Source organism: Helianthus annuus, chromosome 13 (assembly GCF_002127325.2).
Source record: "Helianthus annuus cultivar XRQ/B chromosome 13, HanXRQr2.0-SUNRISE, whole genome shotgun sequence".
Lineage (NCBI taxonomy): Eukaryota > Viridiplantae > Streptophyta > Magnoliopsida > Asterales > Asteraceae > Helianthus > Helianthus annuus.
In genome coordinates this window covers 102,348,197-102,414,425 of record NC_035445.2, presented here as the reverse complement: position 1 = coordinate 102,414,425, position 66,229 = coordinate 102,348,197, and the positions used below count along the sequence as shown (strand labels likewise).

The window sequence follows — 66,229 nt, the reverse complement described above, 5'->3', positions numbered from 1 at the left end:
AATCTCCGCTCGAACACTCGGCAGTTGATCCATCTCAATTACCTTGTCGAAGCTTTCCAACTCAACTGGCAGTAGATCAAGCGTAAGTTCACGCTCTCCGGGTTCTATCTTGCCGTTTCTAGTCACTGTGTTGACTTCCACTAGCTTCACCTAGCTAGTCCCATCGAGTGCAAGTTATCTAACTTACGTGCTACTATATCAGTACACTCTCGAACTCTAGAGATGCGAAACCAAAAATTTGCAACAGTATTTGGCAACACAGATGCATAACATTGAGTGATATGGAACGTACCGATATCCATGCTTGGATTCCTGGTGTGCTCCCCTAGCTCTGCTACTGAGCTTTTATCCTCGCGCCTGATTCTTCTTAGGGCAGTATTTTCTGAAATGCTTCTTGCTCCCACAGTTAAGACAACCTTGAGCACGTTTCTGTCTGTCACTTGTCCTGCCTGGATAATCGTCACTGTCGTTGTTCCCTCCGTGATTCTTGCTTCCATCTTGGCCTCCATTCCTACTTTCAGTAACTTGCCTACAAGTTTCCTTAGGATGCCCTCTCTTGCCACAGTTATCACATTTCCCATATTTACATCGCCCGACATGATAGCGTAGACAATTGTCGCACTTAGGGAGAATACCCATGTAGTCCTTTCCCTTTTTGGCCTTTTTCTTGTTACTTGTCTGAGTAATCTTCGTGAAATTTGCGATCTTTCTCTTATTATCCCCGGATGACCCTATAGGAGTCTCCTTTTTCTCGTCCGTAGTGGAGAATTTTCCTAGTCTAACCGCTTCTTCAGTGAGCACCATGCTTGTGTTGATAGCCTCGGTGATCATTGAAGGTTTAGATGTTGTTACCAGGTTTAGAATCTGAGGTGCCAATCCCCCTATGAAACGTTCAATCTTCCTAGGTTCCGGTTCCACCAAACGCGAAGCAACTTGTGATAATTCGCCAAATCTCTGCACATATTCGGCTATCTTTGGACCTTCCCTTTTCAAGTTCCACAATTCCGTCTCCAACTTCTGGACTTCTGCCCTCGAGCAATATCTTTTTCGCATTAGTTCTTTCAGTTCATCCCATGTCAAAGTGTTCACAGCAGTCTCGGCCATTGTCTGAACCTGAAGGTTCCACCATGACAGAGCCCCATTTACAAATAGCCCAGCTATGTACGTGACCTGGTGCCCTGGGGCACATTTGCTCAATCTTAAGACAGAATCCATTTTCTCAACCCAGCGTACGAAGGCTAAGGCACCCCCAGTGCCGTCAAATTCCCGAGGTTTGTGGTCTAAGAACTGCTTGTAGGTGCAGCCTTCGCTGTGTTCAGAGCGAAGGGCCTCGAGTTGTGCAATGGCCAGGTGGAATTGCAACATTCGGATCTTGGCGCGCTTCCCTCGCACCAATGTTAAAAACTCGGCCTTGCGCTTGATTTAGCTTTGGGCATTCCCTTTTGAAGTGCCCAACGTCCCCACAGTTGAAGCATCCTGGCCCTCGGCCATTCCCATTACCATTCCCGCCTCAATTTCCGTTTGTTCCCCGGTTACCAGCTTGATTAGGGGCATTCCCACGATTGCTGTTTCCCCCATTATTCCCTTGCGGCCTGTTTCCATTACCACGGTTGTTGTTATTGTAACCCCTTTGGCCACCTTGGCCTGATCCAACCCAACACGTCTCCTTTGAATGGCCCGTCTTCCCGCAAGATTCGCATTTTCTGAGTCGGCACAGGCCGGTGTGATGGAACTGACATGTACCACACTTGGGCAGAGTGCCCATGTAACCCTTTCCTTTGTTTTCATCACCGGTTTTAGCCCTGGCTGGTGTGCCTGATTCACCTTTCTTGCTCATGCTGTTGGTTCCTTGCTTGAAGTTGGAAAACTTTCGTTTGTTTTCACCAGACGACTCTACATGAGTCTCTTTCTTTTTCTGATCATCATTCGAAAACTTGTTTAGCCTGATGGCTTCTTCAGTCAGTGAGATGCTCAAGTCGATGGCTTCAGTAATGGTTGTTGGTTTCGACGTTGTGACCATACTCATAATCTGAGGTGCTAACCCCCAGATGAAATGTTCCACGCGCTTGAATTCGGGCGTGACCATGTACGGCACTACATGGGACAGATCATGAAACCTTTGAACGTACTCAGCGATTTTTGGACCTTCCATCCTTAAGTTCCAAAATTCGGTTTCCAATCTCTGGATCTCAGCCCTGGAGCAATACTTCTTGCGCATCAGCTCTTTCAATTCAGCCCAAGTCATGGCGTACGCTGCAGCCTCTCCTAAGGTTTGAACTTGGAGATTCCACCATGATAGGGCACCATCAGTAAAAAGCCCAGAGATATATGTAACTTGTTGTCCCGGCGCACATTTGCTCATTCTTATCGTCGTTTCTGTCTTCTCGGTCCAACGGGTAAAAGCCACGGCACCTCCAGTGCCATCAAAGTTTTACGGCTTGCAATCTAAGAATTGCTTGAAAGTACACCCTGTATAAGCAATGTCATTTAGGAATTATTAGCAGTCGCACAAGAACCATCCAAGTATAGTGTAATGTGTCTCTTATGACTGATCATTACCATTCGGAGGGTTATTGTTGTTGTTCGAAATGTTTCCGCTTGTTTCTCCTTAAGAAGCAGCATATTGCGTAATAGCGGCAACGATGATCCCTTGCAATTCCGCCTGAGTAGTCGGCATGCGTGCTTCGCGTCGTGGAGGCATTTTCTAGAGGATGTTTCATATTGGTTTGGCCCGTGAGATGCGCACTTGTAGTTCTGCCGCTGTTGTTGGCGGAAGGTTGTTGGCATCGACGTTCCCTTGTGCCGACATCTTCTCAGAAGAAGATTAGTTAAGTCAGGTTATATTTGTTCAGGGGACGCGTTTAGTTGTTTAGTGGTCATACGTACATACACATAATAGGTTATCATACCAACCAATCAAGCAGTAACATAATCATAGCATAACCAAGCAATTTGGTAATGATGTTTAATGAGAGCATAGCAAGTAAGCACGTAGCGTTAAAACTATAGCACACACATATAGATCAATAACGTGCTTAACGAAGACATAGCGTCTGAGCTTTCGCTGGTCATTGGCCACAAAGTATTGTCGCATGTTTTATGATGGTTGGGCTCTCATTATTCTCCGACCATAATTGTATCGTCTTTCAAAATGTATCACATCAAGGGGGAAACAGGGTCACCCTACCCTTGCCCAACAAGTATATCAGTGTATCAAGATCACGTAGTCTGAAGTGGTCTTTAAAAGTCTCCATAATCCCAGCTTATCATTAGTGTCTTTACCCAATTGTAATGCAATCCGCAAAATCCAGAAATCAATTATATTGGTGACTGAGGTGGAGGGGGAAAGAAAAGTAAACTATTGACATGCGTGGACTTCCTCCTCGGGCTTGTGTGTACGTCGAAGTAATTATTTGCTCTGTCGCTCGACAGTAAAGAAACGAGCATCAGAAACCTGGGAAAATGTAATAGCGACGGTTGTGAGCGCAAAGGAACCTTGATAACTATGGAGGATCAAAGTATGCTGGCAATAGACAGGGTGGAGGACGTGGTGTCAGCTCAAGCTCCAACGTTCTGCGGCTCATATCTTCAAACTGTAGCTGATGTTACAGGAGCAACTTATCCCGTGTGTGGCCTCCATTATGTAAGGGTCTAATTTCAACATGGTGTATGATAGGAACCATCGAAATGGCCCGCCCGGCGCTGTAGAGGTGAAAGTAGCAAGCGGTGCGGCCTGTGAGGTCGTAGCAAATGCTGCAGCAACAATAGGGATCGTTACGCGAGTGCCGTCCTGGAGTACCTTTCCAGGGTGCGGGTAAGTCCTAGGAGAAAGCGATAGCCATGCCAGTGCAATGGACGTCTGTCTTCATAGGAGCGATATCAGCGGTGAAGGTGTGCGAACAAATGTCTCGACCGATAAGGAGATCATCAGGCACAGGTACTGGGTCAGATATAAGAGGTGTAATGTCTGGTATACCGAAAGAAGCAGGGTCAAAATCAAGCAATGGTGCAGGACCAGCAGGTGCAACATCAAGCTGTCCCACAAAGGTGCAGAGGCTAGCTCATGGGCAGTCCCTGGGTCGTGTAACGGTGTGGTGCCTCGAGCAAGTGATAGTGCAGCAGTCATAACGGCGTCGTCGTCTGTGTCAGTAGTAGAAGGTTGTAATCCGGCAATCTATAAGGCTGTAAATGTCACAGACTCAAAGGAGTCTGAAATCGAGTGTATTCTAGGCGCAGAGGATAGCCTGATAACAGGGGTCTCAGATGTGAAATTTATAATAACGTTCTCGTCTAACTTTCCATCACCATGGATGTCGTCAGGAGGACCATCAATAGTCATGTCAACGTCATCGACTATTCGTCTAGTAGCCACCCTTTGGAAGGAAAGGTCCACATGATGCGTATTGTCAAGGATTGGAGCCATGGTGTGTTCACTATCAGAATGTCCAGTGATGAAGTGGTCATGGACAGAAACAAGAGTGACAGGGGAGTTCCTGTCGGAGAAGCCATCAGTAGGGGTAGTTCATCGCCAAAGTCTGGCAGCGCGGCCGGTTGAGAGTCGTCCTAGTCCTTGGTCAGCGTGTCAGGGTCACTCTCGGTGTCTGACGTAAATGTCTCCGGCGCAAGTGCAGTCATATTATTTGTGGCGGCGGCCATAGGGTCATCAATGTTTGACAACCCGCTTTTTGATCAAGGCGACATGTGTATCGGTGCATGGTAGTCATAGTATGTATCTCCATAGTAATCACTATCAGTTAGCGTATGCAAACAGTTTCCACATATGCACGTTTATCAATAATCAGCAATTAAGCATATATGTGATAACAATGTAAGCAAGTAATCATCCCAGTGTTCCCCAGACTATCCCACCCAGTCTCTTAAACCGAACTCCCTAGTCTCTCAGACTAACTCCCTGGTCTCTAAGACCAACTCCCTGGTCTCTAAGACCAACTCCCTGGTCTCTAAGACCAACTTCCCTAGTCTCTAGGACTAAATCCCTGGTCTCTAAGACCAAACCTCCCAGTCTCTAAGACTAAATCCCTGGTCTCTAAGACCAAACCTCCCAGTCTCTAAGACTAAATTGTTCCCCAGCCTCTAAGACTGAACCTCCCCAATCTCTAAGATTGAACCCTCAGTCTCTAAGATTGAACCTCCCCAGCCTCTGAGGCTGAACCTCCCTCAATCTCTAAGATTGCATCCCTCAGTCTCTGAGACTGAACCTCCCTCAGCCTCTAAGGCTGAATTATAAACATATATTTTGGAATGTGTATTTGTGCCTTTTATTTGTAAAAATGTTTGTTCGCTGGATCTGGGCGTTTTGTGTATGCAATGAAAACATGTTTATAAAAGCGTTTTTGTGAGAGCCCTATTGATTGTAGTCTAGACTCGAGAATGAATCCTAGTTCGCTACGATCGAAGCTCTGATACCAAGTGGTCACACCCTGACTTTTGCGGAAGCGTGATTATTGGTATGACTTCTTAATACCATTGCATATGATCATAACAACACTATATGATAAAGCCAGTAGATGTACATCCATTAATTTAAGTTTAAAAGTAGTACAATATAATTGTCTGAAATGACGAGACCAAATTCAAGTTACAAACCATAACATGTTTTCAGGAGTTCAAAAAGACTCAACAAAAGATTTTAAAACAACCCCGAGTTTAGGACCACGAATCTCGTCCAGGATTAAGATACGCCTCCTAAGCCCTAATGACTTGGATGACATCTTTATTCACAACGCAGCTTAAAAACTCCAACGTCCGCCAGATCCAATTACTAATTCCCTGAAATACATGTAGTTTGAAAAATCAACAAAAGTTGAGCGAGTTCATGTGTAAGTGAGTATGTATAAACCTTTGTAATGTGTCTGTATGTACGAAAATCCCTGGTATGTAGCAATAAGGAAAAAGAAATCATCATTGGGTTGCAAAGCCAATGATATGTGTGACGTGATGCAGGAAGACTCAAACCTAGCGGATTTGTGCGTCGGGCACTTAGTCACCTCATGGTCCACTCAGCGGACTCAGGAGTGGGGCTCGCTACACCCGAATAGATCTATCACTAATGTCCCTCGGTCCTACAACGAGGATTAATGGCCTTAAGTGTCATGCCCACCACTCACTTGCTCTAAGCGTCTAAACCCTCCTTAAGCTAACCATACCATTTATAAAAGCGTCTGTAAAAGTGTAACATGTATTTCACCCCCCAAGTATAAAACTGAAAACAGTTAAAGAGAAAGGGGGGACATGAACTCACAGTATTGCGTCTTCGGTACTTGTAACCCAAATCTCTTCAGCATACACGACTCCCTACAATGTACTATGGTCTATTAGACGAACGGGCCGTGCCTTGCCTTTGTATTTACGTTTTGAGTTACGTTTCTGGTATTATTCCAAGTTATAATAATTGTATTTAGCTTCGGAATAATTATTTATACAATATTTCTGTATTAATACTTCTCAAGTATTTTAGCTTCGTGCTTCCTTCCCAAAGATGGGATGTCGGAAATATATTTTTAAGTCCTTACTAAAGAGTATATATTTAACCACTTTTATGTATAAACCAACCTCCGATATTTTGTATTTTGTGATAATATTATGACGAGTTTTATCTTTGAAAACGAAATCTTAAATATACTAGTAAACACCCGTCTCGAAAATATTTACTAAGTGTTAGGATTTTCAGGAAAATTTCGCCATAGTCTCCTTTGTAAATAGAGGTGTCCATGCTTCATAGCATATCATTTTCTTTTACATATACCCCGTAGATCGTTCTCAATAATCAAACCGACATTTAGACATACAAAGCATTACTTACTTTATTTCAGCTTCAGTACCCAAAACTAGACTGTTTTCGAGGATTTTTATAAAATAGTTAACCTTTTCCAAAAATTCCTAATTTTTTACAAAATGTCTCACACAATCCAAATTCTATTATGTAAAAATATTGGGGTCCAGTTCATCACCCATATTTTATAAAAAAAATCATTTTCCCAACTGCAATCAGATTTGTTACTTTCTGATTGCAGTTTACGGAATAATTCACTAAAAATTAATCGTAAGTCCGATTGACGAAATTCCAGTTGGAGGATCATCGTGACAACGGTGACCATCTACTGTAAAAATTCCATAGTTGATTCTACTCAGGTTTCAAGTTATGACTCCGAATACAACACACTTTTTCTGCAGTAAAAACACAGCTTGAGCTGCTGTCCAAAAATAGTCCTTTAAAAATAGTAAACGGCCTCAAAAAATTATGATTCCAGTGCCATTTGTTTGGTTTTTCAAAAATACATAATTTAGGCTTTAGAAAATCAGTTTTTCGATTTAAAATGGTCCAGTTACAGCCTGTTGAAGTTGGCTGGAAATACCAATCAACATGCTTTTTACGATGTAAAAGTTACTAAAAACGCGTCAATGATTGTTCTAACAACGGGTTTATCGAGAAATCAATGATCAAACAACATGCATACTTATACCAACATAATCTAACCAGATTTTATCATTATATAAGTTTGTGTTTAGGTTCCTTGTTCACTTTCTCTTTGTGTTCTTATTTTAAACTTCAAACAACAATGTTTCGAACAATCAACGTAAAAATGATTCGTGAGCTAGATCGAGGACTTACTACTAGCACAAGGCTAGGGTAGAAATCTAGTGAAGATGATGGTGAGAAAAGTATGGTGACAAGATTAGATCAAAGCTTCCTTGAATGCTTCTCAACTTGCAACCTTCATGGATCACCTTCAAGGCTTGAATGGAGCTTGAGTATGAAGAAGTTAGTGATGTTTAAGTGGTGGTGATGGTGAATTCAGCTAGGGGGAACCGAAAATGAGAGAGAGAGGTGTGAGGTGAGAGGGGGGATGAATATGGTGATGATATAGAGGCATTGGGAACTCACATGGCCACCCTAATCATCCTAGGGACATGATTAGCTAAGCTTTTGGCCAACCAAAATTAAGGAAAATAAAAATAAAATCTGAATAAAAGATATTGTAATGATGGGGCTGAAATTCGGTTGGGGGGGGGTAATTTGTAAAATTTTGATAGCTAATGGGTAGATAATTAAGAGGTTACGGGTATTTTCTAGAATAGTGAGTGTATGTCATGTTTATATTGTGTGTGGGGATTTTTGTGACCGTAAATAATTAAGAATGATAAAATAATATTTCTAACAAAATTTTGGTGTCCCGGGTAATGTCTGGTTGGTCGGTTACGTATCGTTCCGTTAAAGCGTTTAGTTGTACCGCATAGTGTCTTTTATGCATCTTTTTGTAACGAATTTTAATTCCAACACTTAGGAAAGCGTTCAGGACCATTTAGTCAATTCTTTGTATAATACGAGTGTGTTAAAAGCTGAATTGTTACTGAAAATGCAGAGTTCTGTACTAAAAATGAGTTTTAGGCACTTTCCGGCACTCAAACTATCACCTAGTGACACAGTCTTATGGTCCTCACTTCCCTACACTCCATACTGGTGTAGTACTCTATCCCTGGCTCATACTGGCCTCAATGTAGTGTCTGTCTATGTGCTGGCAATGTCAGCATGTGTCTGAGTTATCCGCTCACTGTGCTAACTGTGCTTTGTGCATCAGGTTTGTCACTAAGAGTCTGTTTGAAATAAATGGAGTGACTGTATGTAAAGTGATGCACATGTATGTTTGTAACATAAATCAGTAAGCAGTTTAAAGTGTCAGTTGTTATCAAGCACAGTCATTAAGCACATATTTAGAATTAAGTAATTGTACAGTACCTGTAATTGTGAGGGTTGTCACAGTTGTAGACCTCCAAGGCTCGTCACAACCAAGTGCACAGCAGGGTCAAAAACACAACCAAAGCCTATAAAACGCCAAAACAAAACTTCGTGCCCACATAAACACGAAAATATCGATTGCAAGGTAAATAAACATTGTAATGCTCCCAAAGCTGAACACAGCTGAGCTCACACAATAACCTGCAACTCGATCACTTCATAGTCACGAACCTACTCGCGCACAAATTCGACAGAACAAACGTTGTAGTTAACACAACATAACCTGTCAGTGCAATCATTCAGTCGTGACACCTAATCAAAGTAATTCCACATGCACATATTATGACGATAACAAAATTCGCATAAACACAAAGGCAAATATTAAAACATCAAACTTGATCAGCGTCCACACACATACAAGGTAAAACAAAATAAAATTGTTTAAACAAGTCATCAAAATTACAAGGCCGCCCAAGGCCATACGCGGCTCGCAGGCCGGAATCCACCAATCAAGAGTGGCTAGTACCAGCGCCTCCCGCCGCACTTGCTTCATCCCCAAGGGCCTTCTTTAACAAGGCAACACCATCAATCTTCCTAGCCAGCTTCTCAGCAGCTTTAACAATGGCAAATTCCAAGGAGGAAAACTCCTTGCGTTTTGCAGCATACCTACCATCACAATCCTCTGCGTAAAGCTCAAAATAGTGGTCCTTCTCCTTATTAATAGCCGCAGCCTTACCTTCAGAGTAACCATACTTCCGACCACTATCGTACCCCACCTGACCCAATTCATACATATACATGGCAAGTTGAGGGGAATTCACAATACGGTCAGCTAGCTGCAAACAAACAAACAACAACATAAGAGGAGTCGACAAAACATACGAAAAAAGGAACAAAAACAAACGAAGAAGTTACCAAAGGCACCGCGCGCGAAAGCAACCATCTGCAATCGGCAGATGCCTCCTCGACAAGGCCATCAGAGGCCGCACATTCAGAAGTTTTTTCCGCAAGAAGTTTTTCAGTAGCCTCACACTCAGAAGCTTTCTGCTTCACAAGGAGTTCCAACTTGTCGATACGATCGACATACTCCTTCTCCTTTTTCTCAGACGCAAGGCGCGCCTGATGGGCTTCATCTGCTAGCTTTTTCTTCTCATTAGATGATCGAACAATCCCATCGCGCTGCGATTGCATCTCAGCATTGGTGCATTCACAAGCAGTTTCCCAATCTTTCTGCTTTTGAAGGTTAATTCGCTTCTGTTCCTCAAGCTTCTGCTCAGCATCGGAGACCCTCCATTGCAAACCCTTCTTTTCAGCATTAAATTTCTCTCTTTCCTCAGCCAACGCTCTCTTCACATCCTCAAACTCAGCTGTCTCCTCCCCCATAGATTTCCAATCCCGGACAATTTCTTGAGCAGAGGCAAAGAAGTTAACTCCGGCGCGAACATGATCATCTAATAACTCAAAGCGATTGCGTCGCTTCTGAAACATCCTTTCAGCGGTCGGAAGAGACATAGAGAAGAAGTCATGACAGTTACCCAAATCATTCATTCGGGAACCTTGAGTAAGATTCTAGCGAGGCGCGTGCGGCAAGTCGTCACAAGCAGGATTGTGAGTATCCAACGAATCAGCACGCACATTCGTAAATTGCGGACTACGAACCGCACCAGAAGTAGCACCACCACCACTTGAAGGGCGCTTAGTATAAATGGTCTAATGGGGAGTGGCCTCACTGGACTCCACCTCAGCCTCAATACCCTTACCCCTATCATCAACACCCGCACCACCTGCGGTATCACCGCCACCCTCACCCACGTTCCCGGCTACAGTTTCATCTTCTTTCTTCTCCTTCTCAGAACCATCCCGAGGAGGGGTCAAGCTAATCGTCCTCGAAGGAGGAGAAGCAGGGGGAGTGATCTGTGAAATATCCACCTTAGGGGGCTTCTTGCCAGACTTGACTTCTGTCATGAAGCAAACACAACAATGAAAAGTAACTCAACAAAACATGAAAGAAATATGCAACTATAAGAACCATTACCAGGAGGGGCAGAAGCAGCAAATATCTCCTCCACGAGATTCCCGCGACCTCCACTAAAAACACCCATATCTATCTCAGACTCGGAAGGCGCGGGAGGGGCTTCCTTATGGAGCTTAGCTTTTTTCGCAGCAAGAAGAGCAGCGGACTGCTCATCAAGTTTGCGTTTATGATCCTCGAGAGCTTTCTTCCTCATATGCTCGGTCAATATAGCACTGTCGTCTGGGTCAGACTCTCGAATCCTCTCACTAACTCCTAGACTAGACAACGTATCAGAGACAACCACATAATCTAGACAAGGAAGAGTAGAGGGTCGCTTACGAGAAGTATCAGCCGTTTTGCCCTCCACCTTCTTCTCCCCTCTCACAGACTTATCAGTTTTTGCTTTCTTCCTTGTCTCCAATCGTGCAGAATGATCAACGGGCATCTCTGCATCATCACCAACAACCTCATGAATGGGTTCATCAACACCACCCTGCGCAGTACCTGCACGCGCGCAATGAGAAGTTAGACCTTTAGGGGATTCGTCAGAACTCCCACTCGAGAGAACAACAACTTCCTCTCGAATAGGATCAAGAGGGTTATCTTGATCATCTTCACCTAGGGCAACATTGGCATATTTACTGAAACTTTCATCAGAAGGGTGCAACAAACAGCCTCGAATTTGGTCTAGCCACATTGGTGTCCCATCTTCTTGGATAGCCTCAACCATGGCACCAGCAGCTTTAGTGTCCAAAGCGTTTATCAAACTATAACCAACTGCAAAAGACAAAGGAAATAAGAAAAAAAAAACATACAAGATAATTCAGAGATATCTTATAAAAATCACATACATTTGCCTTGGTAACTGTAAACAGGAACACCCAAAGGATTCTTTGGTGCCCACAGCAAACTCATTCCCGCACCAACCAGAGCCATCTCCTCCAACTGAGAAATAGCAGTTGCCTTGTTTGTTATCTTCTTATACCAGTCTTCTGCAGCATAATCTGCCATAACATCCACCTTTGGAATCCCTTCACCCACCAACCGATAATGCATATCCATGGGAATCACACCACGACGAATGTAGAAGAATTTCTGCTTCCAGTCGTGCAAGCTCTTCAACGGAACGGAACAAACCGGAGAAACACCCGTCCGGGAGGTGAAAGAATAAAACCAACTAGCATAAGTAACGCTGTAAAAGACGTTGAACATCTCAAACGTCGGCTCAATACGGTAGGACCTACAAATGAGTAATACGCAGAAGCCCAATCGCGTTGATTTGAGAAATGTGGAGCCCATAATTCCTCAACACAGAAGCAGTGAACTTAGTAATCGGAAGCCTAAAGTTACCCTCCCGGAAGAATGCAGCATACAAAGTCATGTAACCCGGAGGTGCGTCCACGGCGGTGGAACCAGCAGTTGGGTATTGAGCCCCCCATTCAGGGCGAAAACACATACCTTGAACAAGGTTGTGGAATTCTTCTTCTTTCCACCCAATAACTGCTTGATCAGGGCTAGGAGGAGCTTTCCCTTTAGTTTTCCTCTTTCTCTGAGAAGGATTCGCACCAGACATGATGAAGACAATGAGAAGTTAAACAAGGTATTCAAACAAAGGAGAACGAATGAAGGAGATAGAGAAAATCACACTTCAAATTTGAAAAGTGAAGAGAAAGAAGTTAACCGCCTACTATTTATACCCATCGCATTTAATGCGATGGGTAGTGGGCCGTCGGAGCCCAGGAAAAGCAAGCAATAGGGAGAGGACACGTCAGAAGAGAGAGAAGACGTCACATCTTTTTTCGTGAAGCATGGGTAACAGGGCATGACGACGTGACAGAAAGTAACTGACGGGAACTGAAAAGGCACCTGTTCACCTCCGATAAGACAGGGACATCAGACAGTCACATCAATATCCTCCCCAAGACAACAAAGCTTCCATCAGAAGGAAACAATAACTGCCATGCGTCCATTTGGGTCACTTTTTACCAAATGCCAAAACCCATGCGCCATGCGTCCATTTGGCTCACTTTTTACAAAAGTGCCAAAACCCATGCACGATGCGTCCATTTGGCTCACTTTTTACAAGTGCCAAAACCCATGCGCCATGCGTCCATTTGGCTCACTTTTTACAAAAGTGCCAAAACCCATGCGCGATGCGTCCATTTGGCTCACTTTTTACAAAGTGCCAAAACCCATGCGCGATGCGTCCATTTGGCTCACTTTTTACAAAGTGCCAAAACCCACGCGCCATGCGTCCATTTGGCTCACTTTTTACAAAGTGCCAAAACCCACGCGCCATGCGTCCATCTGGCTCACTTTTTACAAAGTGCCAAAACCAATGCGCGATGCGTCCATCTGGCTCACTTTTTTAAATCTCCAAACTTAACACGCCATACGAACTGCAATAAAAACCACTACCCTTATAAGTCCAGAATCCCTCCTAGACGATCAACTCAACTAGAAGGCACACTGGACTGGGGGGGACTTGAAGAGGTATGGTCCCAATTCCATGCCTACATGGCAGGGATCACACCACTTTTTGAGCATACATGGCGCCTACATCAGCAAAACGATCCAGAAGCTTCTAGAAACTTCTGGAAGATCTGCAGGTGGCACCAAAGATGCTCTACCCGACAAAAAGGACAACACGTGTCACCAGTCGCAGAACGCCACATAGGCCTGTGACAAATCAGGGGGCAGAGCTGACAACGCCAGTACAAGGTTTCCAGCATGGACAAACGTAAGCGCGCCACGTGTACCACTACACCGGCCGTGGCAGAGCAGACCAAGAGGATATTCCCCTTGGTCGGACAGCTGGCGCGCATCCACAGCTAGCACAGCTGCTCCTCCCTCCTTCACCCTCCGTCTATAAATAGGACCCTTTATCATTCAGGTTGAGGATCTTTTGGCTCTCTATTCTCACACACTAAACACACACTGTTTATTCTCCCTCAGAACAGTACTTATTCTCACGCCGGAGCCTGGTTAAGAGGGAAACCCTATATTCCCCTCTTAACGAGACTAACGGTGTTGCTGTTTTGCAGGATCTAGGTCATTTCAGCGAGTAAGAAAGGAGATTGAACCCACAGAAGAAATAACCCCACAGATTAACCTCAGTGTTAACCTGTGTTTCATCAAAAATAAAATAAACAAATACAAAATAATACATATTAGTGGGTTCCACTCGCGCTCCATGGTGGAAGCGACCCCGTTTTTTTAATAAAATTTAAATGGCAACGTACACTTAATAGTAAAATAAGGTTAATGGCAAAAAAAAAATTGATATTGATTTAGTTGATAATAATGGTATTGATATGATACCAACATTCGATATAGCACTCATTTAAGAAAATTTAAAAAATAAAGTCGCGATAAGCCTCAAGAAAGTCGACACGTGTTTTACATTAGTCGGAAACAACAAAAAATAAATATCAGTCACGCGGTTCTGATAGTACTGATACGGATATTGTGATGGCACTCACTATGGCTTACGATATGAGAAAAATAATACTCGATTGCAAATAAAATTTAATTTTCAAGAAACTCTATACGTGAATAAAAATAAGCATGTTTCAACTATATATTTAGAACTTCATAGAACATTATATTATACTATTAGAATAACAATGCTGCTAAATTATTTATAAAAAAATGTGAGGTCACTTTGATAACATTTATGTAAGTGTTTTGATTACTTGTACATTACTACTTACAACACGGTTTTGGGAAATAATTATATGGAAAAATAGTCATGCCACAACAATATACTTATAATTTCATTAAACATCGTATATTTAAAGTTATAAAAATTAAAATATACTTAAAACTAAAGCTTTAAAAATTTGTATATCTATGCCGCAAGAATTCTATGGGTATTGGTTCAGTTTTTCACGGTACCAAAACTCATTATAACAACCAAAAGAGAAACAAAAAAGTCGTGATTTGACCAAAATGATATTGAGACATGTTTTACATTGACTAAAAACAATAAAAATGAACACCGACAGCAGTACTGACTTCAGTCGGCATCGATCCGATTCGTTTTGTTTGTTATATATTATATTGGCAATCTGTATAATTATCAAACACAAGTTATTTAAAGGGGAAATGGACTGTATCACCCTAAACTATACAAAATTGGCCAATACCATGCCCAACTTTCAAGTTGGCTCCCACCACCCTCTACTCGACATTTAGGTGGCAGTGTCACCCCTTCGTTAAATAATCATTAACTCAGTTAGGTTTTTAATCCTACGTGGCAAATAAGTTGTGACCTGGCGTGCCTACTGGACTCACCCCTTACAACACTTGATAAAAACCCTAAACCACTTGCATTTCCACACTCCACACCAACACCAACACCCACACACCCTCTGTTCATCACCAAACTGTAGCTAACAACCAACCGATCACCATGGCTTCCGACGACGAACAACACACCACCACCGCCTACGACAACAACAAAACATCGACGAAGAAAACGACGTCGTTTCAATCGACGACGATAACGTAGAAGACGTCAACGCCGTTTCCGACGACTCCACCTCCTCCACCACCGGCGAGGTCACAATCGACGTCGCCGGCAGTCTTCCAACCGTAACCATACCGATCACCAAAAACACATCCTGATCCACCGAATCTCTTTAATTTGGCATCAAATCCGGCTCCCTTTCCTCTTCACATTGATATGTTTAAACAAGTTTTGATATAATTCGATACATTTCGATTCGATTTCAGTTTGTTCATAGATTGTTTTGATGTACTAAACAAAATCAAAACTTTGAATCATTTTCGAAACATCATGAACCGAGCATCATTTCAGATCTGAATTCAGTTGATTTACCGTAGTGACAGATCTGACAAACGAGATGTGAACGCCGAGGCCGCTGTGCTTGCCGGAACATTATAGACGCATGAAGATCTGGATCGACGCAAATTTTGTTGCCTGGTTGCGATTGGAGGTCCCGGAGCCGCCATGATGCCGCCATGATTGGAGATTTGGATCGAAGAAGGTAGATCTCGTGGAGGATTTGGGGGTTTTGCGATGTGAGGGTGAAATGTGTAATTGTGATGGATTTAATGGGTTTACAGATGTAATTTGTAATAGGGTATTGGGATATTAGTTCATCAATCAATTTTTGGAAACTAAACTAATACAGAGGTTATTTAATGGGTATTTAATGGGCGAGTCCACGTAGGCTGTCCATCTCGTCATCCTCTTGCCACGTAGGATTAAAAACAAACAGAGTTAGTGATTATTTAACGAAGGGGTGACACTGCCACCTAAATGTCGAGTAGAGGGTGGTGGGAGACAACTTGAAAGTTGGGCGTGGTATTGGCCAATTTTGCATAGTTTAGGGTGATACAGTCCATTTCCCCTTATTTAAAATATAAGTGTGAAAATTAAACCTTAAAAAAACACAAAAGACAAAAACATAAAAGAACAAAAAAACCAGAAAAAGACAAAAGGTACTGTAGCAAACACGTGTTGTTATAGTACAGATGTGTGTGTGTTTTTTACTGATCCCTTCTTTAAAATAGACCTGCAATGAAAGTGACTATACGTGAAGGATCCCGGATTTTTTGCTGGAACCCACTACGCATCACCGGTTTATGATCTATATATATCTTCCTCCTCCTTAAGAACAAAAACAAGTAAATTCAGCAACTTTGTCACTTGACTTCTAATCTCTAGTTACCTTGTAAGTTGTTTATACAAATTCTTCAACAAGGATGAGGTTTATTAGGATACGTAGAGCAAACCTTCAATGGTGTCTTGTTGAACGACACACACTCAAATCAGCTATCAACATGACATGTTTTTTAGCTTTAGAGATGTGAGTATTATATTATATTATATATATTGATTTTGAGGGATGATGAATAGTAACTTTATTTTTATAATAATATATAGTTTTTTATTATTTTATTATTTAATATATTATAATAGTTTATTATTATATTTACTTTTAATAACATATTTTTCTTTTTTTTTTAAACATCTATTTCCTTTACCTTTTTTTAATAATTTTTTTTCTTTTTTGAACATATATTAATTTATCGATTGATGTCATACTTCTTTAATAAGTTACGTTTATAACTTTTTTTCTAAAACTTAAGTACGTAGTTGTGCTTGATTTCTTTCCCTGACATTCTGTTATAAGTTTTGTTAAAACGAGGTTATACTCAAAATAAAGTATTTATTTGGTATTATAAAACGATACGATAAAAAACTAAATTGTTCTAATGGTTTGACTGTCTAAACAACATACTTTATTTTCCAATCACATTTGTCACGTTTGTTTTACATTATCATTTGCTCGGTTTCGCCGCAACGCGCGATATAAAAAAACTAGTTATTTTAAGTTCAGAAAACTATGAGTGGATTAAATTTGCTTCTAATCCTTGTGTTCTTTTGTTTATAAATGCTAATTCTTGTAAATAGAGGTGAGTGATTTCCGGGCTTGCCGAAAGGACCAAGTGACATGTATTTCTTTACCGGATAGTTGCCAAATCGGAAAGGCAAAAGCATGTATTTCACTCGGTCCTCGGTTTGTATTGAAAACACATGAACATCTGTCGAACTGAAAGTTGAAACCAATGTGTTATACACTAATACGTCCGTTGGAAAAATAAAATCTTGTGAAAAAATTATGATTTCCTCATCACAAACTTGTTGTGAGAGATATATGGGGTAAAAGATTGTGATTTTGGTGAGTACAAATTGGGCTGTGTTAAGTATAAATGTTAATTTTAGATCCACGACATAAATTAGTTAACCATCCATTACATAATACGACTTTAAACATATACAGTGAAGATTTAATATATATATATATATATATATCTTAGCCACTCATCTTTATCCCTTGTGTTTTAATGAAAAGGGTAATTTAGTAAAAATACAATTCTCTTATATTGTACTAGTTGTATCTAAACAAACCCAGATCTGAAATCATAAGATGAAATCACCCACTTACCAAATCAAGAAGATGAAGAAATCTCAGTCGCAAATCTGAAATCCTCCGTGACTTCTTCAATCATTTGATTAATTCAACGATTTTAGGGCTTTTTAATATTCAATCAAGTTCTGTTCTGAAGCTATATTCATCATCGATTTCTCAGTGATTTGTAGGTATGAACTCAGGTTTTCGATTATTGTTTATTCAATTCTAATCTTTGTTGATTTGTTGTTTTTGTTACAAGTTCATTGAATTTCGATTCAATGACTGTTGATTTTGTTTATATGTTTCACAATCTCAAATTGAATCTATGGATTTTACATGTTTGTTCATAATTTGCCCTAATTTGTTGTTGTTTGGTGAATTGCAGTCATGGTTTGTCTTACAACTTTTGAGAGCAATAGTGATTCGAATTGCATAAATGTTGTTAATCAAGAGGAACAATTAGAAGGGCTGGTTGAAGTAGGTGGTGTGGCTAATATGAGTCCAGATTGTCTAAAACTTGCAACATTTAGACCTAAAAAACAGTGACTCCTGTAATCCTACATCCATGAAAATAGGCCTAATTTGTTCTTTGATTCTTTTAGCCGAACATCACCCTTCAGTACCAAACAGAACCACCACAGACCGCTGCACCTAACCTCCTCATCTCCTTCACCCTTCGTTGATGTGAAGTTGATTAGCGTGAGTTTTGGTTATGTAACCATCACTATTGATGAATGGAGTTTATATTCGATCATTTTAGAGCTCTCTTGACACTCCGTTGACTATGGTAGCACTTGCTTGGTGGGGGGCACTCGCCAAGAAGTTCTAATATTGGGTGATCAACAACCCTCATAGAATCTCTTGTCCATGTTTCGTGAGTCCATCACAATCCGTGCATACTCAATTGATCCAAGTTTGTAATCAATCATATACAACATGACCTATCCTTCACAATTATTAAAAATGGATTGAAACACAGACATTCCATTTCACACATGTGTCTTTATGTTGAGGATTTAGTAACTATCGGATCCCAGTAAGTTAATTAATACAGGTCATACATAATGGAGCTTGTTGCAGCGGCAACATGTTTCCACCTGAAGAGGCAAGGTACAAGAGGATGAATATATACGTCATGACTTCTTCGAATGATACCGAGTCTAGTTGGTCATTGCTTGGATATAAAGCATATAAGACCCCTTGGGAACTCGCTTTGGTCGGACTTAGATGATAGACATGTATTTCTTTTTTATCCCACCATTTAGTTCATCTTAGTTGCCTGACTAGCATTTATGATCCTAACAACACCTATCATATCTTTCATATTATGATATAAACTTACATAACAATTAGATAGTTAACAGTGGTTATGGGTTTGTACGAATTACATACTTGTTATATTTGTGATGAGACCTGTATACAAGGGTGGGCCCACCCCTTACGGGAGACCGCCCACCTTGATTTTTTTTTAGTGTTACGCATACGTGAAAATCTCAAACGGCCCCTGTAAAACTCATGAAATTGATAAGAGAATAATTGTTTTAGCAAATTTTGATTGAAAAATAAAGGGAAAACAGTGTTCACCGAAAAAAAAAACGTTTTGGTGCAAATGTGCGATTTTTGAAGAAGATGATATCCTTAATATTTGTTTAAATAAGGATATTTTTGTAATTCTTTGGTCTACTAAAAAGTATGTTACAAAGCAGACGGTGACACGTGCACCTCTCACTTTTCAAATAAATTTGTCTTTGAATTTTGCTTTCATTAAAACAAAATCATAAAAGGACTTTTAAAAGCGAATGATCCGCAGAGCAATTGGTTTGAAGGAGGTGGGAAGGTTCACCCACTTATTAGGGGTGTTCAAAACTGGATAACTGAAAATTCAGATATCCGAAATTTTCGAATATCTGATTTCACTATCCGAATTTCGGATATCTGATCGGATAGTGAATCGGATATCCGAATATCCATTTGTTATTTAATTTTTATTTTTTATTATTTTTTTAATATTCCGAACAGGATATTCCGGATAGTTTTAGATATCCAAAAATAAATTTTTGGATATTTCGGATAGTTTCGGATATTTTTCGGATTTTCGGATATTTTGTATATCCGAAATATCCAAAAATTTTAAAAATCATTATCCGAAATTTCGGATATCCGAATTTTTGGTTATTTCGGATTCGGATATCGGATAATTCGGATCGGATTTTCAGATACAGATATTTTTGAACACCCCTGCCACTTGGTTCAGTCGGTACAGAGACACAGTCATTTCTATTTTTTTCTTATCTACATAGATAATAAAATATGGGGTTCCTGCTCGGAATGTCTCAGGGTCGGATCTTGTGGGGGCGAACTGTGGCACCGGTTCAAACTGACAATAATATGCCAACTGCTGGATTTCTATTCATAACCTATGTGATCAAAGACCAAAAGGCTAACCAGATGATCTAGCCGTAAAAAAAAAAAAAAAAAAAAAAAAAAAAGAACTTTTAATAGAGAAGAAAGCACCAGATGAATTATCAATTAATTTGAAAGACATAATAACAACAACAATTTTTTTTATTTTACCCAACTTAGGGGTGCTAAACGAGTCGGGTTGCTAGGTTGGTGGGTTTAACCCGACCTAAACCCAGAAATTACAGAGGAACCGAACTCGAAAATCGTATCATACATGTGAACTCGAACACGACCCGTTTAACCCGAATTTTTTTATTTTATTTCCACAAATTAAAATAGTAAAATTAAAATTTACTGAAAAAAAAACAAATCTATATAATACAATTAACATTTAAATTATACAATTTTATAAATTTCTTTTTTTAGTTATAATTATAGCATAAGATACACACTCAGTTTAATTTATAACATAAAAATCTTATAAAATATAATTTAATATAAACAGGTTAAATGGGTCAACCCGCCAACCCGACCGGGTTGACCTGAATCTGACCTGTTTAGCTAAACAGGTTCACGGGTTCAACCTAAAACTGACCAGAACTCGTTTAGACCAAACACAAACCCACGAATTCCGTGTTAGGTATGTATCGTGTTTTCGGGTCGTGTCAGAAATTCACACTCCTAACCCAACTTATCACTTTTTAGTTATTTAATTTTTATAAGGTTATTTAAAATTTTGTATTCTTTATTATGAGGATATTTTTTTTAAATAACGCTTGACAAAAATACCGAAAGTATATAATGGCTAGGTTATAAATACGGTAAAATACACTTTTCATTCTTTATGTTTGTACCGGATTGCAATGGATAACCTTTAATTTTAATAATTACAATCACAATCCTTTATTTGCAAAACTCATTACACATTTCGTCCTTTTGCACTAACCAAGTTAAAATTATATGTTAAGTCAGATCATGTGCAACTAACCAAGTTAAATTTGGGGGTGGATTTGGTGGTTGGTTGGAGGGAGAGAGGGAGAGCTAGTTGAGATGGATATGGGTAAAATGACATAAATGCCCTCACATGAGGTGCACATGATCTGACTTAACATAAAATTTTAACTTGGTTAGTACAAAAGAACGAAATATGTAATGAGTTTTGCAAATAAAGGATTGTGACTGTAATTATTAAAGTTAAAGGCTATCCATTGCAATCCGGTACAAACATAAAGGACGAAAAGTGTACTCCTAAACTTCTTCTGCCCTTTTTGATTTCACGTAATGGACTTTTTCAAATGAAGTCTTAACAAATCCTCATGTACTTTTGGCCATTACTGGCCCAATAAAACTAAAGTCTCGTAATGAACTTTTTTTTTCAAATTCATGGACTAGACACTTTAGTGGACAAAGGAACTATTAGAGTTAATAGTTTAATAGGAACTTTTATAAAACAACAATATTTATTATAGAACTAGTAAAAGTTTCCCGCGCGTTACGCGGGAATTTGGTCGGTATAGAATCGATTCGTAACGGTATCAACACGGTACCAATACTTGATATAACAATCAAAAGCGAAAGCCAAAAACCCAAAAAAAAATAGTCATGACACGGCTTAAAAAATATAAACACGTGTATTAGATCGTTCGAAATAAAATTAAAGTATAAAAACATATATAAAAATCTTAGGGTGAGCACCCCTCCAACCTAAGTTTTTAATTTGGGTTTCAAAATGGAGCTAATATTATTGTTACTTGATAGATATACATAAGCTAAAATAAGTTAGATTCTGTTTAGTTTTCAAACGTAAAAGGAAATAATTTATATAGAAAAAGGGATAACATGCTAATTCGTTTCATTAAAAAAAGGTATTCGATTTATAAAAAAAAAGTCTCAAATTTATATTAGAAATAATATACATGCCTAGAAATCTATACTATATAATAAAAGAAACCTATTTTGGGACACTTGTCATTCTCTCATTTAATTGATTAAAAATATTAATAATAGTAATAATAATAATAATACTTAATCTAATTTAATACAAATTTTTATTATTAATAAAAGAAACCATTTAAAGGACACGTGTCATCATATTAGAATATCTTATGGATAACTATTTTAATTTAATCTATTTTTTAAATATGTATCTAAAAAAGCAATATTATTAAGTTTTGATATTAATCAACTTAAGATATTACGTAATATATCTTTTAACTTAATAATAGATTTAGATTTTAGATAAGATGTATGATAATATTAGTTTTAAATATGTATTTAAAAACACAATATTATTAATCTTTACAACAGTAAATTAATATAAAAGTTATAATAATTTATTTTTTCTTTATTTTAAAATTAACTATTTGATTCACCGATAAGGAATAATTTTATATAGATACAGAAAATAACAAAAGAATGGCATGTAGACATGCAACAATCGGCGCCGTAACTCCTTTTTTAATAGCAAATCCAATTCTATTGAAAACAAAACTTTATTTCCCTTGCCTATCTTCAACACAAGCTTTTTCATGCTTAGAAACTTTCTTTGATTTTGCCTTCAACACAATCTTGCAAGCCGAAACAGTTTTCCTTTAGCCTAACCCAACAAGGGGGACATTCTGTAACTCTCCTACAAAATATTATTTAGTTTAATATCTTATGGATAATTATTATTTAGTTTAATATCTTATAATTAATTATAAATAATCTTCTACTAAATATTTATTTTATTTAATCTCTTCTACTTAACTATTAGTTTAAATTTAACGTATATTTCTCATTTATAATATTATTTATTTGATTTTCTATATAATATGACAGACACCTACTTTTTATTTGTAATATATACAAATTTGCTCTTAGTCTTTTCGATGATGTAATTATCTCTAATAAACTTTAAACTTTTACCATAGTATATATTTTGTTTTATCAATTAGTATACAACATTCAATTATTCAACCCGTGTAATACACGGGGTTATAACCTAGTTTAAATCTAAGGTAAAGTTATATTGTTCAACGAATGGATTTGCAGTAATAAAAACTTTTTACATTTTCTTTACCCTGCTTTAAAACCATTTGAGCTGAAAACAACCATTACAGAACCTGGTATACATACACACAAACCCATAATTTTCCCATTTCAATCCTGACAAATCCGTTCATAGAGATAGGAAGAGTCTAGAGAGAGAGCGCTCTGGATACAAAGAAGAGAGAGAGATCCAGAGAGACAGAGATATTAAATCCGGTCCAGCAACCCTGGCGGAGTCGCTGGGGCGCTGCGGCGGCTACGCCCCTTCCGGCGCGTGCTTCACCTCCGACCCCTAATATGAAGCTGAGAAACCCATTGGCGGTGACAGATTGGACTGATGTAAAGATTGTCTTCTACCCGATCTGTGAAAAAAATGTAGAGATTGTGATAAGAGGAGGTGGAGACGTAGAAGATGGCGGTGATCCAGAGACCTAGCCGCAGTCTCCGGCGAGGGCGGCTAGAGTTCTGGTCAGTTCAGGCGAAGCTCCGGTAAACCAATATTGGGGGGTGTTTGGCCTAGCTTTTATTTTTTGGCTTATACTTATATTTTAAAGTAGCTTATAGCTTGTTTTCTATCATTTGATAAGCTCTTTTTAAGTGTTTGGATTAGCTTATAGCTTATTTTCTATCATTCTTCAAATAAGCTTAAAAACCATGTTCAAATAAGCTTATTCAAATTAGCTTATATAAGCTAATAAGCATAAGTTTAAAAAGCTAAAACAAACACCAAATGAAGCTTATTTTGTAAAAAAAGCTAAAAAAGCTATAAGCTTTGTTAAAAAAGCTAGGCCAAACACCCCCTTGAACCCTGTAGCGGTGCCGGTGCGGTGGTGGTGAAACAACCGTGACATTCAAAAAAATGTTTGGATGATTCAGAGAATGGTAAAATCTGTGTTTTTGGACCAAGTGTAGTATAAGTAATATCAAGGTTGGACCAAGGGTATAAGTGTAATTTCAGGGTTTACTATAGACAAGACCCTACGGTAATTGTTATATATAATAATAATAGTAATTATATCAAGTCCATATACAACATAAAGGGTCATGTAATTATTTACATGATAAATTTAAATACTCTAAAATCCATTGATAACACTAAAATTACCAACATTCCTCTCCCCCCATTTTTAGTGGTATCCATGATTAACTTAACCATCTTCACAGAATCACAAACGCATGCATAATGAAAATGTCCTGAGGATTGAATTTTCACTTAGTATATTACACGTTACAAATATTAGAATAACAAGGTGTTTCTAAGGATTGAACCCATGTTATCCATTTAAATACATGTAGGTAACATACACACACGTTTACAAATCCAAATTCCACTTGACACAATGTTTTACTAGCCTGTGTCCTAATCCTTCAAAGAATACATCAAAGCTCAAGTCCAAAGCTTCTTGAAGCGGCTAAACTTCACAATCTTATAGGTAGTTCATTACTCTTGCACATGCACTGCAATTTATCAATGAACTATTAAGAAGTTCAACTTAACCTACTTTATCTTGTAGTCTGAACACATACCTTGGAATGATTTGCTAATGTGTTCCAATATCGTTATGACAAGCTTTCTGCATTGAATTCTGCAACTAACGTAGTATTAAATGGGAATTGGGTGTCTTGACATAAGATGTTTAAAATGGACTTTAACCCCATCCCTTTAGCTGATTTCTTCACGAGATCTCTTCCTAAGCCTTTGGTTAGATGATCAGCTAAATTAAGCTCAGATCTAACAAACTCAACGGATATCACCCCATTCATGATTAATTCTCTAATCATATTATGTCTAACACCTAAGTGTCTAGACTTCCCATTGTACACATGACTATATGCCTTAGCCAATGTAGTTGCACTATCGCACCTGATAGAGATTGGTGATATTGGTTTCGACCATAATGGAATCTCATAGATCAAATTTCTGGGCCACTCCGCTTCTTTACCAGTTGCAGCTAAAGACACAAACTCAGATTCCATAGTTGAGTCAGTGATGCAAGTTTGTTTCTTTGAAGCCCAGGAGATAGCACCCCCACCAAGTAAGAACACCCATCCACTTGTGGAGGAATGATCTTCCTTATTGTTTATCCAACTTACATCAGAATACCCTTCTATAACTGAAGGAAACTGGAATAGCATAAACCAAAGTGCATGGTTCCTTTTAGGTACTTAAGCAGTCTATTCACTACTTGCCAATGTTGAGCACTAGGATTACTAGTAAATCTGCTCAACTTACCACAACATAAGCTATGTCATGTCACACCCTGGCTTTTGCGGAAGCGTGGGTGTGACAGCTTGGTATCAGAGCCTCGATCATAGCGAACTAGGATTCCTTCTCGAGTCTAGACTATGATCACTAGGGCTCTCACGAAAATGTTTTCAAACGTTTTTATATTTGCATACACTAGAAGTCCAGATCCAAGGCACAAACATTTTTACAAACAAAAGGTCACAAATTCTTTTTTTCAAAATTTTTGCATCAGTTTTAAAGACTGAGGGAGATTTCAGTCTTAGAGACTGAGGGATTCAATCTTAGAGATTGGGGATGTTTAGCCTTAGAGGCTGGGGAAAATTTGAGTCTTAGAGACTGGGAGGTTGGTCTTAGAGGTCAGGGAATTAGTCTTAGAGACTGGGAGGTTGGTCTTGGAGGCCAGGGAGTTAGTCTGAGAGACTAGGGAATTCAGTCTTAGAGATTGGGTGGGATAGTCTGGGAAGACTAGGATGCATACATGATTTCATTGTTATTTGTTTACATGCTTACCTTATTTGTGTGCATATGTTGTGGTTGTGTTACAGACACCATGGCATCATCTGGTAGTGGAGTATCCAACGCGAGTGACCCGAGGGCTTTTACCTCTAAAGACGAGATGGCTACCGATTCGGGAGTTTACACCTCAGACACCACGAGTACCGATGAAGACGACTTTCAGCCTTTTGCCCTACCGATCTTCGGAGATGATGTACCCTTAGCTGACGGCCCACCAGGAGAGGACCTACCCCTTGTTCCAATCCCTGCCCCTCTCCCCTTCGCTGCAGTTCCCTTTGAGGAACAGCCTATCAACGCGTTACCCGATGGTGACATCGACCTACTCATCGAGGGTCCCCCGGAGGGAGACCAGGATGGTGGGGCCCCGGTGGAGGACGGTGTTCCACTTGTTGATGTCCCAGTTGTTGATCCTATTGTTCCCATGGTCGAGCTTCCTGATATGGAGGTTCAGTCTGATTCGTCCGCTTCAGGTTCCTTTGAGTCGATAGCTTCTCATATCCCATCGTTGGGACTCGGTTACATTCCTCGCATGGACGCTGATGAGGAGATGGAGTTGGAGCAGCCTGCAGAGGCTCCTGTTCATCCAGATGATCCGATTCCTGCCATGCTTGCTGATTATCAGCCCGCTCCAGTCACTTCCGAGCCCGTTCTTGCCATTGACCCTGTTACTGTCACTGATACACCCGTTGTTGCACCACCAGCCGTTGAGATACCAGATGTAGCACCCATACCCGATCCCATGGCGATTTTTTGATGACCTGGCACCGTTTGCTACCCACATTGACCAGAGGTACGCTAACTCCAGCAATGGGTGGATTGAGGAGGATGACTACCCTCCGTACGTAGTCCCAGTCACTCCCCCTCCCGCACCCATCGCTGTACCACTCGATGCTCCCTTGTTTCCTCCATCCACATCTGGTACCCATGGTACTGACCTTCCTATCACTTTCCTTCAGGACATTCCTCCGCCCCAACCTGGGGAGGGATCGTCGAGTCAGCCCTTCGGCCACGCCCCATTCATGCCAGAGGATAGCCAGTTCTTACCGCAGGTCCCTTATTCAGATTTTGTTCCACCAGTGTCATTTTCTACACCTTTCGTGACCCAGTTTCCCCATATCACTTCACAATTTACATTTACCCCACACATTACACTTCCGGTTTCAGCCCCGATGGGTGAACCATCCCTATGGTCAGCACCCCATGTCATGCCTGTATCCGACCCTTATCATCCATTCCATGACGGATACTCTGTAGAGGACACGCTCACGTCACTGCAGTTACAGCGGGACGCCTTGAGACGATGTGTCCAGCGGTTGGAGAGAGCTCCACATCCTCACTGTCCCTGTCAGACTCTGCTTTCAGCATCGCACACTTCCTTTCCATCATCTCAGGATTCAGACGTTCATTTCCTCCCTCTCGATCGACAGGTTGCTTTCGTGTTGCGCTTTGCCTATGCACTTGAGGAGGACTTAGTGTAGTTGCGCCGTCTGATTTTCTCTCGTTTTCCACCTCCTCCTCCACCGTCAGCTTAGGGATACTCGGGGCAACAGGGATTTCAGATCTTCTACAGACTGGCTACTCTTAGTGGGAAGACAGCGCTAGAGCCATGATTATGAAGACCTTTTTGAGACCACGATTTTGGTTTTTGATTTATTTGTTATTGTACTCAGACAAGGGTGATGTAGCCCTTAGTATATTTTGACATATGGTGAAATTGTGAAACTGTATTGGTGGTTTGTTTATGAAACTTGAATCGCAAGTCTTTTAAATCCATGCATTGTTGATTATTTGTTATGATTATGACGTGAGATGTTATGTGAATGATGAATGTTACTACATATACGTATGATTATCATACTTACTATGACCTGACCAATATGGAACATCCTCTAGAAAATGCCTCCACGACGCGACACACGCATGCCGACTAACCAGGCAGAACTGCAAGGAATCATCACTGCCGCAATTGCACAATATGCTGCTTCTCAAGGAGACTCAAGCGGAAACATTTCGAACAACAACAACAACCCTCCGAATGGGTGTACTTTCAAGCAATTCTTAGATTGCAAGCCGCAAAACTTTGATGGCACTGGAGGTGCCGTAGCTTTCACTCGTTGGACTGAAAAGACGGAGACGACAATAAGAATGAGCAAATGCGCACCGGGACAACAAGTTACATACATCACTGGGCACTTTACTGATGGTGCCCTATCATGGTGGAATCTTCAAGTTCAAACACTAGGAGAGGCTGCAGCATACGCCATGACTTGGGCTGAATTGAAAGAGCTGATGCGCAAGAAGTATTGCTCCAGAGCTGAGATCCAGAGATTGGAAACCGAATTTTGGAACCTAAGGATGGAAGGACCAAAAATTGCGGAGTATGCTCAAAGGTTTCATGATCTGTCCCATGTGGTGCTGTACATGGTCACGCCCGAATTCAAGCGCGTGGAACGTTTCATCTGGGGGTTAGCACCTCAGATTATGAGCATGGCCACAACGTCTAAACAGGCAACCATTCCATCGACTTGAGCATCTCACTGACTGAAGAAGCCATCAGGCTAAACAAGTTTTCAAATGATGATCAGAAAAAGAAAGACACTCATGTGGAGTCGTCGAGGGAAAACAAACGGAAGTTTTCCAACTTCAAGCAAGGAACCAGCAGCAGTAGCAAGAAAAGTGAATCTAACACACCGACCAGGGCCAAGACTGGTGATGAAAACAGAGGAAAGGGTTACATGGGCACTCTGCCCAAGTGTGGTACATGTCAGTTCCATCATCCCGGCCCGTGCCGACTCAGGAAATGCGAATCTTGCGGGAAGACAGGCCATTCAAAGGAGACGTGTTGGGTTGGATCAGGCCAAGGTGGTTAAAGGGGTTACAATAACAACAACCGTGGTAATGGAAACAGGCCGCAAGGAAATAACGGGGGAAACGGAAATCGAAACGGAAATGGTAATGGGAACAGCCGAGGGCCAGGATGCTTCAACTGCGGGGACGTTGGGCACTTCAAAAGGGAATGCCCAAAGCTAAATCAAGCGCAAGGCCGGGTTTTTAACATTGGTGCGAGGGAAGCGCGCCAAGATACGAATGTTGTCACTGGTATGTTCCCTGTAAATCAACGCTATGCTTCTGTTCTTTTTGATACTGGTGCCGATTATAGTTTCGTATCGTTAGAATTTAAGAATATGCTTGGGTTAGCTGCTAGTAAGTTAGACATTCCGTACTCGATTGAATTGGCGAATGGGAAACTAGTGGAAACGGGTGAAGTTATCAGGGGATGCATGATAGAACTGGGAGGACAAGAATTTACGCTAGACCTACTGCCAGTCGAGTTGGAAGCTTCGACGTGGTAATAGGGATGGATTGGCTGTCTAGCAACAAGGCCGAGGTGGTTTGTCATGAAAAGACCATCCGCATCCCAATGGCCGATGGAGAGACGATTGTAGTTCATGGAGAAAAGCGCGATACGCCATTGAGGATCATTAGCTGCTTAAAATCTAGGAAGTGTTTGAAGAAAGGATGTGTTGCCTTCTTGGCACATATCGTTGATAAGGAGGCCGCTGAGCCAAAGATCGAAGACATTCCTGTCGTAAGAGAATATCCTGAAGTCTTTCCAGAAGACTTGCCAGGATTGCCGCCTACAAGACAAGTCGAATTTCACATTGACTTAGTTCCAGGCGCCGCGCCTGTGGCTAAGGCACCTTATCGACTTGCACCTTCAGAGATGCAAGAGTTGTCGACACAACTCCAAGAATTGTTAGACAAGGGATTCATCAGACCAAGCTTCTCACCTTGGGGAGCTCCAGTTTTGTTCGTTAAGAAGAAGGATGGTAGTTTTCGTTTGTGTATAGACTACCGCGAGCTAAACAAGTTGACTGTCAAGAACAGATACCCTTTGCCAAGGATCGATGACCTGTTCGATCAACTACAAGGTTCGAGTTTTTACTCAAAGATCGATCTACGATCAGGTTATCACCAGTTGAGAATACAAGAGGAAAGTATTCCCAAGACTGCTTTTAGAACTCGATATGGACATTACGAGTTTCTGGTGATGCCGTTTGGATTGACAAACGCTCCAGCAGTTTTCATGGATTTGATGAACCGAGTCTGCAAGCCGTACCTCGACAAGTTCGTAATCGTATTCATTGATGATATTTTGATCTACTCGAAGACGAAGGAAGAACACGAGCAACACTTAAGAGCTATTCTAGAGCTGCTTAAGAAGGAGAAGTTGTACGCTAAGTTCTCGAAATGTGAGTTTTGGTTACGCGAAGTCCAGTTTCTTGGACATGTAGTTAATGGAAATGGAATCCATGTGGATCCCACAAAGATCGAGGCGATCAAGAATTGGGAGACTCCAAAGACGCCAACCGAGATTCGGCAATTCTTAGGTTTGGTTGGGTATTATCGACGGTTCATTGAGGATTTCTCTAAAATCGCTCAACCTCTGACCGCACTCACATAGAAAGACAAGAAGTTTGATTGGGGCGATAAACAAGAAGAAGCGTTTCATTTATTGAAAAAACAAGCTTTGTAACGCACCGATTTTAGCTCTACCCGAAGGCATAGACGACTTTGTGGTGTATTGTGACGCCTCGCGTCAGGGTTTAGGCTGCGTATTGATGCAGCGACAGAAAGTCATAGCCTATGCCTCACGCCAGCTGAAGGTTCATGAGAAGAATTACACCACGCATGACTTGGAGTTAGGCGTCGTAGTGTTCGCATTGAAGATCTGGCGACACTATTTGTATGGGACGAGATGTACAATCTTCACTGATCACAAGAGTCTACAGCACATTTTTGATCAAAAGGAACTTAACATGAGACAGAGACGCTGGGTTGAGCTGTTGAACGACTACGACTGTGAAATCAAGTATCACCCAGGAAAGGCGAATGTAGTTGCTGACGCCCTAAGTTGAAAAGAAAGGATTAAGCCCATAAGGGTTAGGGCTTTAGAAATGATTGTTCAGACGGACCTCTCGTTGCGCATTCGTGCCGCGCAGAGAGAGGCCTTGAAAGAAAGGAATATCGAGGATAAGTATCTCCGTGGGATGGAGAAACAGTTAGTGCCAAACAAGGAAGGAACATTGTGTTTCATGAATCGAATTTGGGTTCCTCTGTTTGGAGGATTGAGAACGGTTATATTCGATGAGGCTCACAAGTCACGATACTCGATTCATCTAGGAACAGATAAAATGTACCAAAATCTTAAGGATTTTTACTGGTGGCCTAGGATGAAAGGCGATGTCGCAGTATATGTTGGCAAATGTTTAACTTGCGCCAAGGTTAAAGCCGAGTACCAGAAGCCTTCAGGTCTCCTGCAACAACCTGTAATACCCCAATGGAAAAGGGAACAGATTTCCATGGACTTCATAACGAAATTGCCAAAGACGCCCAAGGGCCATGATACAATTTGGGTAATTGTAGACCGACTGACAAAGTCTGCGCACTTCCTGCCGATCAAGGAAAAGGACAACACGAGTAAACTTGTTGAAATATACATGAGGGAGATTGTTGCACGCCATGGAGTGCCTCTCTCGATTATCTCTGATAGAGATGGACGCTTCGTATCAAGGATTTGGCAGTCCTTCCAAGAAGCATTTGGTTCTTAGTTAAACCTGAGTACAGCGTTTCACCCACAAACGGATGGCCAGAGTGAGCGAACAATTCAAACATTGGAAGATATGCTGAGAGCATGTGTAATGGACCTGGGTGGTAGCTGGGACAAACACTTACCCTTGGTCGAATTTTCGTACAACAACAGCTACCACACCAGCATTGGAGCAGCACCATTTGAAGCTCTTTATGGACGAAAGTGTCGATCACCCCTATGTTGGGCCGATGCGGGAGATAGGCATCTTGTTGGCCTTGAAATGGTTCAAGAAACAACAGACAAGATCTTTCAAATTCGAAAACGCATCGAGGCAACTCGCGACAGACAGAAAGGTTATGCAAACCAAAGGAGGAAACCTTTAGAGTTTCAAGTTGGGGATATGGTTTTGTTAAAGGTTTCACCCTGGAAGGGTGTGGCACGCTTTGGAAAGCGTGGGAAGTTGAATCCCCGTTACATTGGTCCTTTCGGGAATCCTGCAAAGGATTGGGCTTGTAGCATACAAATTGGACTTACCCGCTGAACTTAATGGCGTTCATGATACATTCCATGTATCGAACCTGAAGAAGAGTCCAACTCAAGAGACAGTTGTCATTCATGCTGACTAGGTCCATATTGACGACACACTCCACTTTGTTGAGGAACCGGTTGAGGTTACGGATTGGAAGGTTAACAAGACACGCCGGAGTAGTGTTAAACTCGTTAAAGTTCGATGGAATGCACGACACGGCCCAGAGTTCACGTGGGAACGTGAGGATCGTATGAAGGCCAAGTACCCTGATGTGTGTCGGTGTGTATATAATTTTGATGTATATTTAAGCCCTTTTTACACTTTTAGCCAAGTTTTAAATTTATAAAACACGATATTTACTAACACTAAACACACATATGGGCAAGTGCACCCATCGTGGACGTAGTATAGTGTTGGTAAGATACCGAGGTCGTCCAAGGACACAAGAGCTTTTAATACCGGTTTATCCTCAACGTCTAATCAAATCAAAAAGTTAGAAAAATGTTTTAAACTAAGAAAAATAAAAACTAACTAAATGCTGAAAATAAAAATAAAATAAAAACAGATAGACAAGATGAATCACTTGGATCCGACACGTGTATTAGTATAACCTTTGATTATTTTCGCACTTTTGCACTTGTTTAAGAGATTATCTTAGTTATTGTAGTAGGCCCCTCTTTTGAAGGCGACGTTACCCTCAACCCAGTAGTTTGAGTCAGCAAGGATACAATCCTAAAGGGTCGGATTATTGAAAGATAATGAATTAAGTTATTAATGCAAATTGTGGTAGGCCCCGCTTCTGGCGGTGACGTTACCCTCGGCTAAGTAGTCTGAGTCAGCAGGGATACAGTCCTAAATAACCGGGTTATAGTATTAATAGTAGTTAACTTATGAGGGGGTCAAAGAGTTTGGATCCCCGCCATCCAATACCTATGGGCATTGAAGGAGATCCTACTAAATTTGACCCAGGTCCCAAGCAGGACCTCTAAACGCTGAACAAGGGCAAGACCCTTACCAAACCGTTCCCTTAACCCCCGACCAGGTAGCCAACATACCTCCATATAGACCGTGGAGATATGAATGGTGAAAATCTTTTATTTTATATAGACAGTAAAATAACGCCAAGACACCACGGACAAACGATAAGGAAAGATCACCTTCAACATAAGTAACTAGTTATTAAAGTCATTAATACAAAACCAAATAAAAAGTGCAAAAGATTAAAAATAAAAAGTATTATACTAAACACTTGTCTTCACCAAGTGATGTAAGAGACTTAGGCAAACATGGCCTTGATTGTCAAGAACTCTTACGATCAATCTTGGATCCCGAGACGACTCACACACTCTATGATGGACAATGGATGATGGTGGTGGATGATGGTGTTATGGTGGTGGTGGGTGGTGGATGAAGTTTGAGAGAGGTGGTGTGCCAAGGGATGAGAGAGAATGAAGCCAAGCTCCTCTATTTATAGGCTGAACAGAAGGCTGGACACGGCCCCGTGTCCGCTGGACACGGCCCTGTGCCCGCCTGACACTCTCTCTCCTCATTAATTGTAATTGCGAATTACAATTAATGCGCCTGCTGTACTTTCACCACGCCCCCGTGCTCGCTGGACACGGCCCCGTGGTGGGCAATGGAAGCTTCTACTGGTTTGTCTTTTCTGCTGCTTCCTGGGCACGCCCCCGTGTTCGCTGGACACGGGGCGTGTTCAGACTCTGTTTCTTCCTTTTTGCTTTGGGAGGTGCCGTTGAGGGTCCGGGCAGTCTACTTTTGTTCCTTTTCTTGTATTTATGGTAGAATTAGTGGTCTTTTTGCTTCTTTTGTGATTTTGAGCTCATTTCATCCTGAAAATACAAAAGGAAGACAAAAACACTCTTTTTCCAACATTAGTACTTAAAAAGGGTTAGTTTTATGCCTTAATTGATGTGATTTATATGTTGCATTTTACACACATCATACCCACATTTATTCCCCAAGACCCCTGCAACTAGAAGTAGAACTTAAAATTTCGGGACGAAATTTTCTTAACGGGGGGAGAATGTGACAACCCGCATAATTGCAGGTACTGTACAAATTAATTAACCCTAATTATGTGCTTAATGACTGTGCTTGATTACATCTGACACTTTAAACTGCTTACTGATTTATTTTATATACATACATGTGCATTCTTTACATACAGTCACTCCAATTATTTCATACAGACTCTTAGTGATAGACCTGATGCACAAAGCACAGTTAGCACAGTAAGCGGATAACTCAGACACATGCTGACAATGCCAGCACTTAGACAGATACTATTTTTAGGCCAGTATGGGCCAGAGATAAAACACTACACCAGTATGGAGTGTAGGGAAGTGAAGACCATAAGACTATGTCACTAGGTGATAGTTTGAGTGCCGGAAAGTGCCTAAAACGCAATTTAATTACAGAATTCCGCATTTTTAGTAACAATCTATACAGAGTATTGACTAAATGGTCCTGGACACTTTCCTAAGTGTTGGAATTAATTTCGTTACAAAAAGATGGACAAAAGACGCTATACGGTACAATTAAACGCTTTAACGGAACGATACGAAACCGAACAACCAGACAATACCCGGGACACGAAAATATTGTCAGAAATATTATTTTATCATTTTTAATTAATTATGGTCACAAAAATCCCCATACACCATTTAAACATGACATACACCCACTATACTTGAAAATACCCTTAACCTTCTAACTTAATACCTACTAGTTACCAAAAATTTACATTTTACCCCCCCCCCCCCAACCGAAAATCTGCCATAATTATCAAAAATATTTTGTTTAGATATTGTGTAAAGTGAATCCTTGTTCTATTGGCCAAGAGTTATTGGGTATGATTACCCTAGGAACTAGAATTGCATGTTTCCAAGATTGTTCATCATTTCCTCTAAACACTACACTCAACCTCCTCCCTCCTCCCTCTTATTTTCGGCATACCCCCCCCTCTCCATAACCGATTTCATCACCACCACCTCTCACATCCTCCATTTTCTTCACTAAAAGCTCTCATTCAAGTTTGAGGTTCCTCCATAGAAGTGCAAGATTGAAGGGTTCTCGAGGAAGCTCGATTCAAGCCTTTGTCACTAACATTTCACCATCATCTTTGTCCAAAGATTATTACCCTAGCCATGTGCTAGTAGTAAGTCCCTTCACACCCTTGTTCCATCTTGTTCTTGTTATGTTTTGTTTGAATGTTCATGACACACACAAAAGCTAAAACACTAAAATGTTGAACTTAAAATTCTGCATAAAAACCATATATAAAAAGGTTGTATGGAGTTGAAATCTGGATGGTTTAGGGTTGGTTAAAGCATGATTGAAGTTTTAACATTTGTTCATCGATAAACCATGGTTAGGGTCTTTATCTATGCATTTTTAGTCACTTCTACAATGTAAACAGCTTGCTGAGTTGGATTTTCAGCCAACTTCAACAGGCTGTAACGGGATCATTTTAAATCGAAAAACGGATTTTCTGAAGCCTAAAATGTCTATTTTGGAATAACTAAACAAATGGCACTAGAATCGTAATTTTTCGAAACCGTTTACTATTTTTAAAAGACTATTTTTGGACAGCAGCTCAAGCTGCATTTTTACTGCAGAAAAAGTGTGTTGTTTTCAAAGTCATAACCTGAAACCTGAGTGAAACCGACTCATGGAATTTTTACAGTAGTTGGTCACCGTTGTCAGGATGACCCTCCAACTGGAATTTCGTCAAACGGACTTACGGTTAATTTTTAGTGAATATTTCTGTAAACTGCAATCAGAAAGTAATAAATCTGATTGCAGTCGAGAAAATGATTTTCTATAAAATATGGGTAACGAACTGAACTCTGATATTTTTACATAAAAAATTTTGGAACATATAGAACCTTCTGTAAAAATTTGAGAATTTTTGGAAAAGGATAACTATTTTTTAAAAATCCTCGAAAACAGTTCGGTTTTGAGTAATGAAGCTGAAATAAAGTATGTAACGTTTTGTATGTCTATATGTCGATTTGGTTATTGAAAATGAACTATTGGATATATGTAAAAGAAAATGATATGCTAATTAAGCATGGACACCTCTATTTACAGAGGAGACTCTGCCGAAATTTTCTGAGAATCCGAACACTTAGTAAAATATTCGAGAAAATTTGATACGAAATAGTTGTCTAACTATTTTTCTAAGAACGATAGTTAAGTTAAAATAATTATTATTATTTTAACAAAATAATACCTAAGTAACGCAAATCAAAACACTAAACTCTAAGCCAAGGCACGGCTCGTTCGTCTAATAGACATTAGTACGTTGCAGGTTGTCGTGTAGCGGAAAGAGTTAAGATTCGAGTCAAGACGCACTACGGTGAGTTCATGACCCCCCTATTCCTTTAGGTAGTGTTTGGTATGCAGGAATGAGAGGTGGAATGGAATGAGTGATTACGAGGGAATGGATAAAAGAGTGTTTGGTTGGTCAATGGAATGGAATCACCCATTCCAAAAGGCATTCCATTCCCTCAAAATCATTCCTTCCACCCCCTGTGTTTTTTTTCCATTCCATCTCCTCTTGCACCATTCAACAACACCACAACCCATAACCTTCGACACAACCCACCACCACCACAACCCACCACCACCACAACCCACCACCACCACCACCCACCACCGACGCCATCGCCGCCACCCGCCACCACCTCACCCGACAGCCACCGCCACCGTCGCCGCCGCCACCCACTTGCCACCGTTATCACCCACAGCTGTGACCAACCGCCAACGCCACTCGCTGCCGCTGCCCACCACCATCGTCGACGCCACCACCGCCGCCACCAACCGCCACCTTTGCTGCCACCAACCACCAACGGCCACCTTGTCGTCACCGCCGCACTGCCACTCGCCGCCACCACCACCACCCGTAGCCGCCGCCAACACCCACCACCGCTACCTATAAACACCCACAATCACTACCGCTGACCACCACCACCACTTACCGCTAATTTTATTACTCCGTTTTTCTTGCCTACCGAACAATACACAATAATAATTCATTTCATTCACATGGTAACCAAATAAGACATGGAATGGTAATGATCAAATGCATTCCCTCGTTCATTCCATTACCTCGTCCATTCCATTCCTTCGCCTATTCCATTACCCCATACCAAACAGACCCTTACTGTTTTCGGTTTTATACTTCGGGGGTGGAATACATGTTTACAAATTATTTCAGACATTTTATACATGGTATTGTTAGCTTAAGGAGGGTTTTTATTACGCGATCAAGTGAGTGGTGGGCATGACACTTAAGGCCATTAATCCTCATTGTAGGACCACGGGATATGAGTGATAGATCTATTTGGGTGTAGCGAGCCCACACCCATGAGGCCGGGGGCCCATAGTGGTGACTATGTCTTCATACCGGAGACAAATTTGCTAGGTTTGAGTCTTCCTGCATCATTCACATATACTATTGGATTTGCAACCCAATGGTGATCAGTTTTTTTCCTTATTGCTACATACCAGGGACTATTTTATTTACAGACATACTAAAAGGTTTTATATACACAGACTTACACATGAACTCGCTCAACTTTTTGTTGACTTTTTAAACTACATGTATTTCAGGGAATTAATTTTGATCTGGCAAGTGATGCATGATTAGCTGCGTACTTAATAAGGATGTCATCCAAAGTTGTAGGGTTTGGGAAGTGCAACTCTTTCCTGGACAAGTTGCATGTCTCTTATCCTTGTTTTGTTGTTTAGCCTTCCGTTGAGTCTTACGAACTCGTTTTAAACAAGTAATGTTTTGCAACGCTTTTTGTGGTTGATGTGTTAAGACAATATGTTATGCATTTTTAACTATTTTAATGGATGAACATCATATGTTTTTATCATATAGCATGTTGTGATTGTTGCTATGGTATTAAGAAGTCACACCAATTAAACCCACGCTTCCGCAAAAGCCAGGGTGTGACAGTAAATGATTTTCTATAAAATATGATTGCAGTCAAGCGTGGGTTTAATTGGTGTGACTTCTTAATACCATAGCAACAATCACAACATGCTATATGATAAAAACATATGATGTTCATCCATTAAAATAGTTAAAAATGCATAACATATTGTCTTAACACATCAACCACAAAAAGCGTTGCAAAACATTACTTGTTTAAAACGAGTTCGTAAGACTCAACGGAAGGCTAAACAACAAAACAAGGATAAGAGACATGCAACTTGTCCAGGAAAGAGTTGCACTTCCCAAACCCTACAACTTTGGATGACATCCTTATTAAGTACGCAGCTAATCATGCATCACTTGCCAGATCCAAATTAATTCCCTGAAATACATGTAGTTTAAAAAGTCAACAAAAAGTTGAGCGAGTTCATGTGTAAGTCTGTGTATATAAAACCTTTTAGTATGTCTGTAAATAAAATAGTCCCTGGTATGTAACAATAAGGAAAAAAACTGATCACCATTGGATTGCAAATCCAATAGTATATGTGAATGATGCAGGAAGACTCAAACCTAGCAAATTTGTCTCCGGTATGAAGACATAGTCACCACTATGGGCCCCCGGCCTCATGGGTGTGGGCTCGCTACACCCAAATAGATCTATCACTCATATCCCGTGGTCCTACAATGAGGATTAATGGCCTTAAGTGTCATGCCCACCACTCACTTGATCACGTAATAAAAACCCTCCTTAAGCTAACAATACCATGTATAAAATGTCTGAAATAATTTGTAAACATGTATTCCACCCCCGAAGTATAAAACCGAAAACAGTAAAGGAATAGGGGGGGTCATGAACTCACCGTAGTGCGTCTTGACTCGAATCTTAACTCTTTCCGCTACACGACAACCTGCAACGTACTAATGTCTATTAGACGAACGAGCCGTGCCTTGGCTTAGAGTTTAGTGTTTTGATTTGCGTTACTTAGGTATTATTTTGTTAAAATAATAATAATTATTTTAACTTAACTATCGTTCTTAGAAAAATAGTTAGACAACTATTTCGTATCAAATTTTCTCGAATATTTTACTAAGTGTTCGGATTCTCAGAAAATTTCGGCAGAGTCTCCTCTGTAAATAGAGGTGTCCATGCTTAATTAGCATATCATTTTCTTTTACATATATCCAATAGTTCATTTTCAATAACCAAATCGACATATAGACATACAAAACGTTACATACTTTATTTCAGCTTCATTACTCAAAACCGAACTGTTTTCGAGGATTTTTAAAAAATAGTTATCCTTTTCCAAAAATTCTCAAATTTTTACAGAAGGTTCTATATGTTCCAAAATTTTTTATGTAAAAATATCAGAGTTCAGTTCGTTACCCATATTTTATAGAAAATCATTTTCTCGACTGCAATCAGATTTATTACTTTCTGATTGCAGTTTACGGAAATATTCACTAAAAATTAACCGTAAGTCCGTTTGACGAAATTCCAGTTGGAGGGTCATCCTGACAACGGTGACCAACTACTGTAAAATTCCATGAGTCGGTTTCACTCAGGTTTCAGGTTATGACTTCGAAAACAACACACTTTTTCTGCAGTAAAAATGCATCTTGAGCTGCTGTCCAAAAATAGTCTTTTAAAAATAGTAAACGGTTTCGAAAAATTACGATTCCAGTGCCATTTGTTTAGTTATTCCAAAATAGACATTTTAGGCTTCAGAAAATCCGTTTTTCGATTTAAAATGATCCTGTTACAGCCTGTTGAAGTTGGCTGAAAATCCAACTCAGCAAGCTGTTTACATTGTAGAAGTGACTAAAAATGCATAGACAAAGACCCTAACCATGGTTTATCGATGAACAAATGTTAAAACTTCAATCATGCTTTAACCAACCCTAAACCATCCAGATTTCAACTCCATACAACCTTTTTATATATGGTTTTTATGCAGAATTTTAAGTTCAACATTTTAGTGTTTTAGCTTTTGTGTGTGTCATGAACATTCAAACAAAACATAACAAGAACAAGATGGAACAAGGGTGTGAAGGGACTTACTACTAGCACAAGGCTAGGGTAGTAATCTTTGGACAAAGATGATGGTGAAATGTTAGTGACAAAGGCTTGAATCGAGCTTCCTCGAGAACCCTTCAATCTTGCACTTCTATGGAGGAACCTCAAACTTGAATGAGAGCTTTTAGTGAAGAAAATGGAGGATGTGAGAGGTGGTGGTGATGAAATCGGTTATGGAGAGGGGGGTGTGTGCCGAAAATAAGAGGGAGGAGGGAGGAGGTTGAGTGTAGTGTTTAGAGGAAATGATGAATAATCTTGGAAACATGCAATTCTAGTTCCTAGGGTAATCATACCCAATAACTCTTGGCCAATAGAACAAGGATTCACTTTACACAATATCTAAACAAAATATTTTTGATAATTATGGCAGATTTTCGGTTGGGGGGGGGGGGTAAAATGTAAATTTTTGGTAACTAGTAGGTATTAAGTTAGAAGGTTAAGGGTATTTTCAAGTATAGTGGGTGTATGTCATGTTTACATGGTGTATGGGGATTTTTGTGACCATAATTAATTAAAAATGATAAAATAATATTTCTGACAATATTTTCGTGTCCCGGGTATTGTCTGGTTGTTCGGTTTCGTATCGTTCCGTTAAAGCGTTTAATTGTACCGTATAGCGTCTTTTGTGCATCTTTTTGTAACGAAATTAATTCCAACACTTAGGAAAGTGTCCAGGACCATTTAGTCAATACTCTGTATAGATTGTTACTAAAATTGCGGAATTCTGTAATTAAATTGCGTTTTAGGCACTTTCCGGCACTCAAACTATCACCTAGTGACATAGTCTTATGGTCTTCACTTCCCTACACTCCATACTGGTGTAGTGTTTTATCTCTGGCCCATACTGGCCTAAAAATAGTATCTGTCTAAGTGCTGGCATTGTCAGCATGTGTCAGAGTTATCCGCTTACTGTGCTAACTGTGCTTTGTGCATCAGGTCTGTCACTAAGAGTCTGTATGAAATAATTGGAGTGACTGTATGTAAAGAATGCACATGTATGTATATAAAATAAATCAGTAAGCAGTTTAAAGCGTCAGATGTAATCAAGCACAGTCATTAAGCACATAATTAGGGTTAATTAATTTGTACAGTACCTGCAATTATGCGGGTTGTCACATGTCAGGCCTTGTGCTAATCATAGCATACATCAAGCATCCAATGACCTTAAAATACTCTAATTGTGAGACTGAATCACCAGAATTAGGCATTAACCGGATGCTAGGATCTAGAGGAGTGCTAACAGGAGAACAATTATAATGATTGAATTTCTTCAACACTTTCTCAATGTAATGAGACTGTGTCATGGTTATACCATTGTTACTCCTTTTAATCTTTATTCCAAGGATCACATCCGCCTCTCCCATATCCTTCATTTCAAAATTCGAAGACAACAGTTTCTTTGTCGTATCCACCTGATCTTGGTCAGTGCCAAAGATCAACATATCATCTACATATAGACAAATAATCACTCCTTTATCAGAATATTCAAATCTACTGTAGACACACTTATCAGCCTAGTTTAGAAGAAAACCATGAGATAAGATCACCTCATCAATTTTTTGATGCCATTGCTCAGGTGCTTGTTTCAAACCATATAATGATTTGATGAGTTTACACACCTTGTGCTCTTGTCAAGGTAATACAAAACCCTCAGGTTGTTTCATGTATACCTCTTCATCCAATTCACCATTCAAGAACGCGGTCTTGACATCCATTTGGTTAATTACCAAGTTATGAATTGAAGCAAGAGCTAAAAGAAGCCTTATGGTGGAATTTCTTGCAACAGGAGCATAGGTATCAAAGAAATCTATTCCTTCCTTTTGTCTAAAGCCTTGGATAACCAACCTGGCTTTAAACTTATCTGTGCTACCATCAACTTTCATCTTTCTTTTAAAAATCCATTTGCAACCCAAAGGTTTGCAACCAGGAGGCAAATCAGTCAATTTCCAAGTATTATTATGCATGATAAAATCCATCTCATCTTGGATGGCTTCTTTCCAGAAAGCAACATCCCTAGATGCCATTGCCTGACTGTACGTCTTAGGATCCTCCTCAACCTCCTCAATGTTGAAACAATATTGATATTGATGTTCAACCCCATTCCTGGTTCCTTCCACCAAATAAAGATGAAAGTCAGAGCCAAAAGACTTGCTTTCCTAACCCTAGTACCCTTCCTAGGTTCGGTACTAGTAGATGGTACATCTTTAGTACCAACAGAGTTACTACCAAACTCAGTTACAGCTGATGTTTTCAAACTATAAGGCATATCCTTTAGTCTAGGCATAGAAGAAAATCTATCCTCATTGCCCAAATCAGCAGTTCTTGACTCAATCACAGTGTGAACAGAAACATAGTCATTCGGTTCTGTAATATAGAACCTATGAACAGGGGAATGCTCACCATACCTAATAAAGATGCAATCAATGCCTCTTTCACCTATGTTTCTCAATTTTGGTTGAGTATGCTTTACAACAGCTCTACAACCCCAAACTCTAAGATGACTTAAGTTTGGTGCCTTTTTGTACAAGAGTTCATGTGGGGTTACTTTAGACTTTTTATTAGGAACTCTATTCAACAAATAACAGGCTGTTAACATAGCCTCGCCCCAGAAACCGTCACTTAACCCAGAATAGGATAACATGGAATTAACCATTTCTTTCAAAGTCCTATTCTTCCTCTCTAATACACCATTTTGTTGTGGTGTATAGGGAGCAGTGGTTTGATGTATTATACCAGTAGACTGAAAGTAAACTGGATCATAATACTCTCCACCTCTATCAGTACAAAGGTTCTTTATCAAACAACTTTAATGTCGCTCAACCTCTTATTTATAAATTTTGAATTTATCTAGAGCTTCATCTTTTGAATGCAACAAATAGACATAACAAAACCTAGAGGCATCATCAATAAAAGTAACCACATACTTTTTATTTCCAAGTAAGGGTGTACTATGAAAGTCACATAAATCAGAATGAATAAATTCTAATACCTTAGAATCCCTTTTAACATCTTTAAACGGTTTCCTAGTAATTTTAGTTAACTTACAGGTATGGCATTTACTAGAGTTTTGCATGTCAAAGGTAGGTATTAGGCTCATTTTAGACATATCTTTCATTCTGTAATAATTAACATGACCTAATCTAGCATGCCATAAACGTGAATCATTCTCAACATTACTAGAAGATGTAGATGTCATACATATAGATTCAATAGCAAACAAGACATTAATATTAAGAATAAACATTCCATTACACAAATATCCAAATCCAACAAAGGTTCTATGTCGAGATAAAATAAACTTGCCCGACTCAATGACCTGTTTATAACCACAATTGTTTAATACAATTCCAGATAAGAGATTCTTTCGAATCCCTGGTACATACAACACGTTATCTAATAATAGATGTTTTCCAGAAGTAAATACAAGTCTAACTTTTCCAACTCCTTTAATGGGCTCGGTTGCTACATTTCCCATCCTTAGTACAGATCCATCTTCAATTGGTTTGAATTCCTCAAACCATTTGAGATCCTTGCAAACGTGACTCGTAGCACCCGAGTCTACCCACCATGCAAGCATGTCATCTTGTACATAAAAGGATTCAGAAATAAACGATAAATAATTCTCAACCGATTTATGTTTATAAACGATTGGACCTTTTGAGTCCAATAACAAACCCGAAGACTGGGTTTCATTTATTTCATACCTCAATGGGATTTTTCCGACTTATACACTTCTTATGTTTGTACCATCACAGCTAGTAGGCTGCACCTTTATATTGAATTTGTTTGGTTCAAAAATATTACGTTTTATTTCTTTATTATTCAAATCACAAAATAAATTTTGTTTCTTTAAATCAAATCCAATTTTTGTGTTTTGTAAATAATTACCGTGTCCCGAATGACTAATTGAATCAACTACAAAACTCGTAGGTTTTGTCAAACTTAAAGTGGAATCAGTATGCGTACCTTGTGAAGCATTTGGATCTTTTGACCCACTTGGACCCGCTATGTTAGCCTCGTTTCCAACCGCAAGCTTCACGCGACAATTTTTCCTAAAATGCCCGGATTTTCCACATCTCCAACAACCCCCTTTTGGTTTCTTGTTAGAATTATTAGTGTCCCGGTCAAGCTTTCTTTTATTGCCCTTAAACTTTTCTAACTTAACAAATTTACTAGACATATGATTAATAGATTCACCACTAGCCATATGCATCAATAATTGGTTTTCAATTAGATAGTGATAAAAAGATGATGAATCAAATGTAAACTCTTAACTCAAGAGCAATTTAAGAAAACCAATAAAACTAATAGATCTGCTAATCTTAATAATTTATTCCATAGCAATCTCTATAATTTAATCCATGTATTCCAAATTCTCAAAACTCATTTTTTTTAATTCCAAACCCAAACGTGAGCCTTGGTTGAATTCCAAAATCCAATGCGATTTTAAAACTTTTGCAACCAAAATTCAATTTTTAATATAAAGCAATAGATTCAATCCCCAAAATAAATAATGATTTAATTATTAAAAGTCAAACTTTGTAAATTAGGGTTCACAGAAAATCACTAAAATTCCCTGCCAAAAAATCAAAACTTATGAAACTAGAGTTCTAAAATTAAAACTTATGATATCAAGATAAACAAACCCAAATTAATCACTAGAACATATGAATTAGGGTTAATTCACAAACTACAAAACAGAAAAATATTCACTGTACAATATTTTCAAACTTGAAATCATAACCAATGACCAAATTGAACCATAAAATAGGTTTATCTTTGTTGTATAACTGGTCTAGAACAAGTAATTTCAAAGAAATTAACAAACCTGGAACCCGAATTGAAATTGCAAAAATTATGATGAAACTTGGATTAATCTCTGAATCGTATGAGAACTGTCAGATAAACCTATTTGCGGGTTACACGCAATGATTTATTGGATTAGACAGAGATCACTCGTGTTGGAATTGAATTTGGATGATTCAGTGATATTGAAATTCACTCAGTAACCGTCGTGTTCTTTCTTTTTCTTTTTCTGTGATTCTGTAAATTTGGATTAATCTCTGAATCGTATGAGAACTTCTTCTGCCCTTTTTAATTTCAAAAAATGGACTTTTTCAAATGAAGTCTCAACAAATCCTCATGGACTTTTGCCCATCACTGGCCCAATAAAACTAAAGTCTCGTAATGGACTTTGTTTTTTTCAAATTCATGGACTAAACACTTTAGTGGACAAAGGAACTATTAGAGTTAATAGTTTAATAGGAATTTTTATAAAACAACAATATTTATTATAGAATTATATTAAGTCCATATACAACATAAAGGGCCATGTAATTATTTACATGATAAATTCGAATAATATCAGGATTTAATCGAGCTCGCACTCTCGCGTCACCTTAACTCGTTTAATCTCTAAGATTATTTCATCGATAGACAAGTTAATCCAATACTCTAAAATCCATTAATAACACTAAAATTACCAACAAAGATATCGTATTTCTTGTGAATTTAGAATGACGATTGCCGTATTTTTTATAATGTAATTGAAATTTAATTTGATTTCATCTTTTTATAATGTAATTGAAATTTAATTGCCGTATTTCCTTTTGTAATGTATTTGAAATTTATGGGTCCGCCAGCATAAACACAAGCTTCATGCACATGATAGCAAAGAAAACTTAATGGTTCAATGTAGAGCCGTCCCCGGAAACTCTTGAAAAAATTTAGGCCTCGGGTGACGAAAAGAATTGGGCCCAAAATTATGGTTAAGGTGAATGAATTACAAAAATAAAAACTTAGTGATGGAGCAAAGACTTGAACTTGAGATCATTAAATTATTTTGAGATGGTTTTTGCCACTACACTACCAATATTTTTTTACATAATATATGGATGAATATACTAAATATATAATTTAATAAATATATACAAGCTTATAAATACTTTTCGGGCCCTTTGAAATTTTGGGCCTTGGGCGTTGATACGAGTTTGCCAGACCTAGAGCCGGCCCTGCTTCAATGTCACAAATTAAACTGCTCTGTGAGAGTCAAAGTAGGTTCAGTCTTCCAGAAACTAGTTCTAGCTTCTTGATCACATTTTCATTCTTGTTTCTTTATTTGCTTCTTTAACCATTTTGGTTTTTTTTAAAGGCGAATTTCTTGTATTAGGCTATCGCACTTTTTAAATTGGAGAGTCCCATTGTCCCGCTCCAGCCAGACCATGTTGTCTTAACCGGGCTCACGCTGGCTTCAAAGTTTGGCTTGGGGGTTCCCCCAAGAAACCATACCGTCGGCTGCCACTTGACAGTCGTTATGCCACCACAAGAGCATAACTCTTTGGCGTAACACACGGTGGGACGAAATCCCAGGTAGGCTCAAGATAGAGGCTAGCACCTCCGCAAGGATGCTAGGCTTTATCTATCATTGCCTAATCCACCAAAGTGACACAAGTGGGGATTGAACTTGGATCTCCGTTGGAGAACCCAACCCTTTTTATGACTAGGCCACAAATGGTGGATTCTTTAACCATTTTGGTTAACCTGACCAACATTATGCAAGCTGAATAAGTTTTCAACTAGGCTCCAAGATCAACTTTTTCTAAGTTCACCAACAGCAGGGGAGTTTTCCAGTTGCTTCCTGGTTATTGATGAGTGGAGAGTCCTATTGTGAGCTGAAGTTTTGTTGAGGTTTGTGGATCCATTCCAGTTGATTCTGTAAGAGGTCATAGCTCATATATTGGTGTCTGTTGCTTTTAGTTTAATGTAATATTGAAAAGAAAATTGTCTATCCAAGGAAATTAAAATTTGTTAACAACTACAACTAGAGGTGCATAAACCGGTTAATTTCAATAACTGGTTCGGTTAACCAGTTATATCGGTTAATTTAACTTTTTGACGATTAATATTTTAACCGGTTATTTTTTTAACTGGTTCGATTAATTACTTCCACCGGTTCGGTTAATTACCCGGGTTTTTTTTTTTTGCCATTTTTCGGGTTTTTTTTCCGGTTCCTATACTAAATATCTCTAACCGATTACTAAACTGCAGTTAAAAATAACTACTAATCGGTTATTCCTTAAACAGTTATTAACCGGTTACGATTAATTAACATGTTATTTTGTGCACATAGGTGCTACAACAATGATATTGGTGATGCTTTGATCCGTTTTGTGCATGCCATGATAGGTTTGATATTAAAATGAGTTAATTACACAAATGGGTGCATTGGTTTATACCTATAGTTTCGTCTTTGGATACTAACTTCTTTTTTAACAGGTTTAGGTTTTATGGTTTCAATTTTGTAACACCTTTTGGTACTAACACCAAAATTATCAATATAATGACTTATATACTCTTCTATTCTTTTTAATTTTATCAATGTAACACCTTTGGGTACTAACACCTAATTTTATTTAAGTTTAAATCAATTTTACAAAATCTATTTTTTTATTATCATCTTTTTATTATATCTCTTAATTAACATAAAATCTATTTATTTTTTTATTTATAAATATAAATTAAAAAAGTCAGAAAACGTCTGCTCCATTTTTTATTTATTAATAATATTACTAAATAATACTATATAAATATCTTACTAATATTACGAATATATAAAAACTCTTTAAAATATAAATTAAATAATGAAACAAATGATATAATAAGTATCTATTAAAATCCATAGCAATCTTGAAAACACACGAATATAATCGAGAAAAACTGTTTAAAAATAACTACAACTAATTTAATATATTTTGTAGTAAAATCGTAAAAACGTATAATCTAATCTGATTTGTTTGTCACGATCAATTACTTGGCACATTTTGAGACGGTGTGATTAAACCATGACGTCTCTATTTTATTTGTGTATCTATGTGCTTAGGAAACACTTTAGTTCCGATAAGATACAGTCTTTTATTATTATTGTTATTGGTTTTATATTATTTAATCCCATATATTTAAAATTACAAAAATTAAACTAAGTTTTATACATTAAACAAGTGTAATATATGGAGTTTTAACCTAATATCTTAATAATAATTTATTTGCACATTACCAACTATTATTATACCTATTGAATTTTTAAATTATTTAAGATTTTGAGCAACTTATATCGTGCTAAATTATTTATCATTTCTTAAAAAATTATATATAAATATTTACTTATAAAAAAATAAATAGATTTTATGTTAATTAAGAGATATAATAAAAAGATGAAAATAAAAAAAAATTGTAAAATTGATTTAAACTTATATAAAATTAGGTCTTAGTACCCAAATGTGTTACATTGATAAAATTAAAAAGAATAGAAGGCTATTTTAGTCATTATATTGATAATTTTGGTGTTAGTACACAAAGGTGTTACAAAATTGAAACCATAAAACCTAAACCTGTTAAGAAAAAATTAGTACCTAAAGACGAAACTAAATATAAACCAGATAACCTATATGTGTAATTAACTCTATTAAAATAATATCCCATGAATTTGCATGTCACATGTTCACTTCGGAGTTTTATTATGGCCCAATACCATTGATTCTACAAATTTGAACCCCTAGTTTGTTTTTTTTAAGGGAAAATGTCATAGAAATGTAACCAGGTTTCTCAACTGTTCTAATTAAATCATTCAAACTTTTTTTATCTCCCTAAAGTAATTAAATTTTAATTTATTGTTCTAATTTTGTGTAATTACCAGGTCATGAGGTTACCATTGCTTTTTTTTCTTTTTTCCTGCTATATAGATATTATTAAAGGTAGGTGGATTTTTTTTTAAAATCAGAACATATTTTAAACCTTCAAAAAAACCCAGCAACCATGGAACCTTCAACATTTTAATCTCCATTATCAATCGAATTGTGTGTGAATGTGAATGAAACATCACCTTCAACCTATGCAAGACTTCGATGATCTTTGAACTTTCGAACATTCTGCTTCCCCTGTTCAGATTTGCATTTCCGATTTCTAATGGGTGAGTTTTGATTCTCATTGAGGATTCATGGAGCTTTTGGAAAGAAAATTTGGTTTTTATTTAGTGGATTTGATTTACTTTGATGTGATAACTATGGCTTCTTAAATTCTGGTTTATGTTCCGGTTGTCTTTATCTTCTATGCAATATCATTGGAATCACTACAATTTCTTCTTTTTGTGATTTAAAGATTAAAAAATGTGACTTTTTGAACCACTGCTCCATCTTGGAACTATCTTAAAGACACTCCTGTAGTTCGGATTCCATTTTATGATTTGAAAGATTAAAAAATATATATTTTGCAAATTTAAACATAACTATTTTTAAAATTTTAGAATAAAAATGTGAATTTTTATTGAAAATTCTATGTCATTATCTATATTTTCCACATCATATTTAAGGTTTAAAAATTAAGAAAACCTGACACATCATCATTGGTAACCTGATAACCTGATAATTGCATAGCATTAGAACAACAAATGAAACTTTGGTGATTTTAGATAGACAAAAAAAGTTTCAGTGACTTGATTGAAACAAATGTCAAACTTGGTTACATTTCTACGAAGTTACCCCTTTTTTTAACCGCAAATTTCTTTTATTTCGTGGTGTTTGTGGGACTTAAACTCAAGACCTCTCTCTCCTAAAATGTTTAAAAATTTTGCCTTTACCAATGGACCACCATCCCATTGGTCATGTTTGTTTACTATGTTATTCTTTGCATATTGTGTTCTTTGGATCAGCCCAATTATTTTAAAGCGGTCCAGGCCGATATCTCTTTGGAGCCAGAACCAACCAACCATAACAAGTGCGGTCTTCGGTCTCAACTTTCCCTCTAATTCGGTCCTAAGTTCAGTCGGTCCGGTTTTGAGCATCACTAACAAGTGCGGCCGGTCTCCACTTTATTATTTGAACATGTATTTTTTTAATTTGTATTGATATACACGTATTTTGTTATAAATATTAGTAAATTTATGATATTTAACATATATATAATTTCCAGAAAACTAATTTCTTCGTAATTTAACATGTCTGGGTATTCTTCATCTAGTCCGAGTACCCTCAACTCCGTAATCGACCGACTACGGAGTGCCTAGCGACTTTTGCAACCATAACAAGTTGCTATGTTAGATTTGTATTTAGTCCTAATGTAATAATTCACAAGAGTAAAATGCATGGATAGTCCCTATGGTTTGGTGAAATTTCACCTTTAGTCCCCAATTTTTCAAAATTACACTCTTAGTCCCTATGGTTTGGTAAGTTGTTACTCGGATAGTCCCCAAAGCGGATGTAGGTTAGTTTTTCTGGTTAAGTGGGTGTGAAATGACAAGGACTATCCGAGTAACAACTTGTCAAACCACAGGGACTATCCGAGTAACAACTTGTCAAACCACAGGGACTATCCGAGTAACCTTCATCCGCTTTGGGGACTATCCGAGTAACAACTTGTCAAACCACAGGGACTAAGAGTGTAATTTTGAAAAGTTGGGGACTAAAGGTGAAATTTCACCAAACCACGAGGACTATCTGTGCATTTTACTCAATTCACAATTATTAAATTATTTTTTTTTTTTTGAAAAAAACCTAGCTTAAATTATAAATTTAGAAACTTTATGAATTCACTTGTATACCATCATTTGACCATGAACAAAAATTGGTGTGAAAGAGGATTATATATGTTCACTTATGTACACTCATGTCGTCATAATCCTAAATAATCAGGGGCGTAGCTTTCAAGTGGGAGGGGACCCCTCGAACTTTTTGCTCAGTAGTGTTATGTATGTACATTTCGTATAGAATTTTTTAGGTATATACGTTTTCAACCCCCCGGTGGAAATTTTCAAGCTTCGCCACTGTAAATAATGGCATGACACCATCGGTGGCAGTGCAATGAGTTCATAACGTGTCCACTTTTATTTTTTGCTCATGCCTTTTAGTCATCTGGGAAGCGTATGAATCCATCCGAAGACATAATACGATATAACTATTGCGTTTCGATACATCAATAAGTTATTTGTGAGTGAAATAAGTATTTTCAAGTCATTTATTACAAACAACATTTCTAAAAACAATAATCACACAAACAGTTAACAAGCAATCCCAAACACCCCTACATATTAACCAACTTTTGATAAAGACATTAGACAATATTATCAAACAAGTTATTATGTTATAAAACAAGAACTCGAATACTCGGATCAATTATGGTCTGAAAACTATAGATTTGTCAATAATAAAGCTCCAAAACATTTATAAAACAATAAGAATATATTATAAAACTAGAATCAAGTTTATTATCTCCTGAAGCGACCCGCCAATATAACAAGTTTTGAAATATATTAGAAAACAACAATTTACAACAAACCCGAACTGATCTCTACACGGCTAACTAGAAATAAAAAGTAGAATGCTTGCAGAATAAAAACATAATTTACCGCGCAAGTTTAGTATGCAATTTACCTTTGAACATAATTTCACCGATTCTTTTTGCTGTTAGTCCTCCTCATGATGCAGCCCAATATATCATCATTTGCCTTCACCGTCATCCCTATAATCAATAATGCACGATTCGATTTAAACAACTTTTCTAGAAGTAGATAACCGCTTGTGAGTGTTTGGATGATGAACAGTGTTCATCTTTATCTGCGTATTTTAGGGTGAAATACGCAAATCCCAAACACCCCCTCAAATTTGAAATGCACATGCAAACATCACTTGGTCTCTAAAAGCCAAAGCGCGTGATGCATTGCATCATGTACGTGAGGCGCACGTCTATATACAACCAGATAAACGTTATTTACAACCACAAGCTGCATATCTCTCGTATAGTTTACATATAAACCTATTTATCAAGGTGCTAACTTTGGCCAAATTTGAGTTAGAACTACATGAGGTGCTAACTTTGACCAAATTTGACTCAGAACTACAAGAGGTGCATGCTTTGACCAAATTTGACCCAAAACGACATGAGATGCTAACTTCGACCAAATTTGAGTTAGAACTATACGAGGTGCTAGCTTTGACCAAATTTGACCCAAAACTACACAAGGTGCTAACTCTGACCAAATTTGACCCAGAACTACATGAAGTGCTAACTTTGACCAAATTTGACCCGAAACTACATGAAGTGCTAACTTTGGCCAAATTTGAGTTATGAGGTGCTAACTCTGACCAAATTTGACCCAGAACTACATGAAGTGCTAACTTTGACCAAATTTGACCCGAAACTACACGAGGTGCTAAATTTGACCAAGTTTGACCCAGAACTACACGAGGTGCTAACTTTGACCAAATTTGAGTCAAAACTACACAAGGCGCGCCTTTATGCCTATTATGTGTTTTCAGGCGCGCCTTTTTGCCTATTATGTGTTTTCAGGTGCGCCTTTTTAAACCAAGATCATAGCTAGATAGATTAAAGTAAAAACCTATGATTATTATTTGCAACTCTACCAAATTTATAAACTAGATCAACATCTTGAATGTTAATCTCAATTACACAAACTAAACATACTAAAGTAAAAAGGCTATATATAGCAAGTGAATTACCCAAAATCAATCATCTCCAGTTGGAAACAAAGTCAGAACCTTTCTACCATTTGCAGAATCAACATCATCCACATAAGATGCTGGCACAGAACTATGAACCGGTGTCCCCACCCGATGAACCGCTTGCGGGTTCTGTCGGTTCAGAAACGGGTGCTCAAACTGCCCGTTTCTCGGCGACCCAAAATGCCCAATTTGCCCAAACCGCGGCTGCAACTGAGCATGATGCCCAGCAACCGCCGCCATCTGCTGCTGTTGCAGCGCAGCGACGGGAACATACGGCAAATAATGTTCTGAGTTCGGCCGGCCCTGGTGCAGAAAATGCGCCGGGACCGGAGAACTCGCGAACAAATGATCGGTCGCAGAGTCTCCGACGGACCCAGCGGGTCCGCCGGACGACAGACCCTGCATCCGCTTTAAATAAAGCCTGTACTTCTGGAGATGACTCGCGACATTTTCGCGAGTCAACCCATCAACACTCATGAGCTGCATTATTGTCTTGGGGACCGCGTTCTTGATCCCCAAGTGGGCCACAGCATCCACAAACCTTTTGTGGAGCTGCGGGGTCCATACCAGGCGCGGACGCTTAAGTGTCCGCGCAGGCTCATCTCCCCCGCCCCCACCTAATTCCGGCGAATCAAATTCGCCGGAATTAGGCTGGGAACTCGGCGTCGAAATTGTAACCGGCGCCAGTTCTTGCTGGTGGTTAAGCGGCAGGGGCTGGTGGGTATTCGGCGTTCGGATATCGAACGCGATTGCGAGATCAGGGGTGATTAGAGTTTGGGATAACGGCATAAGATCCTCCGGCAACGGTAGCTCATCTTCCCACTTTGAGAACCAATTGGATTCATCTTCTTTCATATTTTTAAGTGAAAATTGAGCAAATTTGGGGGTGAAATTGAAGACCCAATTGGGGAATTTACATTGAAATCAGTAGATGTTGGATCGGAGACTATCAATCTTAAAAAGATTCGATTTTTTTAGAGAGAGAAAGAAGGGGGTGATGGGTGTGGGTGTTCGAGGTGGATCTTGTTTTTTTTATATTTTTGTACATATTTTCAGGTTTTATTGTTATTATGATTACTGTTTTTGATTCTCTTTTTCTTTTTGGGGAATTTTTTGTTTTTAAACTATGGTTTTAGTGTATATTTGACTTTTTAAAATCTTTTTGTTTTAAAGTTTATGATTATGTTTACAGTTTATCTTTTATTTGATCACTTATATAATATTTTTAAATATAAAATGAAATAATTAGTTTATGTTTGTTAGTTCAAGAGTGGTATTGTCATAAACCCTTACATGTAAGTTTTTAGAATATGGGGTATGGGGCTTGGGTTGGGGCGTGGGTTGGGGGAAAACGCCTGCCCAAGCTACCACCCCGGGTGGGCTTGGGTTGGGGCGTGGCCCTTGGGGCTTGGGTTTCACGCCGGGCATGGGGCGGGCTTGAGATCCGATGTGGAGGCCTCCTATTCACTGTCCACCGCCATGTCATAGCGGGTGTTTGTAATTTTTTTTTAATAAACTGACAAGCCACACCCCCAACCCAAGCCCCGTCATACCTCACGGACACGTCACTCACCGGTGGAGGGGGGGTCCAACTCCACGTGTCAACTCATGCCCCCCAACCCAAGCCCCACCATATCCCACAGTCTTGATGATTTGTAATTTCTTAAATTCTATGAATGATTCTTAAGTAATTTTGTCTTTTTGTTTGCATAATCAAATAATCATTTAATGTTTTTTAGATTATTTTACATTTCAACTATTTGTCATAAACTATGTTCGATATCTTTACTATAAATAAGATGGAATAGTCGTTGATATCTTGACCTAGTGACATTGGATATCTATTCATACCAAAGTGGTGTGAATTCAAGTGCTAAAAAGTGAATTTTTAGACGTATTTATCAAAGAGTACGCTTGTTTGCCAAAAAAAAAAGAGAGAGAGTATGAGACGGTACTATTTTATCTAAATATCTCCTTCCAAAGATAGGTGTGAAAATATAATTACTAATATGTAACAAAAAAATTTGTTTATGAAGGTTGTGCTTCCCAGGGTGGATATGAGAATCATGAGTTATGTATAAGCATGGGCGAAGCTTTACCCCCCCCCCCTTCTGGGTTTTTTTCTCAATAATGTAAATTTACACGTATTTCTTTCGAAAGTTGTATATACGTATTGCCTCCCCCACCCCCTCCATGATTTTCTTGAGTTCGGCCTCCATTTGTTCAAGCTTAAAGATGATACATCTTGCTTATTTACGATCTAGTCAAATTTCCATACATTCGTTGCTCTATAATGTTGCGAATTAGGTTTATAGCATGGTGTACGCTAATTATGGGTCATCTTCGCGTTAAGGATACTTTGTTGCAACTTAGTAATTCTAGTAAAGAACCACGAGGCTCTAATAGTCTGTAGTCTATAGAATAATGAAAAATGTATAAGATATTATGTATTGTTGATTAAGTAATTAATAGTCTATAGAATAATGAAAAATGTATAAGATATTAGGGTGTAAGGAGTGGTTAAACACTTGAGAGTGGCAAACTAAAAAATCAACCAATGAGAGTGTGCCACGTCAATCAGTGAAAAGTGTTTAAACTTTGGTGAAAAGTGTTGGCAATGGTTTAGACATTTGGTGAAGTGGTAAACTTTTTAAATAAAAAAAAGAAAAAAAGATGTGATTGGTTGAGATTGGAATGGACCCCACCCCGCACCCCCCCCCCTCTCTCTCTCTCCTCCCTCCTTCCCCCCGTCGGTAATGCATCACCGATTTCCCCCCTTTTTCGGTAAAATGAAATCGGTAACCACATTGGCAGTGGTTTACCGTTCGGTGAAAATGGTTTGCCGTCGGTGAACTTTCCCCACACCGTATACCCTTATGTATTGTTGATTAAGTAATTATTTAGTAAGAATGTGGGGAGTGGGGACGTTTGTGGGGCGGGGGAAGCCAGCCAACGTTGGCTAACCCACTCCGTGGCAGCGTCGGCTTTGGTGTTGCCCAGCCAGCGTCTCTATGAAGCTCGGCGTGGGGTGGGAGAGAGAGCTGACTTGGCTGGCTACTATTGGTTGTGGCATATGACCGTTGGGCTAGCCGTTTGGCATTGTCGTTAGCCAACGGCTATTTAAAAAAAAAATCTTTTATTTTTTTTGGAAGGCGTAGATCAGATGGAAAACCCACTAACTAGCTTGCTTCAACCGGATTATGGAAGTCAAGCCACCCGAGTTCGAATCTGGCACCCCACCGAAGCAGAGCTGGAATAACACATCCAAGGCCACCCTCACATGGGACAAATGCCACCACTGACGCTCGAACTCGGAACCTGGTCCGTGCGGGAACCTCCCTAAGGAGTAAACCCTCACATCCTCAACCTGCTGAGCTGGAATCATGGGACAAAAAAGAAAATCTTTTATTTATAATCTATACATATCAAACAATACTTACCATTTTTACTATTAAAAAATTCAAAAACCACTACCAACCTCCAATGGATTCTTCAAGTTCAAGCGATTCGTATGATAAATTTGTTTTGTCATCCTCATCCGACGACGAAGCGGAAATATTATCATCAACAGTGGCGACGGTCGTGAAAGCTATTGTTGAAGATGATTGACTGATTTTTTTTGTTGTAATATATTATTTTATTGTAGTTTTTTAAAATTTAATTATTTATTTGAATTCTATGATTAATATAAAAAAATTTAAAATCTATCCACATGGCACCCCCACGCCGCTAACTCACGCCCCTTCCACACCCCACTTTTTTTGTGTGGAGTGGTGGAGCCCACAAGTGCATGTGTTATGAAAAGCCCCCAACCCAAGTCTCCCACTCCCTGCAGTCTAAGCGATGCGTAACTCCTAATTATGGTAAAGATTAGAGTTAATTACACATATGGACCCTATGGTTTATAGCTAATTTCGTCTTTGTGTACTAACTTTTTTTTAACATGTTCAAGTTTCATGGTTTCAATTTGTAACACCTTTGGTACTAATACCAAACTTAGTTAATTTTTCTGTTAATTCTCAATATAATGACTAAATATCCTTTCATTTTTAAAGGACCATTTATGTCATTATTCTATTTTAATTCCGAGGACCATTTAAGTTTATTATTATTATTATTATTATTATTATTATTATTATTATTATTATTATTATTATTATTAATCTATTTAAAAGAGAACTTACTTGTTATTGTAATACCCGAATTTTTAATACAAAATATATTAATAGTTAAATATTCCAAAGTTTCATTATAAATAGTTGATATATTTAAATAAAAACTATTAAAATAATATATACATAAAGAGATTATATATAAACGAAATATTATTAGATTTTAGAATCGTTGGTTGAAAAAAAAAAAAAAAAAAAACTAGTTGAACTAAATTAACCAGTAAGATAAATATAGGTTTTATTTTTATTGCCAATGATTTTGGTATGATCCATGGTTGAATGGCAATATTCTGAAAGATATATTTCCAAATATCTTTAGGCTGGAGAAGGATAAATCATGTTATGTTGCTGATAGATGTAGAAGAACAGGAGCAGACATAGTAGTCTGCTGGTCGTGGAACAAAATTCCCAGCACTAATGTGGAGGTCCAGGAGAGGTCAGTTTGTGAAGGTATGTTACAGAACGTGCAGCTGCTCTCTCGCCCAGATCAGTGGCAATGGACTATTAGCGCTGATAATTCGTTTTCAGTTGGCGAGGCGAAAAAAGGCTGCGCAGCGAAGTGGGTATTAGGAACCTGAGTGATGGCCGGTTCATATACAATTGGTGTAAATGGGTCCCTAATAAATGTAACAATTTTTATGTGGCGCGCAGAATTAGATAGATTACCAACTAAACTTGCTTTACGGCGGAGGAGCATTAATGTGGAAGATATGGGCTGTTCTTTATGCGGAGAAGGGGTCGAAACGGTGGATCATTTGTTCACAGCGTGTAGTGTTTCATGTGGCGTTTGGAGTGTTGTTTCTAACTGGTGTAAAGTTCCTCAAATATTTGCATTTACTTTCAACGATCTACTTGAACTGAGGAGTAATATAAGTGGGACGATTGCAAAAAAAGAAGGCGTTTTATGGCGTGGTGATCATTGTCTGTTGGAGGATTTGGAAGGCGCGCAACAATAAAATCTTTTCTAACAAAAGCACGAAGGTGATGGACATCGTGTCGGACGTGAAGGCTTTGGGTTTCCCTTGGTTTAGAAATAGATGTAAAGGTTACGAGGTTGATTGGGAAGAATGATGTAGGTTTGAATTGATGTAATTGTTTGGTTTTGGGGGGCGTGTTGTTTCCGTCTTGGAAGCATCATGTTCGCCTTTTTGTTGAATGAAAGTTAATTTTCAAAAAAAAAATTGTAGCCTAGTGGTTGCAATGGAGGTAGGAAGGTTTACCACCTTGTGGGTTCCTGCCCGGGAGTGCTCAGGTTCGAATCCCACTTCAATCGAGCTTTGATCATATATAGCGATGATCGAGATGCTGTTAAAAAAAATATAGGTTTTATTACTTTTCAGAAACATTAAATTTCTACTTTGATAATACTAGATAAGAATAAATTCTTGATTGTCAAATGTTTATTAAAGTTTAAATAAAAACTATTATCTTTAGTTAAAATGTTTATGTATTGTCTTTAAAATATTCAAATAAATCTATATGTAGGTTGGACGATTCATGTAAATTTCATAAGTAATATAATTATAATAAAGTAAGGAATTTGAAGGGGTATGGTCCCAGATCTCGCGTCATCATGACCGCAAGTGACCATTACCTTTATCAAAAACCCCCACCAGCAAAAACCTATCTATGTCCGTGCGGGCACGCGTGAACACAGCAGTCGAATCCAATCGGTCAAGAGATAGGAAGACTTACCTTGTGTATGAAAACGGGTGTACGCATAGCGATGCGGCCTAGCACCGCATCCTATGAACATTTTCGTCATGACAAGGGATCTGGACAACAGCAACAGTCACCACAAGTGGCGATGCGGCCTGGCACCACATCCTACAGTCGTCGCCAGAATGAGAACGCGGAAAAAACGGTAGTTACCGCAGGCAGCGATGCGGTGCGGCACCGCATCCTGCCCACAAGGCAAGTGGGACTGACACCACATGGCAAGTGGCACCAGTGACAGTCGCCTGTCAGCCCATACGTAAGCAACAGACTGACACCGCAGTAGGACGTGGCTTCACCTCTACAGCCGACAAGCCTGACACACCTGCATAAGGGCGGCGCGTCGTCAGTCTGTCAGCTCAACCACCCTCCTTCACTCCTCGGCTATAAATACCCATCCCAAACCAGGTTTGAGGTATCGCTTCTCAACTCTCTCACAACTACTACTATCACACACTTTGCTTCTCAAGCAAATTACTGATTCTCACGCCGGAGAGTGGTAACAAGGAGCACCCCCCCCCCACCCCTTCCTCCTTGTTACGAGTCACGGTGTGTTTTCCTTGTGCAGGAGACAGCCCAGCTGACGGTCTAGCCACCGATCCTCGGAAAGAAGGGATTAACCTTACTTGACGAGACCAGTGAATTAACCTCTCTTGGTTAACCACTGTTTCATCATTGGCGCCCATCGCTACCCTTAGCACTTTTTCGCATCTCTTTCTTTCTTGAGATCATGTCTGATCGTCCAAATAATGCAACCGGGGAAAATCTAAACCCCGCAAACCCAGGGCCTGCGGGGACTGCTCCCCCAGCCCAAAATGTTGGCCACATAAGCACATCCGCAGCAGGGGGCACTTCCCCCGCAGTCACACCAGATCTTTCACAATATGCTTCTGTGATACCTCCAGGCATGGACCTTCATGCCTGTTATTTCCAACAACAAGTTATGCTGGCCGCAGCATACAATAAAACTTGCGCTGAATCGCAAATTCTTGGCGGTCCCACCTCCGCACCACATACACCTGCGGGTCGTATCTTGCAATACGACGGCAGGGTCCCCACATACCCAGCCTCTCGCAGTAGGCACGAGAACCGCGGTTCCTCTTACTGCGACGTCCGCACAATTGATGAGGACGATTCCTCGCACGGGTCCCACCGTAGGGCCCCGATACAAAGCCGCCTGGGCCCTCATGGCGAAAATAGGCGGCAATCTACAGCTCACCGCGGCTCTGGCATCCATAGCCGCCTGTGACCCCAATCCCACAACGAAGGGTATAATCGTACCGACCCGGACGACCATACATATTGCGGGGAGTCCCACACAACCAATAGCAGACCGGGAGGACACAATTATGTTCCTCCCACTGAACCTCGCACAACATACCTCCGCGCTGCAAAGCGCAACCAGAGCCAACCCTACAGACCCAAATCCGCGGCCGAAAACTCTAAATTCGTCCCGAAGATTGCCCGCGCTGATGTCACCACGACTAAATTCCCACTAACGATTGGGAAATATAGTGGTTCATCCGACCCGGACGATCACATGAACATCTTCACCGATGCCGGGTGCAATGGCAAGTGGGACGAGGCCACTTGGTGTCATTTTTCCCCCAGATCCTTCCTGGTCTGGCGAGGGCTTGGTTCGATTCTTTGCCAGTTGGATCACTAGCTTCATTTGAGGACCTGCAAGCAAGGTTCCTCGCACATTTTAGCCAGTAGCGACGTCACAAACGTGACTCTATGGACGTTATGAACATCTGGCGCGGAGACAACGAAACTCTGGAATCGTTTATCGTCCGCTACAATAAAGAGTGTCTGGAGATAGGCGGTGTTACAGACCAGATGGCACGCAACCATTTCATTCGAGCCGTCAAGGATGAAGAAATGGTTATGACCATCTCAGGCAAGGAGGGCTTGCCAGAAAAATGGGATGACGTCATTGCCGCGGTCAAGACGTACGCCCAAACTCAGCGGTATCTCAAACCGCACACTACTAAGGCACAGCCCAAGCGACAGGCCAATACTCCCGCCAGGACCCCAAGCGCAACAACAAGCGCAACCGTGACACGTGGAATCGCGGCAGCGATTCAAAACCTTACGTCCCGCGTAGTCACCAGCCCGACGCAAGGGCAACAATCAATGCTCAACGCGAAAACCGGGCATCAAAGAAGGAATCCCGGGACCGTAACTGGACCGAGATTAACCAGTCGCCAACCGACGTCCTACTCATGGATGCGCAATTCTTGCGACCAGCCCAACCGATAAAGTCTAAAAAGAATCTGGATCTAACACTTTACTGTGAGTATCACAAGGACTCGGGCCTCACAACAAACAACTGCATTAGTCTCCGACTGGAGATTGAGCGAGCTCTGAAAGACGGGAAGCTGCAACATTTGTTGGTAGCCGCGCAAAAGAAAATCAAGTGCATCACCCCCCACAACGAGGGTACCTCCGCGGGTAAACGGACCATGCATTTGGCTTCAACCCACATGATCAACGGAGGACGTGGAAAGCCGCACAAGTCGGCAAGAAGACCGGACAGTGACTAGAAAGACGAACAAGTCGTTTTTCCAAAAGTCCGAGTCGGAACACGCGACAGGCGCGCCGTCGTCATTACAGGCTACTTAGCTCATTACTGTACGGAGCGATTATTCATCGACCCGGGCAGTACATCTGACATCATATACGAGCAGTGCTTCAACCGGTTCGATTAAGAAGACAAAGATCGGTTGCAGCCGGTAGACTATCCCTTCGCCGGGTTCGCAGGGGAAACCGTATTCCCCTAGGCCAAATCACTTTTTCCGTGCGCCTTACCAACGGAAGGCACACGCGAACGGAGGAGGTAAAATTCATGGTTTTACCCCACACCACCAAATACGACGTACTTCTCGGGATGGAGTCTCAAGGCAATTTCAACATGATTACATCCGTCGCCCACTCTGCCATCGGTTTCCTAACCGAGACGGGGGTTGCAATAATATACGCCCGCAGAGAATTTATGACCACGGCCGAGCTGCGTCCAACCAAGATGGCGAGGCCCACTCCCAGCACCCAACCAGAGAAATGGGTTCTTAACGCAAGACACCCAAAACAAACGGTCACGTTGGGTCATGCCTTGTCCAACAACATCAGAGCACGCCTGAAGCAGCTCGTCTTCAGGAATCAAGATATTTTCGCATGTACACCCGCAGACATGACAGGGGTGCCACGCGAAGTCGCGCAACATATCTTAAATACCTTAACAGGTATCAAGCCAGTGATCCAAGGCCAACGCCACCTTGGATCCGCAAAGAACGAGTAGGTCAAAGAACTGCTCTCCACAGGCATCCTGCGGGAAGTTAAATACCAGACTTGGTTATCCAACCCAGTCATGGTAGAAAAACCAAACGGGGGCTAGCTCATTTGCGTCAATTATAAAGATCTCAACAAAGCCTGCCCGAAGATTGTTACGCACTTCCCAAGATCGACGAAAAAGTCGATAACCTCGCCCTGTGTCGATGGAAGTGCTTACTCGATTGCTACAAAGGCTATCACCAAGTACAAATGGCAATCGAGGACGAAGATAAAACGGCATTCCGCACACCTACCAGGAATTGCTGTTATACAAAAATGTCGTTTGGGTTGCGCAACGCAGGCGCAACCTATCAAAAGTTGATGAACGACACTTTTGGTGATCAAATCAGGAAAAGTGTCGAGATCTGCGTGGACGACCTGGTCGTCATAAGCATGGAAGAGGATACCATGCTCACTGATATTGAAAGAACATTCCAGACTCTGCGTAGCATCAACATTAAGCTCAATTCAGGGAAATGCTCGTTTGAAATGGAAGAAGGCAAATTCCTTGGATTCCTCGTAACTAAAGATGGATTTAAGGTGAACCTGGAAAAAGTTCAGGCGATCGAGCGCATGCCATCGCCTTCTACGATGAAAGAAATGAAACGACTAGCTAGCAGGCTAGCCGCACTGAACAGATTCTTAGCCAATCACGCAGCTAAATCTTACCCTTTCATCAAAACTCTGCGGAACTGCTTAAAAAAGGAACAGTTCCAGTGGACTGCAGAGGCTGAAAACGCTTTTCGGAAGATGAAAGAGTGTCTGATCCAACTCCCAACTCTAACAGCACCATGCAAGAAAGAACCACTTATCTTGTACCTATCGGTCGCAGACAACGCGGTAGGCGCGGTACTCATCATGGAGCGAGAGGGAGTTCAAACACCCATCTACTACATCAGCAAAATGCTCAACGACCCAAAGACAAGGTACTCCATCATGGAGAAATTGGTACTCGCATTGGTGCACGCATCAAGAAGGTTACGACATTACTTTGCAAATCACGTTTTCACTGTATTAACCAATTACAGGATCGGGTCGATCCTCTCCAAGCCCGACATCTCTGGTAGATTGTCAAAATGGGCCATTGAACTAGGCGCGCACACATTGATCTACAAACCGCGTCCCGCGATCAAACGCGAAGTTCTAGCTGACTTCGTTGCCGAAGTACCGGCGAATCGCATCCAAGAATGCGAAGAAGAACAAAACCCCACACCACCACCATCCACAACAGATACTGGGACACTATTTACCGATGGTGCATCCAACGAGGATGGTGCAGGTGCGGGTCTGCGACTCGTCAGCTGTCACACCCCCCAAAATCCCACACGCGGAGTACCACCGCTTGGAGGCGTGACTGACCAGGATCAAGCCATCAATCATATCAAACATAGCATTAGATAACAATAGTAGATACGACTGATGTTCAAAACCAAACGTTATATGTGTAGCGGAAGCATTCAATGTAAAACCCAAAACATAAGTATCAATGTGTGAATGTAAAAGCGTTTAATAAGCATTCACGTGTTCTTGTCCACAACGACCCGCTTCTCCTCTGGTGCAAGCTCCAAGTATACCTAAGGTCCTGCAAGGCATGCAGTAAATAATCAACAAACTAGTTGAGTGAGTTCACAGAAAAATAAGTTCAAAACATAGTGCATAAGTATACTAGAGGGGGCTTCCCATACTAGTGTGTACTAAAGGTGGGGGCTTCCCAAACCTTGTGTTTATATTATCGGTGGGGGCTTCCCACGTTTATCCTTACTAATGAGGGCTTCTCATTAGTGGTACGTACTAGACTAACTTCCAACCATGTGTTCTTCTTTACCGAGAACAGGAATACGTACTGGGTCACGTAGGCTTTACGTGACGTGCCCTTCCCCGAGGACAGTGGTACGCGTGGGGGCTACGTAGGCTTTACGCAGCGTGTCCTTCCGACCCGGAAGACTGTAGAAGGAATTGGGTTACGTAGGCTTTACGTAACGTGTCCTCCCGACCCGGGAGACAAATGGCAAATACTGGGTTACGTAGGCTTTAGGTAACGTGTCCTGACTATCCTGAGGACGATGGTCTATAGTCTAGTGAATGCGCAAGTACGAATAATCATTCCATATCAACATATCCAACCCAATTCCCAACCCGGGAATCCCATGCCTTGGCTGTGTGAACTCACCTTGGTTTGCTCGGCAGATACACAAAGAGTATAGGTAAGCTAGTAAATGGTCAACCACGTCCTATCATGGTTATTAATCAAGTCAGGTTTTGACTAAGGTAGTACACGTATGCATCACATAAACTAACACGTTACTATCACATGTAAATCATGGCAATGTTTGACAGTTGAGCAATACAAGTAACAATCACAACACATATACTTGTACGGTTCTAATAAGCCCAACAGTACCCGGCCCGACGATATAGCAGTCCAACCGAATATACTTATGGCCCAATACTTTAACAGTCAAGCAATACAACTCGTACGGTTTAAACAGGTAGGCTCAATATTACCCGGCCCCAAGTAATCATAGCAGCCCAAACATCAATTGTGAAAGCAGTCCAATTGATTGGCCCAATCTATTGGGCCCGTGGTAGTGCAAGGTCCAACCAGTGTGTGCGGGCATAACAGGCCTCGAGTCGCAACTAATGATCTCGAGTCGCAACTGGGTTACGAGTCGCAACAGCCGGTTACGAGTCGCAACAGCCGGTTACGAGTCGCAACAGATGGTCACGGCTCATCATGGTCTGGATACGAGTCGCGATATGACTCGCAACCGTGGTTGCGGTTCGTGCTATTGCTGGTGTGAGGTTTCGAGTCGCAATGTGGTGATACCGAGTCGCAACCGTGTGTGTGTAACTGATTTCCATAATTCATGCAATGCTTTACCCGTGATTTTAGCAAACATCAAAGGCAGTTTCGGAAATCAGATCAAACAACGTTTATTCAGCATTCAATCACCTTCACAATCATCATCATTAGCATGTTCATAACAGCATCAAAACAACTAATCGGATTAGCACACAAATCTACACCGAGTCATAATCATATCATCGGACTAGCATGCAACCTAACCGATTATCATACAATCATACAAACAATCCGAACAAGTAAACTGATTCATCCAAGTTGTGTAACAATCCAGCCGATTAACATCTACACCAGTCCGAAACATGTCCATTTAACCCTAACCATTACCACCACTAATCCGGAACAAAACATAGTAAGCATTGAGTCATAACATCATACCAAATCATCATCAACATACCGAGCATATACAACACACATCAATGGATAACATACTAACCGGAAGATAGGATCAAACACAAGAAAAGTGAGCCGAATGGAAGAGCAAGATCTCCGATCCTTTGAGTTGTTCGCCGTCGGGTTCTAGGCAAGCCGAAAGAGAGAGAGCAAGTAGGGTTTGTGTGTGTTATGTGTTTTGCAAAAACAATGAAATCAAGCCCCTACTCTTGGTTTTGGTGTTTGCGAGTGGGGAGTGGGCCGAGCCCACTCGGCTGCCTAATGGATCCGTGAACAAGGTGTGGCCCAAAGGGCTTGTGTGACCGGTTATAATGTGCGGTTTGGGTTTGGCTCGATTAACATGCAAACATATATCACACAACGCACATATTGACACACGTACTCACATAATTATATAATCAAGTTCACATAGTACGTAACATCATAACATTCGTTAACTCAAAGTGTCATATAAGCACACATAACGTTACATCTAAGCAAGTCTAAAGTTCGAGTTGTCACATTATCCCCAACTAATTGGAAATTTCGTCCCGAAATTTGGTATGCACTCACTGAGGAAGCTAGGTAAACTGTATTGTTCACTGATTTTCCTGGGGTGTCACATCCTCCCCCCGTTGATCTGGAATTTCGTCCCGAAATTCCGAAGTAGTAGCTTCAGCCTTAGTAGTGGTTGCATTGGTTTCGAATAACTGGGGGTACTTTTCTGTCATCCTGTCTTCGCGTTCCCAGGTGTACTCTGGACCACGTTTGGAGTTCCAACGAACTCGAACAAGAGGGATTCTCTTGTTTTTGAGGACCTTCATATCCCGGTCCGTGATTTCAACTGGTTCCTCGACGAACTGCAACCGCTCGTCGATAGTGAGTTCCTTAAAAGGAATGATGAGATTTTCATCTGATAGGCACTTCTTTAAGTTCGATACATGAAAGACATTGTGAACTGCCCCGAGTTCAGCTGGTAGGTTTAACTTGTATGCTACTTTGCCAATCTTTTCTATGATTTCGAATGGTCCGACGTACCGCGGATTCAGTTTTCCCCGTTTGCCAAAACGTACCACACCCTTCCAGGGTGAGACTTTCAATAAAACCCGGTCCCCGACCTGAAATTCCAAAGGTTTTCTACGCTTGTCCGCGTAGGCTTTCTGATGGTCGCGTGCTGCCGCCATGCG

The 66,229-nt window shown here is 40.0% G+C and overlaps 3 protein-coding genes across 3 annotated transcripts; 2 read left to right on the top strand and 1 right to left on the bottom strand.

The window, feature by feature from the left end:
- The first annotated feature begins 25,950 nt into the window (after nt 1-25,950).
- Nucleotides 25,951-26,670, top strand: LOC110901419 (pistil-specific extensin-like protein). The gene has a single exon (XM_022148250.1). The coding sequence runs from the start codon at nt 25,951-25,953 to the stop codon at nt 26,668-26,670; it is 720 nt and encodes a 239-aa protein (XP_022003942.1).
- A 24,619-nt stretch (nt 26,671-51,289) lies between these two features.
- LOC110898861 (transcription factor MYBC1) lies at nt 51,290-53,634 on the bottom strand. The gene is made up of 2 exons (XM_022145717.2): nt 52,587-53,634; nt 51,290-51,588 (listed from the first exon to the last, which is right to left on the bottom strand). The coding sequence occupies exon 1, from the start codon at nt 53,442-53,444 to the stop codon at nt 52,593-52,595; it is 852 nt and encodes a 283-aa protein (XP_022001409.1). The 5' UTR covers nt 53,445-53,634; the 3' UTR covers nt 51,290-51,588; nt 52,587-52,592.
- Nucleotides 53,635-57,342: 3,708 nt separating this feature from the next.
- Nucleotides 57,343-57,717, top strand: LOC110901418. The gene has a single exon (XM_022148249.1). The coding sequence runs from the start codon at nt 57,343-57,345 to the stop codon at nt 57,715-57,717; it is 375 nt and encodes a 124-aa protein (XP_022003941.1).
- The last annotated feature ends 8,512 nt before the right edge of the window (nt 57,718-66,229 follow it).

Coding starts and splice junctions, on each gene's coding strand:
- LOC110901418 (XM_022148249.1), top strand. CDS start 57,343: ATGGCCGGTTCATATACAATTGGTGTAAATGGGTCCCTAATAAATGTA.
- LOC110898861 (XM_022145717.2), bottom strand. CDS start 53,444: ATGAAAGAAGATGAATCCAATTGGTTCTCAAAGTGGGAAGATGAGCTA.
- LOC110901419 (XM_022148250.1), top strand. CDS start 25,951: ATGGCATCATCTGGTAGTGGAGTATCCAACGCGAGTGACCCGAGGGCT.